At 41.5% G+C, this 60948-nt stretch overlaps 3 protein-coding genes across 4 annotated transcripts; all 3 read left to right on the top strand.

Moving 5' to 3' along the window:
• Positions 1 to 8654: 8654 nt before the first annotated feature.
• On the top strand, positions 8655 to 10890 carry LOC116756752 (glycerol kinase-like). The gene has a single exon (XM_032637668.1). The coding sequence runs from the start codon at positions 9106 to 9108 to the stop codon at positions 10759 to 10761; it is 1656 nt and encodes a 551-aa protein (XP_032493559.1). The 5' UTR covers positions 8655 to 9105; the 3' UTR covers positions 10762 to 10890.
• Positions 10891 to 12177: 1287 nt separating this feature from the next.
• On the top strand, positions 12178 to 40496 carry MOGAT1 (monoacylglycerol O-acyltransferase 1). 2 transcript variants are annotated; one of them, XM_032638291.1, is made up of 6 exons: positions 12178 to 12409; positions 28996 to 29174; positions 29642 to 29729; positions 31944 to 32118; positions 32678 to 32877; positions 40229 to 40496. In XM_032638291.1, the coding sequence occupies exons 1-6, from the start codon at positions 12316 to 12318 to the stop codon at positions 40381 to 40383; spliced, it is 891 nt and encodes a 296-aa protein (XP_032494182.1). In that variant the 5' UTR covers positions 12178 to 12315; the 3' UTR covers positions 40384 to 40496. The 2 variants fall into 2 exon arrangements, with proteins under 2 accessions (XP_032494182.1, XP_032494181.1); XM_032638290.1 differs by having other exon boundaries at positions 29525 to 29729.
• On the top strand, positions 24758 to 25481 carry LOC116757026 (oligosaccharyltransferase complex subunit OSTC-like). The gene has a single exon (XM_032638292.1). It carries the CDS (start codon positions 24821 to 24823, stop codon positions 25268 to 25270), a length of 450 nt encoding a protein of 149 aa, XP_032494183.1. The 5' UTR covers positions 24758 to 24820; the 3' UTR covers positions 25271 to 25481.
• Positions 40497 to 60948: the final 20452 nt, after the last annotated feature.

The raw sequence follows: 60948 nt of genomic DNA, 5'->3' as shown, positions 1-60948 counted from the left end.
CATAGACTGACTGAATGGATACAAAAACAAGACCCATATATATGCTGTCTACAAGAGACCCCCTTCAGACCTAGGGACACGTACAGACTGAAAGTGAGGGGATGGAAAAAGATATTCCATGCAAATGGGAATCAAAAGAAAGCTGGAATAGCAATTCTCATATCAGATAAAATAGACTTTAAAATAAAGACTATTACAAGAGACAAAGAGGACACTACATAATGATCAAGGGATCAATCCAAGAAGAAGATATAACAATGGTAAATAATTATGCACCCAACATGGGAGCACCTAAATACATAAGGCAAATACTAACAGCCATAAAAGGGGAAATCAACAGTAACACAATCATAGTACGGGACTTTAACACCCCACTTTCACCAATGGACAGATCATCCAAAATAAAAATAAATAAGGAAACGCAAGCTTTAAATGATACATTAAGCAAGATGGACTTAATTGATATTTATAGGACATTCCATCCAAAAACAACAAAATATACTTTCTTCTCAAGTGCTTATGGAACATCCTCCAGGATAGATCATATCTTGGGTCACAAATCAACCCTTAGTAAATTTAAGAAAATTGAAATCATATCAAGTATCTTTTCCAACCACAACACTATAAGACTAGATATAAGTTACAGGAAAATGTGTGAAAAATTCAAACACATGGAAGCTAAACAATACAATACTTAACCAAGAGATCACTGAAGAAATCAAAGAGGAAATCAAATAATACCTATAAACAAATGATAATGAAAACACGATGAACCAAAACCTATGGGATGCAGCAAAATACATTCTAAGAGGGAAGTTTATAGCTACAAACCTACCTCAAGAAATAAGAAACATCTCAAATAAACAACCTCACCTTACACCTAAAACAATTAGAGAAAGAAGAACAAAAAAACCCCAAAGTTAGCAGAAGGAAAGAAATCATAAAGATCAGATCAGAAACAAATGAGAAAGAAATGAAGGAAACAATAGCAAAGATCAATAAAACTAAAAACTGGTTCTTTGAGAAGATAAACAAAATTGACAAACCATTAGCCAGACTCATCAAGAGAAAAAGGGAGAAGACTCAAATCAATAGAATTAGAAATGAAAAAGGAGAAGTAACAACGGACACTGCAGAAATATAAAGGATCATGAGAGATTACTACAAGCAACTATATGCCAATAAAATGGACAACCTGGAAGAAATGGACAAATTCTTAGAAAAGCACAACCTTCTGAGAATGAACCAGGAAAAAATAGAAGATATAAACAGACGAATCACAAGCACTGAAAAGGAAGGATTAAAAACCTTCCAACAAACAAAAGCCCAGGGCCAGATGGCTTCACAAGAGAATTCTATCAAACATTTAGAGAAGAGCTAACACCTATCCTTCTCAAACTCTTCCAAAATATAGCAGAGGGAGGAACACTCCCAAACTCGTTCCGCGACACCACCATCACCCTGATACCAAAACCAGGCAAAGATGTCACAAAGAAAGAAAACTACAGGCCAATATCACTGATGAACATAGATGCAAAAATCCTCAACAAAATAGTAGCAAACAGAATCCACCAGCACATTAAAAGGATCATACACCATGATCAAGTGGGATTTATCCCAGGAATGCAAGGATTCTTCAATATACACAAATCAATCAATGTGATACACGATATTAATAAACAGAAGAAGAAAAACCATATGATCATCTCAAAAGATGCAGAAAAAGCTTTCGACAAATTCAGCACCCATTTATGATAAAAACCCTCCAGAAAGTAGGCATAGAGGGAACATACCTCAACATAATAAAGGCCATGTGTGACAAACCCACAGCCAACATTGTTCTCAATGGTGAAAAACTGAAACCATTTCCACTAAGATCAGGAACAAGACAAGGTTGCCCACTCTCAACACTAGTATTCAACATAGTTTTGGAAGTTTTAGCCACAGCAATCAGAGAAGAGAAAGAAATAAAAGGAATCCAAATCGGAAAAGAAGAAGTAAAACTGTCACTGTTTGCAGATGACATGATACTATACATAGAGAATCCTAAAGATGCTACCAGAAAACTACTAGAGCTAATCAATGAGTTTGGTAAAGTAGTGGGATACAAACTTAATGCACAGAAATCTCTTGCATTCCTACACACTAATCATGAAAAATCTGAAAGAGTAATTAAGGAAACACTCCCATTTACCACTGCAACAAAAAGAATAAAATACCTAGGAATAAACCTACCTAAGGAGACAAAAGACCTGTATGCAGAAAACTATAGGACACTGATGAAAGAAATTAAAGATGATACAAACAGATGGATAGATATACCATGTTCTTGGATTGGAAGAATCAACATTGTGAAAATGTCTATACTACCCAAAGCAATCTACAGATTCAATGCAATCCCTATCCAACTACCAATGGCATTTTTCACAGAACTAGAACAAAAAATTTCACAATTTGTATGGAAACACAAAAGACCCCGAATAGGCAAAGCAATCTTGAGAAAGAAAAACGCAGCTGGAAGAATCAGGCTCCCAGACTTCAGACTATACTACAAAGCTACAGTAATCAAGACAATAATGTACAGGCACAAAAACAGAAATACAGATCAATGGAACAGGATAGAAAGCACAGAGATAAACCCACTCACATATGGTCACCTTATTTATTTTGTTGTTGTTGTTGTTTGTTTTTTTGCGGTACACGGGCCTCTCACTGTTGTGGCCTCTCCCGTTGCGGAGCACAGGCTCCGGATGCGCAGGCTCAGCGGCCATGGCTCACGGGCCCAGCCGCTCCACGGCATGTGGGATCCTCCTGGACCGGGACACGAACCCGTGTCCCCTGCATCGGCAGGCGGACTCTCAACCACTGTGCCACCAGGGAAGCCCTGGTCACCTTATTTTTGATAAAGGAAGCAAGAATATACAATGGAGAAAAGACAGCCTCTTCAATAAGTGGTGCTGTGAAAACTGGACAGCTACATGTAAAAGAATGAAATTAGAACACTCCCTAACACCGTACACAAAAATAAACTGGCTTACAGACCTAAATGTAAGGCAAGATACTTTAAAACTCTTAGAGGAAAATATAGGCAGAACAGTCTAGACATAAATCACAGCAAGATCCTTCTTGACCCACATCCTAGAGAAATGGAAATAAAAACAAAAGTAAACAAATGGGACCTAATGAAACTTAAAAGCTTTTGCACAACAAAGGAAACCATAAACAAGATGAAAAGACAACCCTCAGAATGGGAGAAAATATTTGCAAATGAAGCAACTGACAAAGGATTAATCTCCAAAATTTATAAGCAGCTCATGCAGCTCAATAACAAAAAACAAACAACCCAATCCAAAAATGGTCAGAAGACCTAAATAGATTTCTCCAAAGAAGATATACTGATTGCCAACAAACACATGAAAGAATGCTCCACATCACTAATCATTAGAGAAATGCACATCAAAACTACAATGAGGTATCACCTCACACCAGTCAGAATGGCCATCATCAAAATATCTACAAACAATAGGTGCTGGTCTAGAGGGTGTGTAGAAAAGGGAACTCTCTTGCACTGTTGGTGGGAATGTAAATTGATACAGTCACTATGGAGAATAGTATGGAGGTTCCTTAAAAAACTAAAAATAGAACTACCATGTGACACAGCAATCCCACTACTGGGCATATACCCTGAGAAAACCATAATTCAAAAAGAGTCATGTACCGCAATGTTCATTGCAGCACTATTTACAATAGCCAGGACATGGAAGCAACCTAAGTGTCCATCGACAGAAGAATGGATAAAGAAGATGTAGCATGTATATACAATGGAATATTACTCAGTCATAAAATAAACGAAACTGAGTTATTTGTAGTGAGGTGGTTGGACCCAGAGACTGTCATACAGAGTGAAGTAAGTCAGAAAGAGCAAAACAGATACCATATGCTAACACATATATATGGAATCTAAAAAAAAAAAAAAAGTTATAAAGAATCTAGGGGCAGGACAGGAATAAAGACGTAGACATAGAGAATGGGCTTGAGGACATGGGGAGGGGGAAGGGTAAGCTGGTACAAAGTGAGAGAGTGGCATGGACTTATGTATACTAAGAAATGTAGAATAGGTACCTAGTGGGAAGCAGCCACATAGCACAGGGAGATCAGCTCGGTGCTTTGTAACCACCTAGAGGGGTGAGATAGGGAGGGTGGGAGGGAGGTGCAAGAGGGAGGAGATATGGGAACATATGTATATGTATAACTGATTCACTTTGTTATAAAGCAGAAACTAACACACCATTGTAAAACAATTATACTCCAATAAAGCTGTTAAATAAATAAATAAAATAAAATGAGTGACTATAACAAAAAAGAGACAAACTCACAGACATAGAAAACAAATTAGCGGTTACCAGTGGGGAAGAGGGAACGGGGGGGCAACATACGGGTAGGGAGTTAAGAGGTACAAACTATTATGTATAAAATAAATAAGCTACAGAGATATATTGTACAGCACAAGGAATATAGCCAATATTTTATAATAACTATAAATGGAGTATAACCTTTAAAAATTGTGAATCACTATGTTGTACATTGGAAACTTATATAACATTGTACATCAACTATACCTCGATAAAAATAGAAACATATGGGCTTCCCTGGTGGCGCAGTGGTTGAGAGTCCACCTGCCGACTCAGGTTCGTGCCCCGGTCCGGGAAGATCCCACATGCCGCGGAGCGGCTGGGCCTGTGAGCCATGGCCGCTGAGCCTACGCGTCTGGAGCCTGTGCTCCGCAAAGGGAGAGGCCACAACAGTGAGAGGCCCGCATACTGCCAAAAAAAAAAAAAAAAAGAAACATATGCAAAAATTCTGATTAGGGAAAAAATAATAAAGTGGTAAGCTTTTATGTCTGTAATTTCTTCTCCTAAAACAAACATTGTCCACTTCCTCATCCATAAAGTGAGGGTAGGACCTCTCCGGATGGTTTGGGGATAAAGTATGTGGAAACAATTTGAAACACGCTAAGTACTTTTGAATATTAGACATTTATATTCCAGGTAACAATCCAAGTGATCGGAGACATTAATTTGCTCTGGTATTAAGCTTAGTAAAAGTGGGGTTGCTGTTGCAAACTGAGGTGATAGATGATACAATTTACAATAACTGACTTTGTTGTAATTGCTATGTATCCAAAACAAGTTCTGTTCTGGCTGAAATCTTTTATGCGTTTCCTGTGAGTCTCCTGGGGCGTTCTAATCCCTTTGTAGATTACCCTGAAATTTTTAGGACTACATTAGAGTTTGGACTTTATCTTAAAGATTTTAAGCAGAGAAATGACATGATTGACTTGGTATTTTGGAAAGGTCACTTTGGGTACATTGTGGAGAAGGGATTAGGGGTGGTAGTTCAAGGGGCAAAACTCAAGGCACAGAAATCACTTAGGTGGTTGCAATAATCCAGAGGAGAAATGATAGCAGCCAGGCTGGGGAAATGGCATGTGTTGGGGAAAAAAGTAATAATAATAGATCCGAGGAATCAACAGGTCATATACCAAGTAACCATAAACAACCAGAAAGATACAAACATGAGTGAAAGCCCATCCATTGGATTGGACCTTCTTGGAAACTGGAAGTAAATGATGGAGCCTGCTTTGCCACACCTCCAAGGACACTGCTGTTTGAGTTGCTGAGTGCTTCATTCAAGAGCCTGTCCTGGACCCAGGTTGGTTGCAGTAGGCATTCCCAGTCACTTTCTCCTAGTTTTTCCCTTGTTTGGGTGGCTGGGGCCCCAGGTAGGTTCCCAGGCTGGGTGCAAACAAAAGGGGAGAGAGGTTCATGGGAAGAGAAAGGACATTTCATAAATATTAGTGATTACCGTAATAATTTCTCAGAGTAATTGTTCATAGTATTATAATTGTTTAAAAGAGCAGCTATGGAAGCACCTGTTTTGTAGAGCAAATAACAAATATTAACATTAACTAATGGAAAGGTAAAAATTGAACCTATATCAATGGAGCATTCAAAGGAGAATGTGAAAAGAAAGCATAGTATATAGAGTCTGAGAACTTGTATGTGCCTATAGCAACAAGAAAACACAGAGGAAAGGTAAACTTCGGACCATTATCATGGTGGCTACAAAGTCTCACTCTCTTGGGAAAGATGCCTGAAACTTTGCCCAGAACAAACATACTCCAGCCCTGTCAGATTGATAACATAGTTCATTGAGAAGAAAGTAAGAAAACAGAGGGGCCTGGGCAAATTTCTTGAACTTTGTTCAGAAGAGCCTTGAGAATAGAATTTCGTGAAGGACATTCCATCAGAATTACCATAGTGATGGTCCTCTATTTGACTTTAACCCGAGCCAGTCACTCTCAATGAATTATGGTAACTGTGATGGTTGGGTTCACAGTTTATGTGGTGTGTGTGTGAATGAGAGAGAAATATTATCTTTATGACTAATGCATCTTATGAAAACCAGAACAGTGACCTTTGTCCTAAACTGTCCCCTTTAAGGCCTCTCAATCTAGAGAGAATGCTGTTTCCTTTTAAACTTAACGATAGGAACATTTTAACTTAAACTACAGTAAAATAGAAAAACGTCATCTTCTTGTTAGTAGAAGTTAGCTATGGTAAAATGCACAGGAAACAAAATAAAAAGAGGAAGTGATTTTTAGTTATTCATTTCCAAGGATAGGCTTTTGTAATCTATAAGGCAATCTAAACTATCACCTACTCATTCCTTAATTAGAGCTGAGAAGTGGAAAGAGGAACCACACTCGATCGCCGGAATCTCAGATCTTCAAGCCGGACAGTGTTGATTTCCTATCACCATGGCCACTTCAGGATTTAACCACGGCAGAGGTGATTTATAAATTTTTGTTGAATTATTGAAAAGTTATGCATGTTTTATTCACTCATATGTACCCAAAGCCAAGCACATAGTATATGACTGGTAAATATCAATATTTGTTGACTGAATGAATAACTAACCCCAACGCAAACCGTGACAAAGTTGGTCCTCTGCATTCTTCTACCAGAGGTTCAGTGACCGGTTCCTCTGTTTCAACATCCCCTTCCTCCCTCGTGGTATCATTTGAGGAAGAGCTTAGTACAGCAGTTACTTGCTCAGGGTCTAGAAACAGACAAGCCCATTTTTAAAAAACAGAAACTTAGTTTTACTACCTACTAGGTGAACAATTAACTTGACCTCTAGCCTCACTATCTTTACTGGTAAAGGAATAAGAGTACCTACCCTGGAGAGTTGCTGTGAGGCTTAAATCAAACACAGCACAGAAAGCATGTAGCCCAGTACCTGGTAGATGGTAAGCACTGAGTAAAGCATATATATCACATATAGTTTTTTAACTGCAACCCTGTTTAAACTTTGTATTTCTCCAAATATTAGCCTACCCACCACCACAAAAAAAAAAAAAAAAAAAAAAAAGTGGTTTCCAACCTGGGTTTTGCTGATCCCTCAGAGGTTCTGTAACTGTTTGATATCAGTTTCACTTTGCTAAAGATACAGCTTGGGAAGGAGGAAGATACTGAGAAGGTGGGAGTCAGGATCCCCATTCATTTCCAACAAGAGCAGTTTCACTTTGATTTCTTTTATAAATTGGAGTTATTTGAAGATTTAAAAAAAATCCCCCTGCTAAAGTCAAAGTTTGAAACCATGATCCTACACGACATTGCTTCTGCTTATCTGTTTTAGTAGCGTTGTAAAGAGATCTAGGTCTACTCCTTGCCGGTAACTGGCTGGGGTACCTTGGACAAATCCCTCATCTTCTCTGCTGTAAGCTCCCTATTCCACAAAATGTGTAGTTTGGAAAAAAAACGTGTAAGGTTCATGTTTTCCTATTAGTTTTATTTCTAGAGATCAACAAAACTCCTACAGAAAAGTTGTTTTGAATAGCTTGTTGAATTAAAATTTTCTCACCATTTAACTCCGATAACCTGGTACACAAATAAACATATGTTGACTGTTAAACAAATGAGTGAATGATTTAGTTGTTCATTAAAAGGGTGATGGAACCTCATGGGTCCCTGCTTTGCTTAAAGGAGCTATGATGGGGTATGACAGGTCTTTTCTACCTGCTGAGGGCCCGGGGAAGATGACAAGAGCATGAACCAGACGAGTTTGCTCCAAGTGACTGGGAGAAGGAGCTCCGGGTATGCTGCTCTTCTTATCTCCTAATAGATTGTGAACCCAATTAATCAATCAGTCCTGCCATTCACATCTCCCAGGCTTATGTCAAATCCATCTCTATTCTCCTTTGCTAACACAGTAGACGAAGCCACCATCCTCTACTCTCACCCTACAACAGCCTCCTTAGGGTCTCCCCACTTCCACTCTTGTTACCTCCAATCTCTTCTAATTAGGTGCTCATTCTCTATCACTGGAACTTGCATGTTTCTTTCGGGGCACTAGCACACATTTGGTTTATTTTCTGTTTCCCTCACTAGACCGTGAACCACATGAGGACAGAGACCTTTCTTACTCATCCCATCTTATTCAGCCCATCTCCACTCCTCACCTAGTGCGTAGCACATACCAGCCTTTCCATAAATAATCAATGAATGAATGCGTGGGAATTCTCAAAGGCTGAGAGACCCTGTCTTAATTCACCTTTGTGCTATCGGCACGCAGGGCAATGCCCGGTGCAAAGCAGGCATTCCCTACATACTTGTTCCACGTGTGGGTCAACTGATGAAGGGATGACTCCTTTCCAGGTTTTAGACGACAAAACCGTATTTGAATCTTCACTCTGCCAGCTGTGTGACTTTGAGCCTGGCCTTCATTAACTGCCGAATGAGCTAACAGTTATTTCGCGGGGTTGCTCCAGGATAAGCTCAGGCTGCTGAAGGGCTCTGCACAATGTCTGACACGCTGTGTACTCAACGCATCCCCACTACCAGTGGGGTAAGGTGCAGGGAAAAAATCTAGAAGAATCTAGAAGAGAAGAGGGGGGGCGGGGCGAGAAGCTCCTTGCCGATACTGCGTTCTACGGCCGCGCGCTGGCTGGCCCTCCCGGCCTGCCGTCCGCCCCTCCCCCTCCCGCCGCCGTCACCCGGGAAACGGGACGCTACCGCCCGCCCGCCGACCTAAGCGAGTTTCATGGCAGCCACGAAGAAAGCAGTTTTGGGGCAGTTGGTGGGAGCAGTGGACCAGGGCACAAGCTCGACGCGCTTTTTGGTTTTCAATCCCAAAACAGCCGAACTAGTTAGTCATCATCAAGTGGAAATAAAACAAGAGTTTCCAAAAGAAGGATGGGTAGAACAAGACCCTAAGGAAATCCTGCAGTCCGTCTGTGAGTGTATAGAGAAAACGTGTGAGAAACTTGGACAGCTCAATATTTGCAACATAAAAGCTATTGGTATCAGTAACCAGAGGGAGACCACTGTGGTCTGGGACAAGTTAACTGGAGAACCTCTTTACAATGCTGTGGTGTGGCTTGATCTAAGAACCCAATCTACCGTTGAGAGTCTTCGTAAAAGCATTCCAGTAGATAATAACTTTGTCAAGACCAAGACAGGCCTTCCACTTAGCACTTACTTCAGTGCAGTGAAACTTCGTTGGCTCCTTGCCAACGTGAGAAAAGTTCAAAAGGCAGTTGAAGAAGATAGAGCCCTTTTTGGGACCATTGATTCATGGCTTATTTGGAGCTTGACAGGAGGAGCCAGTGGAGGCGTCCATTGTACGGATGTAACAAATGCAAGCAGGACGATGCTTTTCAACATTCATTCTTTGGAATGGGATAAAGAGCTCTGTGAATTTTTTCAAGTTCCAATGAAAATTCTTCCAAATGTCCGGAGTTCTTCTGAGATCTATGGCCTAATGAAAGCTGGGGCCTTGGAAGGTGTGCCAATATCTGGGTGTTTGGGGGACCAATCTGCTGCATTGGTGGGACAACAGTGCTTCCAGGATGGACAAGCCAAAAACACGTATGGATCAGGCTGTTTCTTACTATGTAATACAGGCCATAAGTGTGTATTTTCTGAACATGGCCTTCTGACCACAGTGGCTTACAAACTCGGAAGAGACAAACCAGTACATTATGCATTAGAAGGTTCGGTAGCTATAGCCGGTGCTGCTGTTCGCTGGCTCAGAGACAATCTTGGAATTATAAAGACCTCAGAGGAAATTGAAAAACTTGCTAAAGAAGTAGGTTCCTCTTATGGCTGCTATTTTGTCCCAGCCTTTTCAGGGCTATATGCACCTTATTGGGAGCCCAGTGCCAGAGGGATCATCTGTGGGCTCACCCAATTCACCAATAAATGCCATATTGCTTTTGCTTCATTAGAAGCTGTTTGTTTCCAAACCCGAGAGATTTTGGATGCCATGAACCGGGACTGTGGAATTGCACTCAGCCATTTGCAGGTAGACGGAGGAATGACCAACAACAAAATTCTTATGCAGCTACAAGCAGACATTCTGTATATCCCAGTAGTGAAGCCCTTGATACATGAGACAACTGCCCTGGGAGCTGCCATGGCAGCCGGGGCTGCAGAAGGGGTTGGCGTTTGGAGTCTCGAGCCTGAGGATTTGTCAGCTGTCACGATGGAGCGGTTTGAACCTCAGATCAACGCCAAGGAAAGTGAAATTCGTTATTCTACATGGAAGAAAGCTGTGATGAAGTCCATGGGTTGGGTTAGCACTCAGTCTTCGGAAAATGGTGACCCTAGCATCTTCAGTAGTTTACCCTTGGGCTTTTTTATAGTGAGTAGCATGGTAATGTTAATCGGAGCAAGGTACCTCTCAGGTGTGCCATAAATAATACCGAGTCATGGATTCCAAAGATGTGAGCTCTTTACCTAACAAGAAAATTCAGTGATTCTGTCTTTTAATGTGCTGACACTATTCACAGACTGATTTTATTTATAAGCCTCTTGCTGCATGACCCTCCAAGTAGACCTGTGGCTTGAAATAAAGAAAATGTGGCACACACAAAAAAGTGATTTCTCAATTAGGAACCAAAAAAAAAAAACAACTGCAAGTTTTGCATACAAAAAGTCACAAACAACTCCCCTGAACTACCCAGTGGTTGTTATTTTTATCTAACTTTCTATTAAAACGTTGAAGGAGAAAGGGGCATGGTGGGGGGATGGGTAGTCAACTCCCATCTAGCAATGACTTGACAGCTACCTGCCACTTGGTGTTGGTCAACTATACAGGAAGATTTACAAAGAAAATGTAGTGGGCGCTCACAGCATGAGGCACAATTTAGAATCCATCCATTTATCTAACACATAATTGAAACCCTTCACTGGCAAATCTTAGGGTAAAAACTTGAACCCTAAACACAGCCTGCAAGGATCTGGTCCTTGGCTACCATTTTTGACTCATTTCACTCCATTCTCCTCCTTGTTCCCTGAGCTCCCACTATTTTGGTCTTCTTTGACTTTCAGCCACAGGACCTTTGCACATGTGCTTCCCTTTGCTTGAATTAGATTCACCGTTATAATTAAAGTCAAGGTCACTTCTTCCGAGACTGACCTTCCAGTCTAAGTCCTAGAACCTTCTCATTCACTCATAGTAGCATTTCACTTTGCAATTACCCAACTGTGTGGTTATTTTCCTTATGTCCCCCCCCCATAATTTGTACCCTCTGGGAATTGATGAATGACTTGGTTACTGAGTGTATCCCCCAACGCCCAGAATGGTTCCCGGCACGTGGGAGGTATTCAATAAATGTCCTTTGAATGAATAAGCGAAAGTTTTCCAGGATTCGTATAGGAATCTGAGACACAAAGATGAGGAGGCCCCAGAGTTTGGGGGTGGTGTGGGGAACACAGACCAACAAACAGATGGGTACCAAGCTCCAGAGAACCTAACTCCTGCGCCTTCCTCCAGCTGGTGGGAGATCCTAACCCTTTCCCAGCTGCAGACACCCTCGGAGGAAGAGGTGGGTTTAAAGGCGGATGCTGAAGCCTAGCGCACAGTAATCCACCAGTTGAATCAACCAGCCCGGTGGAGATCCCAGGTCTTGGGCGAAGTTGCAGGAGCCCGCGTCGCCGAGCTCTGGCAGGCTGCCAGGTGACCCCTCTCGTCCACCCTTGTGCCCAATGCGGCGCGCCAGCCAATGCGCTCCGGGCGCCGCAGCTGCTCCCGAGCCCGGGCGCGTGATTGGCAGCCTCCAGCCTCAGCCCCGGCGCGCCCTCCCACCCAAGACTAAGTCCAGTCCGCGCCCACTCCGGGGCGGTCGCCGCCTCCTCTGCGCCGGGGTGCCGGGCGCTGGGCCGGCACGCAGCGCACACCCGGCAGGCGCCCCGGAGCAGCGAGGTCCCAGGCGGCAGCGCTCGGCGCAGTCCTCGCTCCGGCCGGGCCATGAAGGTCGAGTTTGCGCCGCTCAACATCCCGCTGGCGCGGCGGCTGCAGACGGCGGCGGTGCTGCAGTGGGTCCTGTCCTTCCTTCTGCTCGGTAAGGACTCCCGGCCGCGCAAGATCCGGGCGAAACACCGCGGTGCCTGGGGCTCCGTCTCCCCCCCTCCCGGACATCACTACTTCCCTTGTGAGCCAGAGCAGGCAGGTCACAGAGGGCATTTGTAGCTAATTTAGGACTCCCCTCTTTGATTCATCTTTCCACGTGAACCTTGTAGCAAGCCACTGATTGGCAACTTTATTTTCCCCTGTGCTGTTTTTAAAACTCGAGGTGTACTTTACCCGCAGTAAAAAGCACAGATTTTAACTCGGTGAGTTTTGACAAATGTATACAGCCAAGTGTAACCACGACCCAATCGAGCTATCGGACATTGCACTTAAGCCCCTCAAAAGTAGATAAACTCGTTTCTTGAATTATCGATTCATAAATGGAAAAACAATGCCCAGGGATTTGAAACCTGATTTCTTCTGTATTCCCCCCCCCCCCACCCCATAACAAATATCTGCGTTAGCTTTCCCGTGTTTAAGGTTTTCCGGATGCAGAAAGCTACCTTGTTGCAAAGAAGACTGCACCACACGTTAGGTTGGGTTGGATGGCCTCTCTCTCTAAATAATTCGACCCAGGAGAGTGTGTTCTAGCCAGTTCCCAAATTAAGCCCAGGTAGAAATGCGCTGGAACCAGTCACTGGATGGGGCGGGGGGCTTATCTGGGAGCTTTTTCTCTGGATGTTTGTTCTGCTCTTGAGGGGGGTGGGGGCATGGGGAGGGTCAGGGAAAAGGAGGGGGTGTAAGAGGACAGGAATTACTGGGAACTTAAACTCTTCAGAAGGCTCAAGTCATTTGTGTGCTATAAGATCATGGGTTGTACACTGTCCAGGCCACAGTAATAATAAATTCATTACACTGTAGAGGTTTACAATTTTGAAACCATTTTACATTTTGAATGCCTGGATCAGTGGTTCTCAACCCTGGCTGCACATTAAGATCACTGGAGGAATTTCTAAAAAATAAGATGCCCAGGCTCTATCCCTAGAATTTTGAATTCATTTGTTTCAGAAAGGAACCTGCACATCAGGAATTTTTTTTTTTTTTTAATAAACTCTCCAAGTACAGCTAGAGTTTACTAAAAAAGGAAATTCAAATAATTAACTCATTAAGTCCTCCTAGGCCAAACTGTTGAGACAGCATTACACTTTGTTTTGCTCTAGGCCAAAGTACCATTGAGGTAACAGCTACACTTAGCGCGGGCCTTGTGTGTTCTGCCAGCTACAGCTTGGCACTTGCCATCTACCTCTACAGTTCTAAGCACCATACACTATTAACCATGTAATCTTCACAACAGCCCTGTGAGGTAAGGACTGTGTCTTCCTGTGCTCTTTGTACGGCTGAGGGAACTAAGAGGTGAAGTGAACTGTTCAAGGTCACACAGTTAGTAGGAGGTGGAGGGGCTGGGTGCAAACCCAAATATTCTACCCAGAGTTCCTGCTTTAACCACTGTGCTGTCCAAGTTAATGCCTTGAAACTGGAGACTTTCTTCCTCATCAGCCAGCACATCTCTGATAGCCCACTGTCTTTTCCTTCCATGGCCCTTATCATTGCTTGTATTTGTGTATGTCTGTGGTTACTTGAGGAAGGTCTCTATGGCCATCTGTAGGGGAGCAGAATTTGCCAGCCCCAAGTATGTTTCTTTGGTATATTAATTATTTTAAGCTGCTTATTTTCTAAGAAGCAGCAGACATGGGAAAAACTCTGAAAACCTAGTGGAAGTTACCCTTTTGTAAGAAACATTTACATTTATAAGGGAAATCTCCATTTGTAAGGGTGTCTCCCTTGCTGTACCAGGAAGAGCATGATGACCAAATCTCTAGAAACCTACCAATGAAGAAGGCAGGGACTTAAATTTGCATAAAACCTTACCCTTCCTTACTGTGCTTTTTCTCATAACCTCCCATAACTGACTCAACCCACCTTCAATATCCTTTTTTGTCTTTAGCTGAGGATGGTTTTTTTTTTTTTTTTTTTTTTTGCGGTTCGCGGGCCTCTCCCATTGCGGAGCACGGGCTCCAGACGCGCAGGCTCAGCGGCCATGGGTCACAGGCCCAGCCGCTCCGCGGCATGTGGGATCTTCCCAGACCGGGGCATGAACCGGCGTGCCCCACATCGGCAGGCAGACTCCCAACCACTGCGCCACCAGGGAAGCCCTGAGGATGGTATTTAAGGGGAGGGTTTTGGCCATTTTGGCAAGTTACTCAGTTTTCCTGGGTCTCCCCCAGGCATACATATTATTAAAATTTTGTTTGATTTTCTCCCATTAATCTCTCACGTCAATTTAATTCTTAGATCAGCCAGAGGAACGTAGGAGGGTAGAGGAAAATTTCTTCCTCCCTGATACATCCTAGTTCACAGGCTCAGTGAGGGAGTACCCAGCCCGTGCCTGGCCCATGGGAGGCACACAATAAGTACTGGTTGAATGTCTTCACTCTGTCACCCAAAAGGGAAGTGGTCCACCCCACATGTCGCTATTTGTATCAACTCATGTATGTAAATCCCCACAGTGACCCTAGAGGTAGGGGCTAACCCCTGTACTCAGTTTCCAAAGATAGAGCTTGGAGGTGCAGTAACTGCTCAAGGTCACAAGGTGGGTGGTAGAGCCTTATGTGTCACATGTGAATGTACTAATAACTTAGACATGGCCCACCAGTCCTAATTTGAATCAAACTACAGTGGCTTGACAGACAATTCATTTAAATGCTCTTATTGCATACATTTGACATTCGTGTTACTAGGAGCATATTATTTTGTATTATCATATATTTTGGAAATTTTATTATGAAAAATTCCAAACATACAGAAAAGTAGAGAAGGGTATAAACTCCCATATACCCATTACTTGGATTTATAATTATTTTTACAATTTGCTATATTAGTTTTACCTATTTTGCAAAAATATTTTAAAGCAAATCACATTGTATTTTAATCCCAGTACTTTAGTATGCCTATTATAAAATTGTTTTATCAAAATTATAGTAACATTGTCCCATGTAGCATAATTAACATTAATCGCTTAAAATCATCTAAACCAAGTCAATATTCATATTTCCTAAAATTGAGCCCCAAATACACTTTTATGTGTGACTTACTTGAATCAGGATCCAAAAAAGCCCCTGGGTTGCATTTAGTTTTAATTTAGAACAGTTTTTCCCCCCATTTGTTTTCTTGTCAATGAAGCATTGAAGAAGCCGGGTTATCTGTCCTGTCAGATTGTGTCTTCAGAAGTTCTCTGATTGCTATTTTGTAGGGTTAACATGTTCCTCAATTCCCTGTATTTCTTCTAAAATGGAATTTGGAGCTAAAGGTTTGATTAGATTTAGGTGAAACCTTTTTGCAAGTCCTTGCCGAGGTGCTGCTGTGTGCTCATGTTGCCTTATGTCAGAATGCACAGTGCCTAGCTGTCCCTTATGAGAGTGGTCAGTGGGTACAGGTAGGAAGTAATGTGAGGGGTGGTAATTGACATGCTGCAAATAAAAGTTCCCTATTGACCGTTGACCTTTCACCTAGTCTCCATTAATGATCCTTGACCAAATTAACTGTTTTTATTTGGGACTACAAATGGTAATTTTCATATTCGATCATTCATTCTTCACATATTAACTAGAATTTATGCCAGGATAATTTTTCCTCATCATCTAGGGCCATTGATTACCCTGCAATTCAATTCTTACGGTAAAGGCAGTATAAACGCTTACCTATTTCTTTCCATTTTAATTATTTTAAAGTAAGGAGTTCATGTAGTATCTCCTGTCCAATGGTGATAAGAGAAGTTTATTAACTATGTATGTTAAAGTCTCTAAATCAAAATCTTGGAATGCATTTTTCTTTCCACCATCAGGAAATGAGTTTAAGCTATTAGCACTTGGGATATATTTTTTTTTTAAAAAAAGCAAAATGTTTCATTTAGTCATGAAATCAAATACTGTTTCCTTGAGATAAATGTTAAGTGCCTGTCTTCCAGTCTTATAACATTGTATTATTTTTAGGTGTGCAACATAATAATTTGATATATGTCTATTGCAAAATGAGTTCCACAGTAAGTTTAGTTAAAATCCATTGCCACACATTTTTTTTCTCTTATGTTGAGATCTTTAAGATTTACCTCTCAGCAACTTTCAAATATGCAATACAGTATTGTTAACTGTAGTCACCATGCTGTACAATTACATGCCCAGGACTTATTTATCTTATAAGTGAAAGTTTTTTACGTTTTGATCAATTTTACTCATTTTACCTCCCCCGGCCCCCCGCATACCTCCACCTTCCTTTGGCAACCACCAATCTATTCTCGGTATCTATGAGCTTGTTCTTTGTTTTGTTTGTTTGTCCACACATGTAAGATTATGTATTTGTCCTTCTCTGCCTCACTGATTCCACTTAGCATAAAGGTCTCTTCCATGTTGTCACTAATGGCAGGATTTCCTTTCCATGGCTGAATAATATTCTATTTCATATATGTAGTATATATCACATTTTCTGTATCCATTCGTCTGTTGATGGACACTAGTTGTTTCCACGTCTTGACTGTTGTAAATAATGCTGCCGTGAACATGACGGGGTGCAGATATCTTTCCAGATAGTGATTTCATTTCCTTCAGTAAATGCTAGGAAGTGGCATTGCTGATCACCTACCTTCCAATCTTAATATTCAAGAAACTGAAACATTACTTACTAGCTTGTGTGCTACCAACCTGCTAACTGAAAGTGGAAAAACTGAAAAAGAGAGAGCCAACATTTATTGACCATCTTCTATCTACAACTCCTTGTGGCAGGGATTATTAGATTTATTTTTTTTAGGTGAGAAAACTGAAGCTCAAGAGGTATGTATCTTACCAAAGACCATGTGGTGAGACTGTGATCTTTTACTGAATGGGTCTATTTATTTACTTATTTATTTAAGCAGCCTTATTGTGACACTGTCAAACAGTTAACTGCACGTATTTATTTTATTTTATTTTTTGACTGTGCCGTGCAGCTTGTGGGATCTTAGACCCCCAACCAGGGATTGAACAAGGGCCATTTGGCAGTGAAAGCTCAGAGTCCTAACCACTGGGCTGTCAGGCAATTCCCACTGCACATATTTAATGTGTACAGTTTAAGTTGTCACAATATGCACACCTGAAAAAAAATATTGCCACAATTAAGATAGTAAATATAGCCATCATCCCCAAAGGTTTCTCATATCCATTTTGTAACCCCTCCTTCTCCCATCTACAAGCATCCACTTAATATGGTTGCTGTCATTCATAATACTAGTTTGCATTTTCTAGTGTTTTATATAAATGGAGACACAGCATATGTACTCTTCTTTTTTTTTGGTCTGGCTTCTTAACTGAATATAATTATTTTGAGATTCATTCTGTTTGTATGTTATTAAGTAGTTCATAGCTTTTTGTTTCAGAGCGGTGTTCTAGTGAGTGAATATGTTGCAATTTGTTTGTTCATTCATGTATTCATGAATATTTGGCTCGTAGCTATTATCAGTAATACTGCCGGAACTTCTACCCTACAAGTCTTTTTTTTTTTTTTTGCGGTACGCGGAACCTCTCGCTGTTGTGGCCTCATCCCTTGGCGGAGCACAGCTCCGGACGCGCAGGCTCAGCGGCCATGGCTCACGGGCCCAGCCACTCCGCGGCATGTGGGATCTTCCCGGACCGGGGCACGAACCCGTGTCCCCTGCATTGGCAGGCGGACGCTCAACCACTGCGCCACCAGGGAAGCCCTACCTACAAGTCTTAACGAATGTATACTTTCTTTATTCTTGGGTAAACCTAGGAATGGAATGGTTGATCATGTTATGGTAGGAGCAGGTTTAACTTTTTAAGAAATCGCCAAACTTCCTTCCCGAGTTGTTGTACCAGTTTACATTCCCACCAGCACCGTATGAGAGTTCCAGTTGCTCCATATCCTTGCCATCATTTGATATAGGCAGTCCTTTTAATCTTTGCAACTTTAACAGGTGTGTAGTGGTGTCTCTCATTGTAGCTTTCGTTCACATTTCCCTGATGTCTAATGATGTTGAACATCTTTTCATGTGCTTGTTTGCCATTTGTATGTTTTCTTTTTTTAAATAATCTTTTAATTTAGTCTTATTTCATTTTTTAAATATAAATTTATTTATTTATTTATTTTTGGCTGTGTTGGGTCTTCGTTGCTGCGCACGGCATTTCTCTAGTTGTGGTGAACGGGGGCTACTCTTTGTTGTGGTGTGCAGGCTTCTCATTGCGGTGGCTTCTCTTGTTGCGGAGCATGGCCTCTAGGCAAGCAGGCTTCAGTAGTTGTGGCACACGGGCTCAGGAGTTGTGGCTCACGGGCTTAGTTGCTCTGCGGCATGTAGGATCTTGCCAGACCAGGGCTCGAACCCGTGTCCCCTGCATTGGCAGGCAGATTCCTAACCACTGTGCCACCAAGGAAGCCCCTGTATGTTTTCCTTGGTTGAAGTGCCTGTTTAAATCTTTTGCGCATTTTTGATTGGGTTGCTTGCTTTCCTATTATTGAGTTTTGAGAGTGTGTGTTCTTCGGGATACACGTCCTTTATCAGGCATACACTTTGCATAGATTTTTTTTCTTCCAGTCTATGGGTTATCTTTTGTGTATCTGAAGAGCAGAAATTTTAAATTTTGGTGAAGTCTAACGTATCCATATTTTCTCTATGGATTGTGTTTTTGGTGTTATATCTAAGAAATCTTTGCTTAACCCCAGTTCACAAAGATTTTCTACGTTTTCTTCAAGTTTTATAGTTTTAGGTTTTACATATAGAACTATGATCCATTTTGGGTTCATTTTTGTATATAGTACAAGGTCCAAGTTCATTTTTCTGGCATATGTTTAATTGTTGCAGCTCTGTTGTTCAAAAGAAAAAAATAAGCTGTTTTTTCTTTACTGCATTGGGCTTGTGCTTTTGTCAAAACTCAGTTGTCCATATATGTGTGGATTTATTTCTGGATTATTCTGTACTATTAATCTGTTTATCTATCTTGATGCCATTACCATGTTGTTTTGATTACTGTGACTTTATAATAATTCATGAAATCAGGTAGTGTTAGCCCTCAAGCTTTGTTCTTTTCTTCAGAGTTGTTTTGACTATTATAGGTTCTTTACATTTTCATATGCATTTTAGAATTGGTTTGTCAGTTTATACTAAAAAGCCTGCTGGGGTTTTCATTGGAATTGCTTTTTGATTGAGATTAGTTTATAGTTTAATTTGGAGAAAATTGATGTCAAAAAAATGCTGTCTTCCACTGTTGATTTTATTTATATCAGAAGTTTTCAACTTCAGAGTATATCTAAGAATCACCTGGGGACTTGTTAAAATGCAAATTCCCCAGAGATTTTGGTTCTGTAGGTGTCAGGGAGGGCCCTTAAAATTGTTTTCACTTTTTATTTTGAAGTAACTTCAAAAATAATAACTGTAAGTTTTTTGGTAATTTTCTATATTTCTTCATCAAATTCCCCAAATGTTAACATTTTACCATGTTTCCTTTGTCTTTCTCTCTCACACATGTATATCATCACCATCATCATCTGAACTCTTTAAGAGTAAGTTGCAGACATGGTCTGCCTTTATCCTTAAGCACTTCCGCACATATTTCCTAATATATATCTCTTACATAACCACAGTACAATTATCCAAATCAGAAAAATAACAGTGTTGCTGAACTATGACCTAATCCAGAGGCCCTATTCATATTTCAGCGATTGTCCCGCTGATGTCCTTTATAGCAAAGGAATCCACACGTTGTATGTAGTTACATCTTTTTAGTCTCCCTTAATCTGGAAAATTTTGAGGGAGCACATTGTAACATTCACTCTGGTGATTCATACTAGATTCCTGGACTTGCATAAACACTACTGTACCTCTTTTATCATGGATTATTTATGTGGTTTTCAGTTTGTAGGTCTACAAAGTATTTGTGCTTCTTTCGTCCTTCAGCTTGTAAAGCTTTCTGAAATAGTATGAAAATGGGACTGGTTTCAACTGGATCCTTGTTATAATTTATTTGACTTCATTAGGCAAAGAAATAGGTCCAATAATGAATTCACTTTTAAACAAGAAAAATGCAGATCCTTGTATGGCAATAATTTTTAAAGGCGATATGGAGCAGACCCACATATGAGGGAATCTAGGCTGAAAAATTCTGTGAAGTGTTCTGAGATTTGTCTTTTAGCCCCATCCTCATCCTAAGAAACTCTGGAAGGCAAGTTTTCTTAAAGCAGGAATTTTAAAACTTAGAGGAATGTTATACTTACATTCTTATACTCAGCAGAGGACACCGATTGATGTTTTGAAATACAATGCCTCAGGAATAAAAAGGAAAAGAATGTGACGTGCTAAAGGATTTTGCTTGCCTCTCAGTTGTTTTCTTTCTCCATACTATGTTAAATGGCTAAAATAAGTATAGAAACAGTTTTCCTCGGGGGAAAAATGAAAACTTCTTGGATACAAGTGGAAAGGATACACATACAAGTTAAATATTTTAAATTATTTCTTAATTGGTCACTGGTCGCTACTTAACGCAAGTAAGTAAACTTCCACTAGTTTTCACAATGTTTTTCTGATGGAGTTTGCTCATCAGATTTAATAGAATCATGTTAAAGATGAGAATATTCTTACATAAGTAGATTTGTTCTGCAGTGTTTAGTTTCTTTTTTTTCTCTTTAGTGGAACCATTTTATTTATCTTTTTAAAATAAAATTTGATTATAAGGTAGTTCATGCTAGTTATTAGAAAAGTTGGAAACTGTAGAAGAGCTTTTAGCAGAGACTAGAAAAAAGTCCATATTCCCATCCAGAGATAACTATTGTAAATGTTTTGGCATATTCCTTTCCTCTTGTTTACCTATTTAAAAAAATTATTAAAATAATACATGCGCTAGAAAATAATACATTGGGTTGAGCCATATGAAACTGGTGTTTTTAAAGGTCTCAAGCAGTCAGTGGTGGCTGATAGCTAACATTTATTGAGAGTTTCCTGTATGCTATTGTTACCAAACCGAGGTTCAGCTGCTCGCTGCTCATAAGCCAATAATTCAAGAGGCGAGTGTCAGTAGAAAGGAAAGGTGTTTTTATCAGAAAAGCCGGCAATCTGGGGAGAAGGTGGACTCATGTCCAGAGACCAGCTCTGAAGATTCTGCTGAGCCATTATAGTCTTTAAAAGGAAAAATGCGGGAGGGAGGAGGAATCTCAGTGAATCATCAAGGCAGGAGGTTGGGTTCTGCATCATTCTCCATCGAGTGCAGATGGGCTGACTCTCTTCAGATGTTATCTTGCCTGTGTGATCTGTCTGCAGGATTGCTTAGGGGGGCTGTTGGGGGTAGAGAGCTAGTCATTTTTTAACTGCTTAATTCTTCATTTTTACTTCTTTTTATCTAGGAAAACAATCAGCAGGTTGGGCAAAGCATGGTATGCATTCAGGAGAGCAAAAGTCAGGAGTTAGTTTCAATTGCTTAGTGATCTCATTCCTATAATTAGGTTCTTGTAAGGTTAGAGGGGAACAGAAATGGGCAAACAGGAAACGAGCAGAAGAGCTGCTTTCACCATCATAGCATCATTGTTTTTGTTTTTAAGTGTTCTCCTTTTATTTATTTGGCCACACTGCGTGGCTGGCGGGATCGAACTTGAGCCCTCGGCAGTGAAAGTGTGGAGTCCCAACCACTGGACTGCCAGGGAATTCCTGCACCATCATTGTTCTAATGGCTTTCTGTGTGTTATTTTATTTAAGTTTCACTAACCAATTATTTTTCCATATTATAAATAATACTTTATTAAATTAAAAAAAAACTGATAAAGAAGGGAAACTAAAACCTAGAACTTAAAAGAAAATTTCAACTTATATACATCAGGTCTTTGATTGAAGAAATGCCAAAGGCAAAGTGTGTTGTTAGGATTCATTTACTTTTCAAATTCTGCTATCATCTATGGAGCATTTGCCATGGGTCAAACACTACAATACATTTTCATTTGTATTCTCTTGTATTTTAAGTATCCAGGTTGAATCCCTTGAAGCCAGATGGATGGAGGCAGCAGAGGTAGGAAAAGTCCATGTAAGCACTGAAGGACTTTCCACCACCCAAAAGCTGTCGACCTGGCCACCACTCCTTGCCAAAAGTCTTTAGTTCATGAAAAAAGGAAATGTATATCCCTGATTTTGCTGGAACACTTCTTTCTATAAAGCTAGGGATACCTGAAGGCAGCTTTGAAGCTAAAAGTGGGTCATTGGATCGATCGTTCCCTCTGTATGTATGAGATTGGAGATGAAGACTTCGCTGCAGATGTACGGCTCTCTGTGAGGTCCCAACTTGTTCCCAAATAGCAGTGCTTCACTTATTATGCATTATTATCAATTACATGTATAATTCATACATTTACCCATCCTTTTTTTTCTTTATTTTATTTTTTAAGATATATTTAATTTATTTTTTGGCTGCATTGGGTCTTCGTTCCTGCGCATGGGCTTTCTCTAGTTGCAGCGAGCGGGGGCTACTCTTCGTTACAGTGCATGGGCTTCTCATTGCGGTGGCTTCTCTTGTTGTGGAGCATGGGCTCTAGGCACGTGGGTTTCAGTAGTTGTGGCACGTGGGCTTAGTAGTTGCGGTGCACGGGCTTAGCTGCTCCACGGCATGTGGGATCTTCCTGGACCAGGGATCGTACCCATGTCCCCTTCATTGGCAGGGGGATTCTTAACCACTGGGCCACCAGGGAAGCCCCCTCCCCCGTCTTTTAATTTTGGAAATTTAGAAGTATTTAAAGAATAGCTCAGTATACATTCTTTTTACCTCGATTCACCAACTCTTAGGATTTTTCAGTGTTTGTTTTCTCTGTTTCTGTAGACACACACACAGTTTGTTGTTACTGTTGCTTTTTTTTCTTTTTTTTTCTTGCGGTACGCGGGCCTCTCACTGTTGTGGCCTCTCCCGTTGCGGAGCACAGGCTCCGGACGCGCAGGCTCAGTGGCCATAGCTCACGGGCCCGGCCGCTCCGTGGCACGTGGGATCTTCCCGGACCGGGGCACGAACCCGTGTCCCCTGCATCAGCAGGCGGACTCTCAACCACTGCACCACCAGGGAAGCCCTGTTACTGTTGCTTTTGAACCATTTGAAAGTAAGAATTTAAGTTGTAAAAATCATTGCACTTCATTCCTCAGTACTGTAGAATGTGTTTCCTGAAAACAAGGATTTTGTGCATAATTGCAATTCCATGATCACACCCAGGAAATGTATCATTGAAACAATAATCGTATTTAACACATGGCTCATATTCAAATTTCCCTAATTGTCTTCAAATTTTCCTTTAAAACTAGACCTGTTCCTATACTTTTTATTTGTTTTTTCATCTTTTATGACACTGATATTTTTAAAACAGCCCCAGCTAATTGTCTTGTAGGATGTCCCCTGGTCTGGACTTGCCTAAATATGTTCTCATGATTAGAGTCAGGATAGACATTTTTGGCAACAAGGTCACAAAGGTGATGGGGTGTATTTCCCATTTGATCATAAGAAGAGGCAAATGTCACTTTGTCCCTTTACTGATGATGGTAAACTTAGTGACGGTGCATAAACTTTAGCTGAGCCTTTCTGGCTTTCAGTACTGTTAAAGCAGTGGGGCATTGCTGCGCTCTTCACAGTAGCCAAAAGGTGGAGACAACCCACATGTGCATCAACAGATAAACAAATGGATAAACAAGTTGTGATCTATCCATACATGGGAATATTGTTCAGCCATAAAAAGCCATGAAGTACTGATACATGTTACAGCATGGCTGGATCTCAGAAACTTGATGGTAAGTGAAAGCCTACAAGAGGTTACATATTGAATCATTGCATTTATATGAAATATCTAGAATAGGTAAATCCGTCAAAAAAGAATGCAGATTGGTGCTTGCCAGGGACAGGGGAAAGGGAAATAGGGAGTAACTGTTTAATGCGTTCAGAGTTTTATTTCAGAATGATCCAAGTGTTTAGGACCTAGATAAAAGTGGGAGTTGCATAACAATGTCAATGTACTGAATGCAGCTGGATTGTTTTCTTTAAAATGGCTAATTTATGTTATGTGAATTTCACCTCAAAAAAAAAAAAATAGCGGGAGGCAGCTTCCTCAGTGATGTAGAGGAAGTAGAATCTATGGCAGTTAAGTAAAAATAGAGTATAAGTGATTGGGGGCTGACTTACGGTTTCTTATCCAGAATGTACCCAAGTCAAGGAAGCTGAAATTTAGGGGAATTCCCTGGCGGTCCAGTGGCGAGGACTCTGCGCTTCCACTGCAGGGGGCACGGTTCCATCCCCAGTCGGGGAACTAAGATTCCCACATGCTGTGATGCAGCCAAAGAAAGAAAAAAAAAGGAGAGCTGTTCCTGGGTGGTGCGTGGGGCCGGCGGCCGACAGCTGCCCCTGACGCCACCAACATGGAGAGTTTGTACCGCGTCCCGTTCTTAGTGCTCGAATGTCCCAACCTGAAGCTGAAGAAGCCGCCCTGGGTGCACATGCCGTCGGCCATGACGATGTACGCTCTGGTGGCGGTGTCTTACTTCCTCATCGCCGGAGGAATCATTTATGATGTTACTGTCGAACCTCCAAGTGTGGGCTCCTTGATTGATGAACGTGGGCATCAGAGACCAGTAGCTTTCTTGGCCTACAGAGTAAATGGACAAGATATTACGGGAGGACTCCCATCCAGCTTCTTGTTTACAATGGGAGGTTTAGGTTTCATAATCCTGGACCGATCCAACGCATCAGACATTCCCAGACTCAGTAGATTTCTCCTTCTATTCATTGGATTCGTCTGTGTCCTATTGAGTTTTTTCATGGCTAGAGTATTCGTGAGAATGGAACTGCCGGGCTATCTGATGGGTTAGAGTGCCTTTTGAGAAGAAATCGGTGGATACTGAATTTGCTCCTGTTAATGAAGTTTTCAAGGCTGTACCAGTCCTCTGATATGAAATATGGAAAAGGATGAAAAGCAGCAGAAAAGAAACATCTAGTGAAAACATAGGAAGCGTATTATAGCTTGGACTAGAATGCGTTCTTGGTATCAAAGAGACAAGCTTATCAGCACTTTTTCCTGCTGGCCTGTACTGACACACCAACGATGTTAAGTGGCATTTTCTTCTTTTTTTAATTTCTTAAAGAAAATGTACTTCATTTCTACAACTATAATATTGAATAAAATGGTTATTTTTTACAAACCCCTTGACATTTTTTGGAGATGACATTTCTGACCTTCAGAAATTAATGTAAAATCAGGAAGTGAGATCCCATAAACTGAGAACTCTGGTCAGCTGATCAGCTTTACCTGTGGTGCTTTGCCTTTAAACAGAGTGTGTGACAGTACATCATTTCAGATATGTATGTAAGACTGTTTCCTGAACAATAAGATGTATGAAAGGAGAAGAAAGAAATAATTTTTCTAATAAAAGAAAAAAGGCAGCTGAAATTTCGACCTTCAGTGCAACTTGGTTTGTGAATCTAAACAATTTTTTTTAAAGTATCAACATTAGTTTTGAGAGCTGTACAATGTTTTGGAGTAAATCTTTTTAACTTTCTCTTCTGTTTGACCTCCAGTTTAGGAGAATCGTGTTACCTTGGATTGCTTAGTGGGATAAAAATAGAAAGTAGAGGTGATCTAGTCACCTAGTTTTTATAGTGTTTTCTGCTTTCAATCCAATTTAGGATTAAGGGATTAAAAAACTATTTTGGTGCTGTTTATGATATGAAATAGAATCTTTATGCAAGATTATGTTATTAGAGAAAAGTTGTTAGAAGCCCAAATATTCAAAAACAAAAGAATTTGAATTAGTACTGACAACCAATGGAATGTTGTGCAGTCATTAAAAATAACACTTATGGAGAGGTTTTAATGCCAAATTTATAATACCAAGCAGCTAAGATGAGATAATCGTAAGTGATCAAATACAGAATAAAAAATATGTGTGATCAACTGTGTTAAACAAACATAACCTGTTTGACGGAGAAAAAAAAAGACGGGAAAATTTAACAGTAGTTTTTGTTGGGTGACAGGAATATGAGTTATCTTGTCTGCTTCTACTTCTTGCATTCTCCAAATGTATCCTTGTAAACACAGTTATTCTAAAAATGGCTTCCATTTGTCAAGCGCTTGCTCTGTGCCAGGCAGTGTAACATCTCTCTGTTTATTCCCCCAACAGTCCTTGGAGAGTGGTGCTGTTATTAGCCCAATTTCACAGGTTAAGGAATCGAGGCTTAAGAAGTAAAAGACCTCACCCCAGGTCAGGAAGCTGGTTGGTGGCACATTCCAACATAAGGAGTCCAATTTCCCATCCATGTCTTAACCACAAACGTGCAAAACACATAATGAATGTTAGAGATATACAGTGTGTATTCACCTAGAGGAATGTGGTTGGGTGAGTGGACCATTGAATTAGTAGCCGGGGGACTTTGTTTCTGGACCTACTCTTGACTCACTCTGTGATTGAAATTAAGTCAATTTGCTTTTGCTCTTAGTTTCTCCACCTTTATAGTAAAGAAAATAAAACCTTTCATGTGCCTGATTCTTTATGCTTATGAACCTGCTTATGTACTTGTAATAAACACATGTTTATGGTGTTATGACCATTAGCTGGGGATAGTTTGGTTTTCTTAAAAAAAATAAAAATAAAAAGTGCCTGGGTTTAAGGATTATGCAGATCCAGGTTCAAGTCCTTTGGACACTCAAACTCCCTGAGCCTCAGTTTCCACAACTGCAAAATGGGGACAGAACTCTGTACCTTGAGGGTTGCAAGGAGGTGTAAATAAGGTTGCCCATGCGAGACAGTTACTACTCAGTACCTATGCCCTCCCTCCCTTGCTCCATCATAGCTCACCTGATCCAGCTTGGGGTAGAGAATAATGAGACCTATTTATGTTTCTTGTAAATGTTTTGCACATTTTAATACAATAAAATTAATTAACAGGGGTACATTGTCAGCACACAGACCTGGGTAGAGGGAAGCAGGTAAACCAAAATAGAGTGATCTTGGTAGGAATGAGGGCAGAGGACACTCTTTTGGTCTCACTTCTAGACTCGTGGAAACTTCCAGAATGCAAGAAAACACCCCACTGAACGGTGGAGGGCACATGGTTCCTTAACCTTTCACACACTTTTAACCTTTAACCCACCCTGGAGACAGCAAGTCAGTCCTCTGATGGGTTCAATTCAGTATTTGGGTTAAATCTGTACTGGGAAATTTATTGATTTATATATTTCTAGAAATATAAACATGTGTTCTGTTTTTGCCCAAAAAACCCCAAATCTATACCTACGTCTATAACTATAAAACAATAATAGATCAAAGGTGCTTGTGTCAGATACCATGATGGATTGTTTGGGGACAAAGCTCTTTTTAGTAAAGTTGAGAATGGATAGGAGCTTGGGGGACCAAAGTTAGTTCTAGATTAGAGACTGTAGCACATAATAAAGAAGAAAGAGGTAGTGGCACTCCTTAAACCAACAGCAATAGCTGGCATTTGTTGAACACTTACTCTGTGCCAGGCTTTAAGTCTTTTTTTTTTTTTTTTTGCGGTACGCAGGCCTCTCACTGTTGCGGTCTCTCCCGTTGCGGAGCGCAGGCTCAGTGGCCATGGCTCACGGGCCCAGCCGCTCCGCGGCATGTGGGATCTTCCCGGACCGGGGCACGAACCCGTGTCCCCTGCATCGACAGGCGGACTCTCAACCACTGCGCCACCGGGGAAGCTGCAGGCTTTCAGTCTCTGTGCTCCTCCCCATTGATATATTTTTCTTTTCATAAATATTTTTTAGTATAACCGTAGCACAGACATACAAAGAAAATGTCTAGCTTAGCTTAATGTATTACTTTAAGGCAAATATTCTTGTCCCTACTGCCCAGGTCAAGTTTTATCAATTCCTGCTTCATCTATTTGAAGCTACAGCATTAGGTGCACAAACAATTAGGATTGCTCTGTCGTTATGAAATGTCAAGAGAAGTGGTAGGTGAGCTAAGGCGTAGAGTCCCTCCTGTGCCATATCTATCTCTGGCAATAGACTTCCGGGAAATGAAGTTTGTCGTTGGAATGTGCCCTCTTCATGGGCACATGCGTAATGGCTGCTCAATCAAGGTGGACACTTGTAGTAGGAATTCCTCTGCATTCCTCCTGTCAGCATCAGTTCCTCCATGTATCACGTCGGGGAGATGGTGTAGGGCCATGGGCTTTGAGAATGGACCTTGAATTTAGACAGGTCAGCCACTTACATCTCCGTGTAGTTTGGGCAATTCACTTAACCTCCCTAAGCTGCTATCTTCCCTCTTACAAAAAGAATGTTAGGAGTGCTAGGGCTGCATCATTAATGCTGTGGCTATACGAGAATTAAATTTAAAAATATTTCGGTGGAATCCACAATACGGTACTTGGTATATACTAAACATCCAAGAAATGTTAGGTCATACTGTACCATTGCTGTCTCGTTAACATCACCTCACTTGAACCAAGGTTCAGTTGAACACACTTTGTGTATATTAGATCCCCCCTACCTTGGGCCAATGATTGTACAGTACAGTGAGTAGATGCTAACTGACCCTGATTCCTGAGGTCTTCCCCTTTCTTACAGCACAGGTGTGCCTTGGAGTCATTGTGTTCCTGATCATATACAACTACTGGTTCCTCTACATCCCTTATTTGACATGGCTTTACTTTGACTGGCAAACCCCAGAGCAAGGAGGCAGGAGATCCGACTGGGTCAGAAGCTGGACCATTTGGAGGTACTTTAAGGACTATTTTCCAATTCATGTGAGTAGAATTGTTTTATATAGTATGGTTTTAAGCTGGGAAAAAAATTCAAATGTGTTTTTATCACATATTTTTCAAGCTTTTCCCTTTTTAGAGGGAGAGAGCCTGCAATTCAGCCCAAGTTACTAAACGGAGTCTAACCTAAATTGACAAAAGTTAGAAGGCTGTGTATGGGGGGCTCTGGGTTCAGGAAACAGTTTAAAAATTTGGAAACAGCTCTACCCCAGGAAACGAAAATGACGCGTGTTCTTCATTTCCTCTTGAACATAGAACTAATTCTGAGTCCTTCTGTTTCTTATTGGAAACTAATCATGGAACATTTTATTTATGTCAATATAAATGCACTGTAGCTCATCAAAACTTGGGATTTGAATCCAAGTCACAACTACATATTTGGGTTTCACCCCCATGGAGTGCTTGTTGCTGGAGCCTTTGGAAACTTTTGTACAAATTATTCAAACTTCAAGGAGCTGTTTCCTGGCCTTACTGCGTATCTTCACGTGCTTCCATTTTGGTTCCGGTGTCCGCTCTTTCGAGAATATCTGATGAGTAGTGGTAAGTGAAGGCAGATCACTGTTTCTCTAGGGTTCTGGGTGGGCAGGACCACATAGAATGTCCCCTCCCAAACCAGCTGGGTTTACAATTTCTTAGAGTAAAACTCTAAGGAGATGGATTTGGGAGAACTCAGCACACATAAGTGGGGTTTGAATCCATGCGCCACGTGTAGAGATAAGGTTAAAGACAACAGGGACGAAAAAGGAGCCTGTCTTAGTTCAGCTGCTATAAGAGAATACCATAGACTGGGTAGCTTGAACAATAGAAATTTATTTCTCACAGTCTGAAGGCTGGGAAGATCTGGTGTCTGGTGATGGCCCACTTGCTGGCTTGCAGATGGCCATCTTCTCATTGTATCTTCACATGGTGGAAAGAGAGAGCATGCTAGCTCTGTCCCTTTTCCTATAAGAACATTCACCCCGTTCCTGGGGGCTCCACTCTCATGACCTAATTACCTCCCAAAGGCCCCACCTCCTAATACCATCCTATTGGGGGTTAGGTTTCAACATATGAATTTTGGAGGAACATAAACATTTAGTCCCTAACAGCCCTGAGAAATAGCAGCATTTAAGCATGGCCTGAAGAAGGGAAGCCTCAGGAGGAAACTGAGAAGTGTCCAGAGGCAAGTGAGGACTGCCAGGTGTCTGGAAATCCATGAGGCCCTCTTTCCAGTGGAAGCAATGCCTCCAGCTCTGACTCAGGGCACGCAGAGCAGAATGGCCGTGGCTTTGAACTCAGTGAAAGCTCACACCTATTTGGGCTCAGGTTCTCTACCCTCTAACCTACCCCCCTCTGCCTCTTCTCTTTAGAGAGTCGCCGATCATTCAGAATCCTGTCCTAATTTTATTCTCCCCCAGTAACAGGAATCCACAGTAAAATGAGCATGTAATTTCCTTCAAGAGACGAAGGGCCGTGTCCTGATAAAACTAACACATTCTTTTTTTTTTTTTTTTTTTGACATACAGGATAGCCCATTCTCAAGGCTCTGACCTTTATTTATTTATTTAATAAAATATTTATTTATTTTTGGCTGCATTGGGTCTTTGTTGCTGTGCACGGGCTTCCTATAGCTGCGGCGAGCGGGGGCTACTCTTCATTGCGATGCGCGGGCTTCTCATTGCAGTGGCTTCTCTTGTACGGAGCATGGGCTCTAGGTGCACGGGCTTCAGTAGGTGTGGCACGCAGGCTCAGTAGTTGTGGTGCTTGGGCTCTAAAGCACAGGCTCAGTAGTTGTGGCGTACAGGCTTAGTTGCTCCATGGCATGTGGGATCTTCCTGGACCAGGGCTCGAACCCGTGTTCCCTGCATTGGCAGGCGGATTCTTAACTACTGTGCCACCAGGGAAGCCCCATTCTTTTATGACTAAAAAAAAGGAAACGGATAAAATCAAGAATGGAAGGAAACCATAAGACATTAAAAAGTGGTTGTCTCTGAAATATGGGTCACAAGTTGTTTGTGTTTTCATTGTTATTGTTTTCCTCCAAGAGTTCATAGTGTTTTCCTCCAAGAGTACGTAGTCCATTTAAAATCTGAAAAGGAGTCTTTAAAGTTATGTTTACATGGGAAAGGCTGATATAAAGGCTGAACAATTATGTTAACTTTCGTCTTAAATAAACAGTTTACCAAAGTCAAACTAGACAGTTGGGAATCACGCACAGATTTAGCAATTGATGTAGGTTATTTGTCAGATGTCTGAATTTTTGAAACCATTTACATTATAAATCCATGTCTGAGAAATAAGAATCCATAAAGAATACCTGAAAACAGACCATTGTGTGTTCAAAAGATCCAGGGCAACCTCTTGGAGATTTGCCGTTTGGTTCTGAGCAAGGGTCTGCCAGGATAACGATCAAGATGACCACATACAGCTGTGCAGGTTTGTGCACTGAACAACTCCAGGGGGCACCTTTTACTTATAAGGCAATATGAATGGAATCTGTAGAAATGAGCAGTACACTACCTACCTGAACAAGTGATAGACCTAGTAATAAGCAAGTGACATTTTAAAGACCTAACCCTGTCCCCTGCCAGAATGTTAGATCTTATTAATGGAATCTGTTGCCAAAGAGTCAGCTATGAAAAAATTATAAACCTGCAAACCGCTCCAAATGTAAGCAGTCTAGGAAATTCTGTGAAGTATTTGCGGGTGCCATAGACTATTATGATAAGAGTGTAAAAGGGCAATTAGTTAACACCTTTTGTTTTATTCACTAAGGGCCAGTCTCAGTTTCCAGGAGAAGTGTGTCTCACGTGCTAAGCAAGGAAGGAGGTGGAAACATCTCAGTCATTGTGCTTGGGGGTGCAGAGGAATCACTGGATGCCCATCCTGGAAAGTTCACTCTGTTCATCCACCAGCGGAAGGGATTTGTGAAAATGGCTCTGACCCATGGGTAAGTGGCTTTTCATTTCAGGCAACTGGGTCAGGGAAGTTAACACATTATTAAATGAACACAAAGAAGTAAAGTAATTTTTCTGGCCCTTAAAGACGGAGCTCCTAATCGGCTTCCCAATGAAAGCAGATGTGGATGTTTATGGGGAATGAAATACAACCTTCCCACTAAGGTAACTCAATGTCATGGCATCCAGCAATTCAACTTGTCTATAAGAGGAAAACCAAAAAACACAAAATTTTATATGCACAGTATAAATTCCCAGCCAAATGAACCAATGAACCATGGCCCAAACCACAGATGACAAAGAAGCTTCCTGGAACCTTGATTTTCTATAGAATAAAATTCCACAAACCACTAAGACTGCTGAGGTACCTCCCCAAAGGACCTCAAGTATAAGTCAGTTTCAATGTATGGAACATGAACTTAGCGCTATAGGGAGGCTTGGCAACGTTAAAGAATTGTTAGGACTCTGTTGTAAAAGTCAGCTGGGCTAAATGAAATATTTAAATCCTTTTCATTAAATCCTTTTCATTTCATTCCTCCTTGTTATTTGCAGTGCTTATTTGGTTCCAGTGTTTTCTTTTGGTGAAAATGAACTATTTAAACAAGTTAGCAACCCTGAAGGCTCATGGCTTCGAGCTGTGCAGGAGAAACTACAGAAGATCATGGGATTTGCTTTGCCGCTGTTCCACGCCAGAGGAATTTTTCAATACAATTTTGGCCTAATGCCCTATAGGAAGCCCATCCACACTGTTGGTATGTACATCAAAGACTCGAGGCTTGTTAAACTGAGTAAAAAGGATTACTTTACTTTGAGCTATGTTTATTGTTACTGAAATAGCTTTGAATGAGAACTTCCTAAGATAATAATCCTATAGGTGTTATTTGAGCTTCATTTACAATCTGCCTTTTATTTACGAAATGACTATGTTTTCCATTTGAATGGGAATCAATTATTTTAAAAATATTGCTATTGAACTACAAATAGAATTCAACTTTAGAAATAGAATTTCTAACACTCTGGGATGAATCTATTTCTCTGTACTAGCAGATTACAACATAGCAGCTCTTTGAACATGTTACATCAGAGTCTATTAATATGTGGACATTTCTGTGTAATAGATGTCTTCATCATGTTCAGTTCACACAGGCATCAGTTCATACGGCAAAAGCATTTTTTCCCCAACTAGATACATGTATCCTAATATAGACTGATTTTATCTTTAAAAATGGCACACGTGGGAGGATTAAAATGGGGGAGGATGATGATGATGACATTAACCCCAAACACCTCATTTATCCCTCCCCCCGTCCTTTACCCTTTGGTAACCATAAGTCTGTGGGTCTATTTCTGTTTTGTAAAGAAGTTCATTTGTATCTTTTTTTTTTTTAGATTCCACATATAAGCAATATTGTATGGTATTTGTCTGTCTCTGTCTGGCTCACCTCACTTAGTATGATCATCTCTAGGTCCTTCCATGTTTATAGCTCTGGTTTTTACTTAATGCCTGTCAAGCATGCATCTCTCTCTCTCTTTTTTTTTTTTTTTTTTTGTGGTACACAGGCCTCTCACTGTTGTGGCCTCTCCCGTTGCGGAGCACAGGCTCCGGACGTGCAGGCTCAGTGGCCACGGCTCACGGGCCCAGCCGCTCCGCGGCATGTGGGATCCTTCCGGACCGGGGCACGAACCCGCGTCCCCTGCATCGGCAGGCAGACTCTCAACCACTGCGCCACCAGGGGAGCCCAAGCATGCATCTCTTAAAGACTCAGAACAAAAGAAAATTGCTTCAGTGCATCCTTCCACTTACCCCGCAAACGATTACATCAGAAACACCAATTCTAGTCTCTAGCATCCTCAGAATCCTGCTATTATGTGAAGCCTTTTAAAAACCAAGCTAAGGATATGCATGTTTCATAAAGACTCAGCTGCATGCTCTTATGGTGGTCAGGTGGGAGCCAGATGGCTGAGAGCAGCTTGGTTTGTGTGAACCAGACCCTCAGACGATGTGTATTTAAAGACTTTTATTTACTTGGAGAAACACAAGTTAGGGCTAAGTTATTTACAGTTCCATAAACAAAAGCAAAAGCTATGTATCATTCACTTGTGCCAGAGAATAAAACACAATATGGTATTGAAACCATGATCTAAGTTGCTATGCTCATTTCTGTTTTAAATCAGTGCACTTCAAACCCAGAGCTGTTTCTCTGCTGACTCCCTGACACACCCCAAGCAGAATTCAGGCAGCGTCCAGAGTGGCAAGTTATTTTGGGGTCCTTCTGCTCCCCCTTCTACTTAATTAAGAGTTTGTTAACTCTACCTTGCATCACAAGAACTCATTAAATATTAGTTGAATTCACCCTAAATCATTACTGCATCTATAATCCTCTCACTCCCAGGTGTCCAGAGATGCTCTGATTCTCCATCCTGTAAATAGTTTTCCCCCATGTCTCTCAGACCACACTTCATCAGCAACTTCAACCAGAGCATTCATTTTTTAAAAATAGATTTATTTATTTTATTTATTTATTTGTGGCTGCGTTGGGTCTTTGTTGCTGTGCCCGGGCTTTCTCTAGTTTAGGCGAGTGGGGGCCCCTCTTCATTGCAGTGTGCGGGCTTCTCACTGCGGTGGCTTCTCTTGTTGCAGAGCGTGGGCTCTAGAGCGCGGGCTTCAGTAGTTGTGGTGTACGGGCTTAGCTGCTCTGCGGCATGTGGGATTTTCCTGGACCAGGGCTCGAACCCGTGTCCCCTGCATTGGCAGGCGGATTCTTAACCGCTGCGCCACCAGGGAAGTCCCCAGAGCATTCATTGTAGTGTGAGCAAGATTCACTAAGATTCACTAGGACTGTAATGGTTTTGTCTGTTAATGTCCTGTTAGTTAAAATCCCTTTAAAAATGTGCTCTGGCTAATTCTAAGGTGCCATCATCAGTCTCTGCGTATTTCTTACACCAATCTTTGCTAAACCATCAGGTTTCTCTGCATCCTCCATCAAGACCTTCTTTCCTCTTTCCTGAGGGTCATTCTCAATGGACATAATTTATAAAGAAGCTACCATATATTTTCTTTATTGTCACAAATAGTATGTCATTTATATATTTTCTCCGGGTTATTATCAGTTTATCCAAGTACAATAAAATGTTCACATAGATTATATTTTATTACGTAATAATGGAGAGAAACTGATTTCAGTGTCACATCCATCATGACAACTGGGAGAGAAAAAGGAAATGAGTTTAGACTTTAAGAACGGTGTGTACAGGGTCCAGTTCCTTGCAAGAATGTTGCAAGGAACTGACTAAAGACTAATTTGTTGATTCACAAATGTGTCTTGAGCTCCTACCCTGTGGGCACTGAGAATATAGCAGAGAACAAATAAAGCAAAATCCCTGCCCTCCTGGAGGTCTGTGATGCAGAAACAAACAAAAAAAAGCAACATTCTTGCAAGGAATTGTGACTCTTTACACACTGTTCTTAAAGTCTAGTTTTTAGTTAGGCCTGTCTGAGTATAATTCTTAAGTTTTCAGAAATAGAACAAGTACATATTAAAATTTTTTAAGATGAATTTACTATTAAGTTCAAGTCGTAGAGCCAGTACAGGTGGTATGACAGAAAGTTGTTTGGGTAAGAAAGTAAAATACAAGGGAAACTTGTTATTTAAAGGAGGAAATTTCATGTGTCCTAGTATGTGTTGGATTTAAGTTTTAAAATGTCATGTTGAAAAATTTCAAATGTTCAGAAAAGTCTCACGAGTAGTAAAACGAACTCCTATGTGCCTTTCTCCTAGACTCACCGGTTAACGTTTTTGCTACGGTTTTTCTCTCTAATGGTATCATAAATACACCTTTTACTATTGTTATTGCTGAACTGTTTAAGTGCAAACAACATGACCGTTTGTTCCTAATTACTTTTATGTCTATTTCTTAAGAACAAGATTATTCTCTTTTATAATGTCAGTACAATTCAGGAAATTGAACATCCGATTAAATGCTATTAACTAGTGTACATGACATACTCAAATTTCATCAGCTGCCACAATAACATTCTTTTTAGCTATGTGTTTTGGTGGGGGGCAGTTTTTTTTCCCATAGCAGGATCATACATTGCATTTAATTTTCACTTTCTTTAGCCTACTTTAAGCTGGAATAGGTTTTCAACTTTTCTTTGTCTTTATAGCATGAGCAGTTTTAAGGCGGATAGCATGATCGAATCAATGATGTCTACAACTTACTCTCAAATGGTTCTACAAAAATAAAAATAATAATACGTGTGTATATACATATCGTGTGTGTGTGCACAAAATGTTTAAAGCTGGTGAGTCTAGAGGAAGGGCATGCAAGTGCTCTTTGTATTATTTTTTTCTATAGGTTTGAATTTTTTTTTTTTTTTGATAAGAAAGTTAGGGAAGGGAATGTACCTTATTTAAATAAAACTGGTTTGGAACCACTTGAGGACAAAAGTAGTCCATTTTGTTTCAAGTCATTATTCTATCCTAATGGGAAAAAAAGCAGGCTAATGGATTTTCTGAAATAGAAAGGAAGGAAGGGGAACCTAATTTAAATTTTAATTGTAAAGTAGGAATTAAAGGAGGTAATAATAAAGGAATTAGTATGGTGCCCAGTACAATGTATTAAGTGCTCAGTAAATGTTCATGAGTGTGTGTGTGCATATGTATACACACTTATATACACACATACTTACACTGGGCGTCTTCAGAGGTTTACTTTGAACCCAGGTTTTGACTCTTCCCAAATCCCACTCTGCCCAGCTCTCTGCCTGGTCTCTCTCTTGTGTATGGCTATGTAGCATCTAAAGAAAGAGCAATTCCTATGTGAGACCATTAGAGAGAGAGAAAACTGCAAACTGTTCACAATTACAGAGAAATAGAAAAAAGACTCCTTATTGTGAAATACCTACTCTTTGCCTCAATGAGAAGAGAATAACTCCCATCTCAAGCTCTTCTCCAGCTGCAAATACAACAGCTCGTGAAGCTGCTTATTCTTCATCTAGGTAAATGCAGCATAGCATCACAGGAGTTAGAGCAAGCCTGCTGTGTAAGGCAATAAAGACATAACTAATCCTGAATTGTTGGATGGAATTGAAAAGGGAACAAAGGAGCATGCCAGCTATAAAAAGCACCGAAACATAAACAAGAGCTAAGATTCCTGACTCTGCCACAAGTAGATGTTAGCTGATTTTTCCGGGGCAAGGAGTTCTACCCCCAGAGCAACCTGATGAAGCTGGTTTTTTCCTTTGTGTTATAAAAAGGGAGTCAGGCAGCGGTCTGCAACTAACCCAGTCTTATGTGGAAAAACAGCTTTCTTCTCCTTGATAGTAAAAAAAATCTCCTTTTTGTGGAGAGAGGGAACTCTGGGTCTTCTAGGGCTCTGGGGACCCTTCTCAGATTTACAAGTTTTTATTTTGTTACCTCTGTCTGTATCCCTAAAAAGTAATTGAGAAAGGTTCTTACTCTCTAATCCAATTTTGGGTTAGTTTAGTAACGAGGGGCAGAAGTGCTGGGTTTAAATCTTCATTTCCTTTGGTTTTTGTTTGTTTTTGTGTATGTATATATATAGTTTAGAAACTTTCAGCATCTCAGTTTCTTTGTGGGTAAATAAGAGAAAGACGAGTATGACTGTGTTTGTCTCACACTTTAAAGGGAAAAATCTAATGATGCTAAATCCAATTTATATGAGCGTGTTTGAGCTCCCTGGAAGAATTGTCTGAAATGTAATAAAACCATTAATAGGAAAAGAACAGGATTGGAATTAACTGTAGGATATCTCAGGAAATAAGACTCAGTAATTCAGAATTCACAAGCCCTAATTGAAGTAAGCTGGGAGCAACACTCTTCATCTTCTTAGACCACTGTATCTCTTTATAAATCCCCCTTCCCACCCAGAATAGTTGCACTTAACCTGTCTCCTTGGGAGAATTTCACTAAGAAAACAGAAGCTATTTCTATAACACCACAAATTTGCTAGTAGATTTGCAGGTAGAGTTCTCAATGAGCACGTAAATTTCTCAGTTTCTTTCCTCAGACAACAACAAAGATCAGAGCTGGATGGAAGCTTCAAGGTTGCCTACTCTTTTATTCCATACATGTGAAAATTAAGGCCAGAGAAGAAGTTACTTACTAGCTCCGTGTACCTGCTGGTGAGCTGGCACTGGATCTGGTTCCGCCTGGTGCTTCTTGTGCAATACCAGCCCCCAATTCCGCCCCATCATTTCAGCCTCTCCTAGTCTGTATTTCAACCACAAATGACCTGAGAGTTCCCTGGCCATTCCGTGGTTAGAACTCAGTGCTTTCACTGCCTTGGGCCTGGGTTCAATCCCCGGTTGGGGAACTGAGATCCTGCAAGCTGTGTGGCAAAAAAAAAAAAAAAAAAAAGTCAACCACACTGACAGTGAGATAGTTATGTTAAATTACAAAGGACTGATGTCTACTATGTATGTTTGACATCCAAGCGTTCAAGGAAAACTGTATAGGAGCTTCTTGAGGCTATATATGGTTAAAAACTTAGCAATTTGAGAATACTAATGTTGTGATAAGGAGATTATATATCTATACATAGGATATATAGATTATGTGTAACATTGTATATAAATATAGATATATATCTTCTTAATATATAATATATTATAATATATGTGTGTGTGTTTGTGTGTATACATTCCCTTCTCTGTGCTCCCTTACCTCCCATACTATTGTCACACTTCCTTCTACTGCGACTTCCTTCTTTCTCTGGTACCTTCTTAACTAATCACCTTTTGTTACTAACATGGATCGAACCTTGGATGTAGCATGGGGAGACTCCGGGTGGGCAAAGGAGGCCCTGCGAGTGCCATTCCGTTACCTGCAGCCCCATTTGACCTCATGCCCAAGCTAATCAAATGTAGTAAGCAGTTTGCCGTTCATTGAACATCCTGTACATTTTCAGCTCTTGGCATCGGTAGCAGCATCAGGCCAGCAGAGGTCGCAATGAGTAGCAGAGAGGACTGAGGGCAGCAGGAGGTGGAGCCGCGTATATCTAGTCTCTCAAAATCTGACACAAGTGAGATAAAAGTTATTTATTACATAAAGGCCTTAAAATACATGTAGAAATTGCTAGGTTTTAAAAAATTAATTAGTTCATTTTTAATTATACAGATAACACCAGTGCCTTCTCATTGTAGAAAATTCATACAATACAGATAAAATATAAATTCCCCCAGCTCTACCTCCCTCCCTCCAGGTAAGGGCTATCAGTGTACCTTGTAGATTTGCTTAGTGCACTAAAGGCTTATAATGCACCTACATAGAGAAATTTTTAATAAATAGGATCATACTATGTTATTTTACAACTTTTCCCCACCTACAGCATTTTAGACATCTCTGTGTGTGTACACACATGTTTCATTTTTTAAATTGAGATATAATTGCAAATAACAGTTAGCTTCAAGTGTTGATTTGATCAGCACAATGAGTCAGCATACACAGTTACAAAAATATTATTTAGTTTTTAAAAAAATTGTTGCCTAGGATTCCACTGAATGAATGGTCTGTGGTTTATTTAATGTTTTTTTCTATTAAGACTTTTGGTTGGTTTTGTTTTCCACCATTACAGACAGTGGAATCCTTGTGATTCTGTATGTTTTCTGGTACAGATACTTAGCAGTGAAGATATATATTCTTTTCATTTTTTAGGATGACATTAAACAGAGCCAGAATAGAAGGGCTATTGCCTCATGAGTTAAGATTTCCCAGGCAGTGATAATAGAGCACTGTGGTCTGGCTGTCAGCTGTACCAGAGGAGCGAGCTGCTGACGTGCACACACAGCAATGTCCTCTTATCTCCCAGCTGCAGCCCGCACAGTAGTTCATTTGACTCAAAGTCAAAACCACAAGCGTCCTGACAATCCAGCGTCTGCTGAGAAGGAAAGCTCTTTATTTGCTACCAAAAGAGATGGTGTGACTACGGCAGGCAGCCAGTAAAATGAAAAAGGGATGGGACCTGGCAGGCCTGACAGATTCTGATTGGGAGGTCTTTCTAGGGCTGTCCATTAGAGGTGGTAGTTTGTGGTGGAGTGGTTTTGATTTCTTATGTATGATGTATTCTCTGTTTTTGCAGTTGGCCGCCCAATCCCTGTTCGTCAGACCCTGCACCCAACCCCAGAGCAGATTGAGGAGTTGCATCAGACCTATATGGACGAGCTAAGGAAATTATTTGAGGAGCACAAAGGGAAGTATGGTATTCCAGAAAATGAAACTCTCATTTTTAGATAACTCTCCTCCTTGAAGGCATGCAAGAGGGCGAGAGAATATCCCATGGAAAGAACAAATATTTTAAATAAATTAAATTTTTTCTTTGATGAAGGAATCAGATTTGCAACTGAGAAGTATTATGTATGGTGACAGATGTTGATGTTTATCTATGGTAACTAAAAATCCAGTGGGTGACTATAGGGTAAGGTTGGAGGTGATTATCAGCCTTTTCATCGTCTTCCTCATTTAGGAAGGTAAAAATTATTTTACAGGTTAAGAAAAGGTTTAGAATTATTCACGTGCGGGACTTCCCTGTTGGCGCAGTGGTTAGGGATCCACCTGCCAATGCAGGGGATTCGAGTTCCAGCCCTGGCCTGGGAAGATCCCAGATGCCACAGAGCAACTAAACCTGTGCGCCACAACTACTGAGCCTGTGCTCTAGAGCCCACGAGCCACAACTACTGAGCCCGTGAGCCACAACTACTAAAGCTTGCGTGCCTAGATCCCATGCTCCGCAACAAGAGAAGCCACTGCAATGAGAAGCCCACGCACCACAGCAAAGAGTAGCCCCTGCTCGCCACAACTAGAGAAGGCCTGTGCGCAGCAATGAAGACCCAACGCAGCCCAAAAAAACCCCAAAATTATTCATGTGCTTAAAAAAAATGACAGCTTCAAAAAAAATAATTAGACCCCTTTACTAAATATTACAATAACTTAATGTGGCGTTTTCACTGAATATGACAGCTGTTGTTCAGCACAGCTGGAACATTTACGAGACAGTGTATAAAATAACTTGCCATGTAGAACTGGAGGACATCATTTTTTTTTCTGCTTGAACAGACCATTTATTAGTGAATAATGTTACTTTTAATACTTAGATAATTTGATCCTTTAGGTCATATCAACCAACGCATTTTTATACAATATTGCAGAATTTTAATGCCATTTTGGAAACAGGATGAATCTACCATATGGAAACGCATGTGGATGAGAGCATGTCTTCTCTTTTCTAATTATGCTTAGAAATATTCATTGTTGCCATTTGCTTAGAAATATGTTCATTTGCTACAGGTAAGGAGGTCTTTTGGAAGACATGCTTTGGATGGGTTTTAAGACATTGAAATTCCAAAAGGTTTTCACAGAAAAAGGAGGGGTTTTAATTGTCTTCCAATATGGCCTCTTCGAGTAAGATGAGCTCTGAGAGACAGCGCCCTCTGGAGAGATGTGACCAGTTCACCGTTGACTCGGGTTATATGATTCTCCCTAAACCAGAATGTCAGGTCCGGGAGGGAGGGATCCTTGTCCTTCCTGTTCATGGATGTCTCCTTAGCACCTGGGTCAGCTCGTGATACATAGTAGGCATGAAATAAGTACTTGTTGAATGGGCGTATTTCTAGGTGAACACACAAACCTTGCCATAGGTAAAGAATTTTTTTTAAGCTGTACCATAGTATGAAACCTATTCTAAGAAAAGACCGTACTTTCCGAAGCAGGTAATTATATGTGATTGTCCCATGCCAGTAATTGACAGTATCGCAGGCTTGGTTTGTAAAGTATCGCAGGCTGGGTTTTGTAAAGAGCAAGTTGGAGGAGGGTTTCTGAGAATTAGTCACTAAGCATTAAGTAATTATCCAATAAGTAAGAAGAATATCTAGTTTCCAAGTGATCTCCACTGCCACAATGTCTTTCTATAACCTCCTCCACTCTCAGTATTTGGGGCAAACTTATTGAGTGGTTCTAAATTACTGTTAATACGTGTTAAAACCCCTAATTTTTAAAACATCAGGCCCTGGGCTAGAGCCTGGATTGGGTGTAGCAACAGCAAAACACAGTCATGCTGGGTAATGCCATGAGTAGAAAAGCATTTCACACACGAAAAGGGAACCTTCTCAATTGTTCTATAGAAGACTTTTAGGCAGCATCCCTTCGGCTTCATATGGTTGAGCGGTCCAGGAGGCCACTGACCCAAGGCCTTAAATTAGATCAGTTCTTTTGTCAAAGCAGGAATAGGGCACATCCTATTTTATTCTCTCTCTCTCTCTTTTTCTTTTTTCTGGCCTCTCTCCTTGTGGCTTGCGGATCTTAGCTCCCCGACCAGGGTTGAACCTGGCCTCTGGCAGTGAAAATGTCCAAGTCCTAACCGCTGGACCTCCAGGGAATTCCCAGGACACATCCTATTTTAATAGATGCGGATAATTTGACGATAAATCCTTTTTGGTATTATTCATACCAAACAAATGTAAAAGGAGCACCATTTACATAAAACTATGCCCTAGCTGGTCAGGGTGTAAGTCTTTCTGACAGAGCTGTGAGGCCCAAGTAACCACAACAACTAAAGGCCTTTAAGTATTATAAATCCATGAACTTCATTCCTTTGGAGAAGTTTATGAAAAATCTCATGACACAGTCTTTTGCGATCTCACAAGGTATGAATTTTAATCTCACACTCAGTAGTGAGGGGGCCAAGATGACCACCAACCTCCACTGGTTTGTCTAGGAAGCAGTTAAAGTCCATGTGTGGAAAGCAGAGGCCCTGAAAACTGGAAAAGTTCTGCTCTGATGAATTTATTTAGAATTATGCCATTTAAAAAAATCTAGACATCAGCAACTTTAATTTTGGCATACATTAAAATCTTATTTTCAGGTACGTATTAGGGAGTTGGTCTCCAGAGGTCTTAATCCAGCAAAGCCAGAAGTCCTTTCATAAACTCAAAGCATAGTTGTAAGGTTCCATACAGTCCTACAGACTGCAAATGAATATATATGTATTTTTAAAATAAATTTATTTATTTTTGGCTGTGGTTGGGTTCCTTGTTGCTGCATGGGCTTTCTCTAGCTGCGGTGAGCGGGGGCTACTCTTCATTGCGGTGTGCGGATTCTCATTGCGGTGGCTTCTCTTGTTGCGGAGCACGGGCTCTAGGCGCGTGGGCTCAGTAGTTGTGGCTCCCGGGCTTAGTTGCTCCGCGACAGTGGGATCTTCTCGGGCCAGGGCTCGAACCCGTGTCCCCTGCATTGGCAGGCGGATTCTTAACCACTGCACTACCAGGGAAGCCCGCAGATGAATATTTTTATAGGAATTTTTGCTACAACACAAACGTGAGCCATATATTGTATTCACTAGTATGGTTAGATGGAGATCTCCTCAACTGTAAAGCTTCTCATCTAATATATAATGCATGTAAAATTAAACAGCAAAACAAAATAACAAGAACAACAGCAACAACAGAAATAACCCCAGAACACCGGAAGAGAAACTGGGCAGATTGCCTTAAGAAAATGTGCATCTATGCTATTTGATTTGGACATCTCTTTCTCCTGTTTCCTTTGCACACCAGGTGCAGGCTGAGTCATTTCCTTTGTCTTGCAGCTAGAAGTATTGAAATTGTCCCTACCCAGCTAGGTCTGTGACGTTCACAATGAGGTTTGCAGCTTTGGTGCTTATGAAAGCCAACCAGTTTTGCCTCTGTCTCAAGGGGAACCAGGGCAAGGGATGCTGTGTGATTTATGCAAACCCTTCACCATGACTGTGAAAACAGTCCAAAGTCTGTATAAATCAGGGGTGATGAGTGAGCCTTTATTATTTGTGTAGGGTTAAAAGTAAATCCCTACTTTCCAGTAGAAGGTACATTTCTGTCAAGGGAAGCACAGGATGTGGAATCTAGATTCAGTGCCCTTACTTCTGTAACTTTGCGTCTCTTCCAAACTACCTCACTGGTGCAGACTGCCAAATTGGTGATAAATCTGAAAACATGCTTGTGGTGTATTATCTTTGTCTTCTTTTCCTCTGAAACAGGAGAAAATGTTGATGGGATCTGTCAGTTGGTTGCTTTTTTTCCAAACAGCCCAAGTTTGCTAGTTCTCATATATTTTTCTAAGCTAGGTGATAAAATGTCCTATTTGTGGGGCTGGGAGAGTTTCCTTCTAGTAGAATTTTTATATCTTTTTACAGGAGAAAACAAGGCAGTGTCGAAATAACCAAGTAGTTGCTCCTGTTTCTCTAGGATGGTAAACACAGAAGCAGTTCTTTATATTTAAAACAGAGGGATTTCTCTAATGCCTTGCTGGGTTGACCAAAAAGTTTGTTCCAGATTTCAATGTTACGAAAACCCGAACGAACTTTTTGGCCAGCCCAATATTTTAGTTATTTTAATTACTCCTTCCCAAACACCATCAGCTTAGTGCCTTAATAATCTTCTATGAGAAGAAGAAATTTTATCTCAATCCACAGATAACCCATGGGGGTGATGAGTTCCTCGGTGGCAGAAACTGTGCCTTGCGTGTGTTTCGATCCTGGCCCAAAGAGAGCAGACTTCTGCCATCTCTCTGTGAATGCTTGAGGCATTGACCAAGAAGTTTGATGGATGGTGCCGTGGAAGCCCAGTTTTAGAGCTAGAAGGGACTTCATAATCTGTCAGATATTCCTTCTGCAGATGAAGCAGTTGAACCCCAGTGAGGTTTAATACGCATTGGAACTGACCCCATGTTCCAGATTGAACAGGAGGTACTGCTATTCTGTGACTGTCGATTAATAAACCCAGGAATCCTCCTGTAAAGCAAAAGTGTCAAAGAAGTAGAGTACGATGAAAAATACACTTAAGGCAAGGAACTTAACAACTCTGCAGCAAGCTCTGTCTTATTGGTATTAAGAACGTTTTCCTTTCTTGAGATCAGCACACCGCATTGTTGACTTTTCCTTTTTGCAAGAGCTATTTTGGTGATGTGTCCTGGGCAAAGCCCAAGTTTCCAACAACAGGCTTAGCCACTGGAGCCTTATATAGTGGAGCAGCAGGATGGGGCAAGCTGCCTCAGGCCCGGGGCGGGTGACAGAACCTCAGACAGGGGAGCAAGCAGAGCTTCTACCACCTCACAGTCTGCTCCAAGCCCCAGTCCATTTTGGTGTCAGCCTCCTCCAGCTGGCTTGTCACAGCTGCTTTTTTTTTTTTTTTTTTTTAATAGCTCTTAGATTCTGGTTACGAATTATCTTAGGCTCTCTTGAGAATAAAGATAAATCCGACCTTCCTTGTATTCCCAAAGGCATTGGGAATTGGCGTGATTCTCTCCTATTCCATTTCCAAACCAACTTGGAGCTTAAGGTCTTGCTGGTTGGATTTCAATCCCTCTTTTATGGGGATGCAGTCATGTTGAGACAACCAGAGAAAGTAACTATCCCATTCTTTTCTACTCTCCAGGCTTCTATGTTCAAATCGTCCTTTAGCCTCTGGCCTTCCACTAATTGGCTGTGTGACGTGGGCTCGGTGGCTTCCTATGTAAATAGAGTTAGGAGTGAATGATCTCCGAGGTTCCTTCTGGCTCTATCTCTGTGGTCTCTCCCTGGCCTTTTTTCTGTCATTGTGATGACATATAGTTGGAGATGCAGATTTACGTGATGACTTTTCCTTTTCCTGTACCATCCTCATTTGATTGTGTTCCTCCAAGACATGTAGTGAGTTCAAACGATTGTCTCACTTTCTTGTTATTTATGACACACAGATTGCTACTGAAATTTCTTCACAGTGACCTTTCATCATGGTGTTTTTAAGAAATAATTTAAATCTCTAAGTAAAAATCAGAGAAATTTATCTATGAGGCTTCCTCCTTTATATCATTCAAAACTAGGGCATAACAGTTTATTACTTGTTAAACTCTTTATAGGAGATGGTGAATTTTTATATTTTCATTATTGGGTGTGTGGCTGTGTGCTTTTTAAAAGCTCTCGGTTTGTAAAGTTTTGACCAATAAATGGGTTTTCTGCCCAAGTTATAATTGTGTGTGTATGGTGTTTCACTTGGATGGAATGCTTTTCCTTTTCTCACACCTTGACAAGGCTGAATTAACTTGGACTTGGGGATGAATACAAGCAAGGGAAATGCAGTGAAAAGGTGAGCATTGCAAATTCTCCTACTGAAGGGTCAGTCCTTTAAATTCACGTGATGGGATAAAAGTCAAGACAGAAAGCAGGGGCAGGGCTAATGAAAAAGTGCAGGTGTGCAGGGTGAAGCATAAGCAGAGGGCAGTGAGAGGAAACAAGTCAGGAAATTGCTGTGGTCTCATGTGGTTGGAGTAAGTGTGAAACCTCTCAGATCCAGAAATATTAAAAAGCCAGTCCAAAAATTTACAGGTTCCCAATCAAGTGAATCACTTCCAGTGGGCACTGGGTTTCTTTTCGGGTGATGAAAGTGTTCTAAAATTAGCTTGTGGTGACGGTTGCACAACTCTGTGAATATTCTAAAAACCCCTAAACTCTGCATTTTAAACGGGTGAATTTTATAGTATGTGAATTATGTCTCAATAAGGACGCTTTATAAACTCAAGTCAATCAGACACTGGCCGAAATAAAGGAAGAAGTTGAAAAATTCTTTTGTTTAATGTGTCAAAAATGAAATGGCCTCCCTTTGATGCCAGCGCTTTGAATGATAAAGTTTATACCTTGATTTTTGAGACCTGTTGGTGTTTCTGCTGTTCCTTTTCAAAATAGGTGTTTTCAGTACTCTTTTAAAGTATTTTATTGGATAAAGAACACGCCGTTTTATTGTGGTGTAAAATACTGTTTGACTTTCATTTTTCCCAGTATTTTATTAGTACTGTAGCTGAAGACTAAGTAAATATTATCATGTAAAGATAACCATCAACATTTATGGACCACCTACAATGTGCCAGATTCAGGGCTAAGTACTTTGAGTTATGGCATTTAGCTCTTAAAATAGCCCTATGGATTGGTACTGTTTTTATCCCATAGGAAACCGGGGCTCAGAGCAGCTAAGAGCTCTAGTGGAAGCAACCCTGATGGCGGGTGGTGGAGCTCAGACATGATGCCAGGTCCTCTGGCCAGGGCCAATGCTTTGGGTGTAGGGCTCAGGAGCCCTGGGGTGTGTGCCATCTCTTTCAGTAACTGGCTGCGTGACTCTGGGTAAGTGACCTTGTATTGTTTACCTATCAAATGAGAAGGTGGGACGTGATTGTGAAGATTCCTTATAGGTCCACCTAGACGTGATTCTATTCTAAAACTGTCTACATTTCCAGGCCACTCCCCAAACCCAGTGGGCATGGCAGCCATTCTCAGCTCTGAGAACAACTCTGGGGACCCATTGTGAGATGGAAAAATTTTCTGTTTGCCATTAGAAGGACAGAGTGAGGAAGTTTCATCAGTGGACTAATATTTGTTGTCAAAGTTTAAAATGTTATATGAAGAATACTTGTTTAATTAAAAGTCTTGATTTGGGGGGGAAACCGTTACTACATAGAGCATTAGCGGGGGAAAGATCATTTTTTCAAACTGTATTTTATTTTATTATTTTTTTTAATTGAAGTATAGTTGATTTATAGTATGTTAGTTTCAGGTGTACAGCAAAGTGATTCAGTCATATATATATTCTTTTTCAGATTCTTTCTTTCTTTCTTTTTTTGCGGTACGCGGGCCTCTCACTGTTGTGGCCTCTCCCGTTGCGGAGCGCAGGCTCCGGACGCGCAGGCTCAGCGGCCATGGCTCACTCGCCCAGCCGCTCCGCGGCATGTGGGATCTTCCCGGACCGGGGCACGAACCCGTGTCCCCCGCATTGGCAGGCGGACTCTCAACCACTGCGCCACCAGGGAAGCCCCAGATTCTTTTCCCTTATAGGTTCTTACAAACTACTGAGTATAGTTCCCTGTGCTATACAGTAGGTCCTTGTTGGTTATCTATTTTATACGTAATAGTATGTGTATGTTAAGCCCAAACTCCTAATTTAGCCCTTCCCCCCTTCCAAACTGTATTTTAAAATTCATTTTCTTTATCACATGTGTGTATGTATACGTGTGTTCCTAAGTACCTTTTAAAATTTTTCTCCATACAATTGCTGCATGTTCCACATTTAAGAAGAAATGTCTCCTGTTTGACGTCTCCTTCCCTGTCTTCAACAGCTCACCACAACATCTTTAAAAATTCAAGATGGAGGGCTTCCCTGGTGGTGCAGTGGTTGAGAGTCCGCCTGCCGATGCAGGGGACGCGGGTTCGTGCCCCGGTCCGGGAAGATCCCACATGCCGCGGAGCGGCTGGGCCCATGAACCATGGCCGCTGAGCCTGCACGTCCGGAGCCTGTGCTCTGCAAAGGGAGAGGCCACAAGAGTGAGAGGCCCGTGTACCGCAAAAAAAAAAAAAAAAAAAAAAAAAAAATTCAAGATGGAGAGGAAGTTTCATCTTTACTTTGACCTGATACTGGCATTTTACATGTGATGCTGAAATAAAGGAATGCTGTGATCTATCTTAGATTGGTTGACTCTATAAAAGCAGGATCACATAATTTGTTATTTCAAATTCGCTTAAGTTTAAAATAACATTGAATCCATGCATATGGAATGTAAGTCATATCAAATAATTTTAGTGAGATTTGCAGAAGGGCTTATATATTCTATAGCTATAGATACAGGCATTGATGTATAGCTATATATATATATATTCATTTCTGTTACTGAAATAATATCCAGACAAAGGAAATTTTAAATCACTCAGAAGAAAAGTAAATGTGATTCATTTGGGAACTAGCTCTACTTTTAAAGGTGGATTTGATTTATGGTATTTTGAATAATATATAGTTGATTGAACTTAGTGTGGTTATTATTACCAGTAAACATAGGAGATATGGCATAGTGACACTACAGTGTTTCCAGAAGTTGCAACATAGTGTACTGTTTCAAACCAGGACACGAGCATATTTGCACCTGAAAAGCACTGCAGCTCCAGAGGGAGGGGTGACCTTCCCAACCAGGGAAGACCTTGATCAGACATCCCACCCACACTCCTCCCCTTTTCTATCTTCTTCTGTTATTCAGGTTTTTTTCAAAACATTGGCTTCTACTTTGTCTATAAGCCAGGAAAAAGAAAAATGAGAGGAAGTGAAGGGGCAAGTTAAATTGCAAGAAGCAGGGCTTCCCTGGTAGCACAGTGGTTGAGAGTCCGCCTGCCAATGCAGGGGATGTGGGTTCGTGCCCCAGTCCGGGAAGATCCCACATGCCGCGGAGCGGCTGGGCCCATGAGCCACGGCCGCTGAGCCTGCGCGTCCAGAAAAACAAACAAACAAAAAAATTGCAAGAAGCAACCAAGAAACTTACTTTTTGCCAGTGGTCAGGTCAAGGACCATGAAAGTAAGGAAGAGTTAATAAGAAAGCAATGGGGCTGCACGAGGAGGAGGCTGTCTCATGATTCTACGTTTTACGTTAAAGGACTGTTCACATTCCATTCCATGGTGTGTCCTTGTCCTGGAGGACTTTCATTTCAGTAACAGGTGACAGGAACACATCTGGTGCTGCCTGAGTGAAATGGCATCTCAGAAATGGTGCCCCAGTGAAGGAAGGTCCATCTTTTTCTTGGCCCTTTCCTGGTAACGTGAAGGAGTGATTCCTATGTTAGTAGTTCACATTTTCTTAGCTCTACCAGACCACTATGATAAGGATCTTTGCTATTTACCTGATGACTGTTAGGAATCCACTATCTCTTACCTAGACGTCTGGACAGTTGAAAATCTTAGCTGAAAGTATTTTTTTCCCCCAATACTGTGCCAGGTTGACAGATGATATTAGCAACTAGCCCAAAGATCAAATAGTCAAGTGAAAACAGAATAGTAAAATGGTGTTTAAATCTGCCTAGGCAATGTGACCATTAGAGCTATGTATTTGCATGGTTACTGTTAAGAGTTCGGTGAAACAAACCATCAGGATATTTTGGCTAAGGGTAATTTGCTGAGTTTAGATGTTTAGATGACAGAGCTATGCAAAGCAGTGTGCCTGAGTGGTCATTTGTGGCCAGAGAAACCCCTTTTCATAAGGAACTATTGGTACTGAACTTTTGAATTGCTCTGAAGCTGTTACCACATCATTTTGGCCTGACTTTATTGCAGGTATTATTTTCCTTTCCACATCTTGATAGGCTTAGAAACTGCCCCAGGGCCATTATTTCAAAGGAGAAATTTCTCTTCCATCCTGTCTGTGATGTCTCTTTGCTCAGGGCTCTAGTTTTTGTGAAACAGGCATGCAGTAACTTCCGTCTGATCCTCTCTCTGAGGTATATAATGTGTTTTCTGCTAATTCACTGAGTTCCATCAGGGTTGTTTCCTGCCAGAATTATTTGGCAAGAATCCGCTGAAGAATTATTTTCAGATTTGTTTGTAGTTACTAGATTCAATCGGAATTTCCTGCATCTCCTGGCAAATCAAAGATTTTCTTGGAGGGGCCAAGGCCCGAGCTGCAAGGTGTATTTCTACGAGTAAATGCAAGAAGTCTGGGCACAGCATGGAGGAAGATGCTTGGGGTCCAGTTCTGAACATCTTCCCAGTCAATTTGACAATTTTGATCCAGCACTGACTCAGTGAAAAGAACCAAGGCACAACACATGTGTTCTGCCCTCTACGGGGCCATAATTAGTGTGTTACAGGAGAGAGAGGGAAGCAGCTGTCACAGGGTCAGCACCAGCCCAGAGCTTTGGCCATGTAGAGAGATGAGTTATGGCTGGGGGATCCGGGAGGAGTCATGGAGGGAATGGAATCGACTTGGGCTTGCAAAGCTGAGGAAGACCTAGGTGAGCACAAAGGAGAATCTCAGCAGAGGAGTCAGGATAGGGTGGCCAGCTTGTCACAGTTTTCCTAGCACTTTCCCAGTTTTAGCAGTGAAAGCTCCCATCCTAGGAACCCCTCAATCCCAAGAAAAGTGGGATGGTCAGCCACCCTAGGCAGGAAGGCAGAGCGAGTGGCTACCTCAACCTGTAGGAGGGATGGCAGGGAGGCTTTTTTTTTTTTTTTAATGTATTAACAGCTTTTAAACCAATCTTTGGAAAATGAATAATTCCAGCTTAGCTATATAGCCTATAATACTCTGAAATTTCCCATCTACTGGGAATTCAGTGTGAATGATGGGCTTAAGTCTCTGGAAGGTCACCATACATTTGAGTGAGATTTTGTCATGAGTTCCCCTTAATGCCCTCTTTTGTCCAAGTGGCCTCAAAATTAATGACAGTGAGTATTCCCCAAGAGTCTGGGTCCTGTGGAGAGAGTTCTTCTGTGACTGTGACCATCTTTTCTGAGCTTCATTTTCTCTCTCTACAAGGAGAAATTATTTTCTCCTATAATGGATTTCTAAAATATTTTAAATGAATGGGTGCCTAGACCCTGGGACTTTTGAAACTCCAGGTATACTTAGAGGTCTGAAATATTAGAAAATGCCCTAATCTTTATATAGCATTTACTCCAAGTTTTTATTTTGTTTTGTTCTGCCTTGTACATGTTAAATATATAAATCTATTATTTATAAATTTATATTTATTTTAACAGTATATTTCATTTAAAATAAATATATATATATCATTTAAATAAATCTTTTTTAAAAGATTTTGATGTGGACCACTTTTTTTTTTTTTTTTGTGATACGCGGGCCTCTCACTGTTGTGGCCTCTCCCGTTGCGGAGCACAGGCTCCGGACGCGCAGGCTCAGCGGCCATGGCTCACGGGCCCAGCCGCTCCGCGGCATGTGGGATCTTCCCAGACCGGGGCACGAACCTGTGTCCCCTGCATCGGCAAGCAGACGCGCAACCACTGCGCCACCAGGGAAGCCCATGATGTGGACCACTTTTAAAGACTTTATTGAATTTGTTACAATATTGCTTCTGTTTTATGTTTTGTTTTTTCGGCTGTGAGGCATGTGGGGATCTCAGCTCCTTGACCAGGGATCGAACCTGCACCTCCTGCATTGGAAGGCGAAGTCTTAACCACTGGACTGCCAGGGAAGTCCCTCAAATAAATGTTATTTATTTACACCTTGCTCCCAGAAGGACTATAGATGGAATAGCTCTGCTAGAGATTTCATGATCTAAACCGTCACTTATGAAACTTAATAAAAAGGAGAATTGAATATAAGAATACCAAATTGCAGCTGAGTATTTACTTACAATAATAAAATTATCTCTCTTTTATAGAAGATTCACTGAGTAGTAGGAACTAGCAGTGATTGATGCTTTTACATCTTTGCCACAGTTAAATTAGCACATTTAATTTTGGAACGCAGCTTCTTAAACGTTTTATATCCTTCCCACCCCAAGTACCTTGGCAGATTTAACTCGGGCTAAAGTTGAACTCCCCTTAGTTGGAGCCTGGGGTTACGTGACCACAATCAAATTCCTAAAGAAATGGAAAGTTTCCCATGGGAAGCATCTGTCTAAGTTATTCTTTCCCCAGTGACCATTGTTTAGACTAGGTTTAGAAAAACTATAGACTGCTTCAAATCAATTCCAACGCCAGAGACTGAAGAAAGCATTAGATCTTTGAACAAAAATGTAATATATCAGATAAAAATGCAGTCAGCCTTGTGCTTGTTTCATCGTGGTCACAGAAATGTCACCACAGCTCCAGACATCACATCTGTTTTTAAGGCAGGAAGAAGGAGAGAGGAGTCTACTCTCTTATTTTACTTTATTAGGATCTACACTATCTTTTCTGCCATCCCTCTTGCAAACTTTCCTTGATATTTTATTGGTCAGAACTGGGTCACATGGTTTTCCCCTCCCCTTACAAATATCTCTGGGAAAGTGAGTATTGATTTTCCATTCTCTGTAGCAGGGGTCAGCAAACTTGAAGACTGAGACGGGAAATATGTTAGGCTTTGCAGGCCATAGGGGAGTTAGGCTTTACTCCCTTCTGCCGTGTGATGCAAAAGCAGCCATAGATAATGTGTACGTGAATTAATGTGACTGTGTTCCAATACAGCTTTAGTTGTGAGCAATGAATTTTGAATTTCATGTAATATTCATGAAGTAGTATTCTTCTTTTGATCTTTCTTCCACCATTTAGAAGTGTGGAAATCATCCTTGGCTCCTGGGCTATACAGACACAGAACCCCAGTCCTCTGTGTGAGAGAAGGGTGTGAATGGCTTTGGAAGGCCCACCACGTGCTGCAGCAAATAGGCCCTATACCTTGAATACAGATTATTGAAAAGTGCTGACGTGTTCAGTCTATCAAGCAGACGTTAATTTTCCTGAGATCAACAAAAAGCACCTGCTTCCCAGTCATGTTCCTTGTCATGAACACAGGGATGTTTACCAGATTCATTTAACTCAGGAAATCTGTACTGCTGATTTCCTGGGTCAGGAAGCCTTATATATTTTACATATTTTGTTTTAAGTTGCCCTGTAGTGACTGAAAAACTGGATCAGACTCTACATGAGAAAACTCTAGAACAGTCTAGAACTGTAACCAGAAAATTATTGACACTATAACAAAAGCATTTGCATAATCCCTCAAAGGTCTGTTTGCATCAGCTTCATAAAAATTCAGAGACAAAATTACCCTAGATACTAGTTAAAACAGGAGAGTGATGTGTTAGATACACTGATCTAATGATTATTCTCTTTGAAAGTATCTCTAAAATGTTACATGTTCATTTTCTATTTTCTTTTGAACTTCATAGTTAATTTTATAATTATGTTGCGTATTTCTATATAAATATTTAAATATATACGTATAATTTTAATATGAAATAATCCTAATATATATACTATGGATAATATATAGATATATAATATATACTTATCTATGTAATCTGATGCTTCCTTCTTATAAAAAGAAATGTATTGAGTCATGTAGCTGCAGAGTCTAGGACTTCAGGCACGATTCCAGATGCTCAAGTGATATCATCAGAACTAGTCTTGCATCATCTCTCCTCTCTTCTCTCCACTGTGTTGACTTCATGCTCAGACTCCCTCAGTGGTGGTAGGATGGGCACCTACAGCTGCAGGCATACATCCTACCAGCTTAGCATTCCCAGAGGAAAAAGACCTGTTCTTTTCCCTAGGATTGGGTCTCACTGAACTGACTTGGATCATGTGTTCACCCCTGAACACATCACTGTGGTCAAGAGGTTGGAATATGCCGACTGGCCTGGCTTGGGCTGTGTGGTTGAGTGTCCCTCCCTAGAGCCGGTGATGTTATGGAACTGGCTGGTTTGCCTGAACCACATGGTCAGAGAATTGAGGATAAGCGCGTCCCCAAAGGAAAATCAGAGCGAATGGATTCTGGAAAGACAAACAACTATACAATAACATTGGCATTTTACATTTAAAAAAATTTTTTATTTATTTATTTTTGCTGTGTTGGGTCTTCGTTTCTGTGCGAGGGCTTTCTCTAGTTGTGGCAAGCGGGGGCCACTCTTCACCGCGGTGCGCGGGCCTCTCACTATCGCGGCCTCTCTTGTTGCGGAGCACAAACTCCAGACGTTCAGGCTCAGTAGTTGTGGCTCACGGGCTTAGTTGCTCTGCGGCATGTGGGATCTTCCCAGACCAGGGCTCAAACCCATGTCCCCTGCATCAGCAGGCGGACTCTCAACAACTGAACCACCAGGGAAGCCCCTTGCATTAATCTTTACTCTTTCATGAAACCCTACTGACATGAGAATAAAGAGATAAAAATAGAGAAAAGTTGAAAAGTCAAAGAGAACAGGGGAGGAGTAAGAGGAGAAAGTGATGTCAACCCTATTTTGCAAAGTGGAAAACAGGTGAACAAGTGGTAACTGACTAGGCAGAACAGAAAAAACAGAAACTTAATGCCACACAGAGTTGAGGGGGAATGTCCAGTGAGAAGCAAGCTGATTCCCATTGCAGATTCTCGGAAAGGCCAAACCATGGACAACATCACCTATCAAAATTTGGGTGAGGGGAATTCCCTGGAGGGCCAGTGGCTAGGACTCGGCACTTTCACCACCGTGGCCCAGGTTCAGTCCCTGGTCGGGGAACTAAGATCCTGCAAGCCACACGGCACAGCCAAAAACCAACCAAACAAACAAAAAACAAACAAACAAAAAAAGTTGGCTGTGGAGGGGACCAAAAACAGAGTAGTCGAAGTTCTCTTGAAGAAGCAGACTCCCAGATTCCCTGCCCTAGCTTCTGCAGCCTGTCCATCGCCTACCTGAATATAGCATAAGAGCTTTGCTCTTGGAAATTCTAGAGAAACTCTGAGCTCTGGGGCGCCAAGCTCAGTGGAGGGGAATGGGGTGTTGGTGAGGCGCCTTTAAAGCAGATTGAGTGACAATCTTCATACTGAACGGTAATTCCCACAGCCTCCTTCTCACACTAGGTTCCCATGATCCCGGGCAGCCGGTTTTCTATTACCCCCAAAGGGAGACTGGAGAATTCCTCTTTGGGGAAGGCAACCAACCCAAGAGAGAAGACATATAGATTCCAGTCCTTGTGGGTCCCCATCTGCCGCAATATACTGCCCCAATATAATGATGCCGACCAATGAATAACCTATTTACACAGAGCTGCTGGTCAGCTTTTTAGTGGCAGTAATGGACATCCAAGAATCAACGGACATTTCAAGAAAGGCTTCAACGGGAGCAAATATAACAGATGAGGAACATGGGAGAGATGGAGACAGCAGAAGAACTTACGATCATTTATATCTTTAGAGAGATAAGAGAAAATTTTGCAACAATAAAACAAGAACAGAATACTATGTAAAAAAGAGGATTAAGAATAAAGATAGTGACATAACCATACAGGGATGATGGGAGGAGGAGAAAAATAGGTGCGGGAATGTATGTATGAGGAAGTCAAATTCTCCTATTGCGTAGAATAGAGCCAACAGATGGAGTCTAAATTAAAAGTCAAGAAATAGCAATTTAAGCATGTAATTTAGAATATAGATATAAACACATAAAGAAAGCTAAATGAGTAGAAAATTATTGACTGGAAGTGGGAACTGAGGGTGGTGAAGGTGAGACAGGAGACTGCAGCTTTTTATTATAAGCCAATACTTACTTGATTTACAAAACCGTGCATGTAACATTAAAATGTGTTTTAACATTTTTATTAGTTTCAATATTATTCTAAAATATTTTATATATACTTTAAAATGGCAAAAATGTTAATATCTCATTTCTTGAAGACTGCTTCCAGGCTTCCCTGGTGGCGCAGTGGTTGAGAGTCCGCCTGCCGATGCAGGGGACACAGGTTCGTGTCCCGGTCTGGGAAGATCCCACATGCCGCGGAGCGGTTGGGCCCGTGAGCCATGGCCGCTGAGCTTGCGCGTCCGGAGCCTGTGCTCCGCAACGGGAGAGGTCACAGCATTGAGAGGCCCGCGTACCGCAAAAAAAAAAAAGACTGCTTCCCAATAAGATGTTGAGCTATAAATGTACCTGAAGTCTCTGTGTGAAGTAATTAGTGAGAAGAGCAGCACGATGGACCAGGGAGAAGCAGTTTACAAGGGAGCTCACGGGCTTAAGATCTGAAGGCATTTGAAAGAATCCTGAAACTTTCAGGAGGAAAAGTGGGAATTCCTGTTTTAAGAAATCTGAGCAAATCATTATGGACCAAGCTGCCGAATATCAACAGGGTTGGCAGATGCTGTAGAAACTACAGACGCTCTGTTACTAAACCTTTTGTTTGTATATTTTAATAGTGGGAAGTCTGTTCAGATAATATTGGGAAATGAAGACTTGCTTTTCCCTTTGAGTTACAACCAGAAGTGCTTTGCATAGCAACAAGCCAGATGCTACTGATTGGCCTCTCAAAACCCCCTCTCCCTGACTGGCATCCCAGTAAACAGGTCAGATACTTGCTTTCTCAGTCTTAGTCTCAGCTAAGAGTCCCCTCGTAGCCCACTTCTGGTCAATGACATATAAGGGAGTCTGCTTAGGGGCCTCTGGGAGGTGTTGTCCTTCCTGTTGGGGAGACAGGGCACTGGGAAAGAGATTCTGCAGGCTGGCTTGGAACAGGGTGATGATGTCATTTTCCAGCTCTCTGTGGACGTCTTCCAACCACAAGGGCATGACCAAGGGAATTTCCGAAGACACCAGTCCAAAGCCTGGGCATCAACAAATCCCAAACCAATATCAGTAACTGTGTAACTCAAGTCTTCCCAAGCCAAAGTGAATCTGTCTTGCCTGTTTTTTTTTTGGGGGGGGGGGATCCAAAACATTTCTGCTTTCACCATTGGTCCAAATATGTCATAAATAATATTATGATCTTGGCGATTAGGCAGTTTCCCCTGTGGCAACTGAGTGAAGGAAGACAAAATGATCCACTCACATCGATGGGATCATTCATTACCTTTGTATGAAAGTTCAAAACAGCTTTTCAAGAAGTGGACCTTGGGACACAGATGTTGTAGGTGTGATGAACTAATGATTCCCTCATCCCTGGGGGTTGCTTCGAGGGGACTGGAGTAGCAAGAATCTTTAGGGCTGCTGGAGCCCCTGGGGCAGTGATAGATCCCTCTGGTTGCCTTGTCCCTTTACCCCCAATGCACTGTACAAACATCATCCTTTACTCTGAGTAGCATCAAGTAAAATGTGCCAGGAAGCCACGCGTTGGGACTCACTCATGGCCTTTACGTGCATTATCTCTCTTGGTCTTTGCAGGAGCCTTCTGAAGTCATTATTAATCTCTTCCAAGTGTAGAAACTGAGTCCCTGGATAAGTTAGATATTTGAGGATTAAAAAATAATCAGACATTCTACCACTAAGAAAAGAATTTTATCCTATAAAATAAGGTTTTTGAAATCCCCACTCTAGGGTTGGGTCATTTTCATCTTTATCTGTTGATTCCCATGACAGACAATCAGCAAGCGTTTGCTGAGCACCTGCTATGTCCTTAAAGGCCTCAGAGAAGACTCAGTGACCTGAAGTTCCCTGAAAAGCAAGCCAGAAACAGGCAAAAATGAGAAAAGGGTTCGGCCTATTAGGTTGGTGCATGGTGTGATACTGTTTTGTTTTACATGGATAAAGGCTGCTTTAGGGAACTACCTGGCAGTCCAGTGGTTAGGACTCAGTGCTTGCATTGCAGGGGACCCAGGTTTGATCCCTGGTCGGAGAGCTAAGATCCTTCAAGCCACATGGTATGGCCAAAAAAAAAAAAAAAAAGGCTGCTCTAAAGTCTGAAGGACAATGAATCACAGGGTGTTGAATGATCAGGAGGAAGCAGTACTCCTCCCCAGGTCCTTCAACATCGGCACCCCAAAGAGAAACAAACTGTTATACAGGAAATAGTTTACTTCCTGCCTTCAGTCCCGTTTAAAAAAAATAAAATAAAAATAGATACTAGATAATGGAGGGCTTCCATAGTGGCGCAGTGGTTAAGAATCCACCTGCCAATGCAGGGGACACAGGTTCAAGCCTTGGTCCAGGAAGATCCCCCATATGCCGCGGAACAACTAAGCCCGTGCGCCACAACTGCTGAGCCCGCACTGTAGAGTCCGCGAGCCACAACTACTGAGCCTGCGAGCCACAACTACTGAAGCCCGCGCACCTAGAGCCTGTGCTCTACAGCAAGGTAAGCCACTGCAATGAGAAGTCCGTGCACCGCAGTGAAGAGTAGCCCCTGCTCCCCGTAAGTAGAGAAAGGCCACGCACAGCAACGAAGACCCAACACAGCCAAAAATAAATAAATAAATTTATTTTTAAAAAAAAGAGAAAAAAAAAAAAAAGAGATAATGGAGTGCCCCCATCCACAGCCATTTGGGTGGCAGAGTCAGAATTCAGAAGTAGGTCTCCAGACTCCCTCTACAGCTGCGGAGAGAAGAGGCACACTTATTATTCCCAGCTCTCCATCCTCATGTTACCGCTTCCCTCGGAGGCGACTGGACAATAATGAACGTTCACAGCGAGAAAGAGACATGGCAGGAGGCAGCTAGCGGGGCGATGTACTGGAGGATGGTTTGCCAACCGCAGAACTGAAAGCTGGGAGAATGACGGTGGCTCGGCCAGCTCCAATCCCTGTAATCGTGGTCGGTGAGGATGTGATGCGACCAGAGAAGCTGGGACAGAAGACAGTGGCCGCATTGTTCTGCGGGGCTGAGGCCAAACGTGCTTCCCCACCATTTGTTTCTCTGGCCTCCTGAACTCCACTAGATGGCATTGTCCTCACCCCGTGCCAGCTGCCCAAGGTGAGAAAACGGGGAAGAGTTTGTGTGGGTGCAGGCTGGGCTCCGTCTAAGTGTGCATGGCATTTCTTACTTGTTTCTCTAACTTCTGGGGCTGTTTGTCTGAGACTCTCAGCCCCGAGGCTCCTGCTGGTCAGATGTTTTATTTCCACTTGTGAACCAAGATGGTGGGGCTCTGATAAGGAATCAAAGAGGTCTGGGGGACCAGAAAGCTAGTAGGACCTTCTCTTTATGAGGATGAGGAAAACAAAGCCCCAGAAGGCCAAATGAATTTCCCCAAATCTCAAAACTACTTAGTGACAGAGGCAGGAAATTCTCCCTGTTTGGGAGCCTGCCACCTCCTGGGAATGTGACCTTGGTCAAAAAACTCAACCTCTCTGAGCTTCATTTTTCTCATCTGTAGAGATTATAAGAGAACATTTTCTATAGGGATGGAAGAAGGAGCTGAGATTGTTCACATAAAGGGCACGCTCCCCTGTCCGAGCACACAGTGCATGTGGAGATGTTTGCTGTATATTATCATTGATTCCTAGGCTGTTTCTCTCCATTCAGTTCTGTAGGTCTTCACTGTGCTGATAGCTAACTGTAGGAATCACAGTAAAAGCATCCCATTTGTGGAAACTCATGGAGCTATACACCTAAAATGCGAATTTTACTGTCTCTAAATTATACATGAACAAACCTGAGGGTTTTTAAAAAGACATTTATTCCATTTCAACTATCAAGTCTCATTAATCACACGTAACGCTGTCATTTGAAAAGGTTCTTACACAGTTATGGTGGCCAACTTAACATATGAAGGCTAAAGTTTAGAAAGAACGGAATTTTAAAAGTACATTTATCTTATTCTAAGTGTAGTCACAGTTGAGGTCAGCTTGGGTGCAATTATAAATATTTTCCCAGAGTATTGGTTAAATATTCTAAAAGTTTCAGCAGTCAATTAAGAAAATGTGTCCTGTGGTTAAATAAAGACAGGTTTGTTTGGGTGCTTTTAAGGAAATGACTGATTTCCCCTTGTAGTCTCTGTGTTTTTTGCTGCCCAAGGACTTCAACAATTTCCATGATCTCCAGAAGTTATTTCTCTGAAGCTTCGTAAAGTCAGAATGTGTTTTCCTGATTTCCTTTCTCCCAAGCAGACATGACTTTGATCCTCTGGAACCTCCGGACACATGGTAGCATCTGATGGACTTATCAAGATCTATCCGACATCCTAATTATTTGTGAACATGTCTTATTTTCTCCTCCGTTTAGCTTTTTTTTTTTTTTTTTGCGGTACGCGGGCCTCTCACTGTTGTGGCCTCTCCCGTTGCGGAGCACAGGCTCCGGATGCGCAGTCTCAGCGGCCACGGCTCACGGGCCCAGCCGCCCCGTGGCATGTGGGATCTTCCCGGACCGGGGCACGAACCCGTGTCCCCTGCATCGGCAGGTGGACTCTCAACCACTGCGCCACCAGGGAAGCCCTGGATGTTTAGCTTTTTGAGGTCAGGGGCTACATCTGGACGACGTTCCTGTTCCTAGTGGGTGCCTAGCATTGTGTTGAATGATGAAAAAATCAGTCACTATTGTTAACTAAGAACACAATTAAGAAGCAATGTATTGTTTCAGAGGGAACTTTAGGTCCTTGATTTAGTAAATAGACAATCTTGCATTAACATATCAATTATTTTTAAATGAATGTTCTGACTGGACCTGGAA

The sequence above is a fragment of the Phocoena sinus genome, chromosome 7 (genome assembly GCF_008692025.1).
Source record: "Phocoena sinus isolate mPhoSin1 chromosome 7, mPhoSin1.pri, whole genome shotgun sequence".
In the NCBI taxonomy this organism is placed as follows: Eukaryota; Metazoa; Chordata; class Mammalia; order Artiodactyla; family Phocoenidae; genus Phocoena; species Phocoena sinus.
Note: the sequence above shows the minus strand (reverse complement) of the source record. Positions and strands in the feature narration are given on the sequence as shown.

Coding starts and splice junctions, on each gene's coding strand:
- MOGAT1 (XM_032638290.1), top strand. CDS start 12,316: ATGAAGGTCGAGTTTGCGCCGCTCAACATCCCGCTGGCGCGGCGGCTG. Junction 12,410..28,995: donor CCTGTCCTTCCTTCTGCTCG/GTAAGGACTCCC, acceptor CCTTTCTTACAG/CACAGGTGTGCCTTGGAGTC. Junction 29,175..29,524: donor AGGACTATTTTCCAATTCAT/GTGAGTAGAATT, acceptor AATGCACTGTAG/CTCATCAAAACTTGGGATTT.
- LOC116757026 (XM_032638292.1), top strand. CDS start 24,821: ATGGAGAGTTTGTACCGCGTCCCGTTCTTAGTGCTCGAATGTCCCAAC.
- LOC116756752 (XM_032637668.1), top strand. CDS start 9,106: ATGGCAGCCACGAAGAAAGCAGTTTTGGGGCAGTTGGTGGGAGCAGTG.